Below are 60,948 nucleotides of genomic sequence, written 5' to 3'. Positions count from 1 at the left end.
CAATCTCCTTTCCCTTCCTCCCCCACAACAAATACTCTGTGAGGTAAGTGAGGCGGGGAGACTTCAGAGAAGTGTGACTAGCCCAAGGTCACCCAGCAGCTGCATGTGGAGGAGCGGAGAAGCGAACCCGGTTCACCAGATTACGAGTCCACCGCTCTTAACCACTACACCATGCTGCCACTCGCAGCCCATGGTTCGCTTGTTTTGGCACAGTAGGCCGGGCTTCCTCAGATGTTTTGGACTACAACTCCCATCTGATGGGAACTGTAGCCCAAAGCAGCCGGAGAGGCACAAGGCTGCAGAAAGCTTACCCAAGGCCTCTTCCAAAGTGAGGTTTCTTTGAATGAATGCTTTTGTTAGGCTCATTATCAGGGAGGGCAGTGTCCATGTGTGCAAGCATATGATCTGGGCACAAAACTGGTTAAGAACCACTGAAAAATTCAGCCGTAAGGATCCCCTTGAAGTGGAAAAGAACTCCAGGTAAAGTGCAAGGAGGGCTCTGCACGTACAGTAAAAAATAGGGTTGAGTCAGTGTTTCCAAGGACTGCGGCTGAACGGGAGATACTGGAGCGATCGGTTAACAGAGGCTGGTTGGCTAGAGGGTGAAACAGCCAGTATGACATATATTTTGCCTACATAGAACGTCCTAATGGAAAGCTTTCATGCACTCTTTGAACTCTGTCTGGTAGTGCATTGCTGAATAAAGTATGAATTTGGTGTACTCGAACCCACAAGGGAATCTCCTATTACACCACAAAGCCAGAATCCTGGTCCTAGTCCAGAATCTTGTCATTCCCCCTTTTCCTTTCTGACATTATCAGGCCAGCTTTCTCTTCATTTGTCTCGCTCTCTGCCCTTCTGCCCAGGAAGGCCATGTCTCCTTTGCTATTTGAGATGAAACTTGGCCAGGATTTCAGTATTTGGAGGGTGGCGGGTGAGGAAGAATCCAGATCCTGAACATTAGAAATATATATGACAAATCAAAAGGTCTCCAAAAGCAAACAGATAAGTGAATTCAATCTGCAGAATATGGATTTCTGACTGCAGTCTTGCAAGCTTGTTATTCTCAAATGCTTGGGCAGTGAACTTTCTAGTGTATATACAACAGCCAAATATATATATTTATATAAAAGCTACGTTTAATTAAGGTAAGAAACTGAGGTCAAACAGAGGCTCCCTCCTTTTCCCCAGGCCCCCAGCAAAGACGGCCGTCCCCAACCCAGCTTATGATGGCAACGCTGGTTCTCACAGAAATGTGTCCTTACCACAATCACCTGTGTAATAAAAATGAGAGTTTATCATAGGCACAGAGTAAATCCGTAGCCCTTTCAACATCTTTGTTTTAGGGGATGTTCTCAGTCGGCTGGCACTCTGCCTGCTGCAACCAAGGGGACATTTGGGATACATTTCCACACTGCAGTCCTGGCGGAATCCGAAGAAAGATGATCTTCCTTGAGGCTTGGCTGGGGGGATGTGAGGAGGAGGAGGAGCTGGGGAGAGATGATTCTTTTAACACCCCCCCCATGCCAGCAATATTCCCCCCATATACTTGGGAGGCAGCAAATGCCCACACTGAGTCTAAGCTGCTGCCACAACAACTCCCAAGGTGGTTAGAAGGCCAGTTTCTTCATCAGGAGATAAACCCTGGAGTCTACTTCAAAGCCATGCAGGTTGTTGGCATCTCCCTGGAGTCTCATCAGCAGCCCACCGTAGGAGACGTAGGCAGAGCTAGAGGAGGAAGGGTGGGCCAGAGAAAGGTGAGAAGCAGGAAGGGAGACCACGGCAGCCACAGGGGCTTAAAACAACCCCAGCGGGATCATGCAACACTTAAACTATGGACCTCACTCCCACAAGAGGCTGCATGTCTGCGTCCCCATCCTGCCCCCAGTTCTGCTGGATGCCCTTCTCGGCCCTCACTTTCCATGGCTGGTGCTCAACGGGTCTGGTAGGGTGGAAGGTAGGGAGCTCAACAGCAGGTGGCGCCAGAGGCAATGACAGGTCACACCACTGCCTGCCTGGCTGTAAGTTAGATGCTAGGAAAGTGGGGCTGGCTGAGGGCATATTACTGGTGGGGTGGTGTTCCATTGGCTCTAAAGGACAGGCATCCAATAGCCTGGGAAAGTCTTCACTCCCCACCGCTCCCAATCCAGTCACTTAACTCCTTTCATATTGAGCATCTCAAAGAGCTATACTCCACACTCAGAGAGCTTGTGAGAAGTTTATTATGTACCTATTTGTTTCCAACTAGCCCTTTTTGCAAATGGGGGGGGGGGGGAGACTTACAGGCGTGTGGCGGCCTCTGTGGATGTCTCGTCTCCCTCAATCCTGTACACCTTCCCATACATCACATACTCAAACTGGTCTGCCCTGGAGCCAAAAGGAACAGTGGAAGAGAACAGTGGCCATCACATCACTTCAAGTTCTACCAACATACACATAAAAGATCTGTGTATCTGTTTCACCTGCATCACAAGTTTTAAACAGTGCAGATCACAGAGCCTGCGGATTTCCCCTTTCTAAATCCACTTGCAGCCTGGGGAACAGTAAGTTCAGATGCCTTCACCAGATGTCCTGCATGTCATATCAGAGATGGGCAAACTCTGACCCTCCCAGGTTTTGTTGGACCCCAGCTCCCATCAGCCTCAGCCAGCATAGTCAATGGCCAGGGATGGTAGGCATCGTAGGCCAAACACAAGTGTGGGACCGCAGATATCCCATCCTTGGGTTGTACGGTATAGCGGCTAGAGTGCTGGACTAAATCTAAGGAAACCTGGTTTCAAATCTGCCTTCCAACATAGGTGCCCTTGGTAGAGTCTCTCTTTCTCTGCCCCACCCACCTCACTGGGTTGTTGCGAGGATCAGTGTGCAGAGAACAGAGACCCCCCCCCCCCATAGATTTCCTTGGAGGAAAGGCAGGAAATAAATACAAAATACATACAGGGTAACAAAGGCAAACAAAATATTGTGCAGCAAGTCTGCGGCAGACAGCACCCCTTTTATAGCTCTTTCCTCTCTGGCTCAGCCCAGGAGGACTTAAGATAAGCAGGAAGAACTGAAGAGGGAGCTCATGAGAGGCATGGCTTAGGGAGTGCCAAGCAGGCAGACAGATACCCTGTGCATGAGGAGCAAACTGCAGAGGATGAAAATAGAGGTGGGGAACCTAATTCAGCTCAAGGGCTTCCACTTCATCCTGTGCAACCTATGAGGGGCCAGAGGAAGAAGTGGGTGGAGCAAGGCATGCAAATCTTTCTCCCTGTCTCTCAATCCTCCATCCAGACGGGCAAAGGGCATCATCAGAGTTCAAAGAGACATTCCACCGAGGCAAAAATACCTGTGGTGCAAAGCAGAGCCAGAGAGGGGTGCAGCCAGGAGAGAGCTCCAAGAATCAGACAGAGAGACCTGGCTGGCCACATTTAGCCCCTGGGCTTCAGATCCCCGTCCCTTGGATTAGGCAGTAGAACCATTGTGTTTTCACTTCAAATAAGGACACACTTTGGGTCTCTACACTGCCCATGCTTGCGCCCTGGAGAAGTCACTTTTGTGCTGCTGACACAGTGGTTTGACTTCACCCTGGGAAGCACACTTCATTGTCTCTCAAGCCAGACAGATACCATCTAGTGTAGGTTTTGGAGGCGCTACAAAAAGAAGCTAGTTTTCGACCTTGCAGAAGGCTGAAAGGAAGGGCACACAACCACAGGACTGATTCGTGAAGCCCTCTCCTTGGCTAGCCCTCTGTTTGCCATCCTCTGCCCCCCCCCCATTACCTGGATGGCCTGTCATCAGTTGGGTTATATTCTCCATCATCCAAGGTCCCGTCTTCATACAAGGTGCTGGCGATCACAAGGCGGAATTTGTCACCTGAAATGCACAGGAAAACAAAAATAAGACAGCGAGGAGTCTTTTCACTACAGCTAATGTTTGTGAGATTCATGTCGCAATGCATTTGTCTAGCTCAGTGGTGTCAAAACTTTTTCAAAGAGGGCCAGATTTGATGAAGTGAAGGGCCATGAGGGCCAACCAAATTGCTGACCTTTTTTCAGGACTGAAGTTGTTGAGTTTTTTTAAAGGATTTTACCCTAGGAAATAAACTGCCACAGGGGCCGGATTAAACCAACCAGCAGGCCAGATTAGGCCCCCCAAACGGACTTTGGACATGCCTGTTCTAGCTTCATACACCACAGATTTGGCAGCTGAATTTCCAGGAAAAATTGTCATGTGTTTCAAAAGATATGGGTGCATTCAAACAATGGGCGACGGGGAAATCTTTGCATGTGGCAAGTGTGCAATGGGAACGCGTAAGTGTGATGAGTGTTTGTGATTATGGGATGGCCATGCCTGCTTTTGCTATGGACACATCCACTGCTTCCATGTAATGTAGGGATGGGTGGGTGTGCAGGAAAAATAATCCATGTGCTAAAAAAGTTTTAACTAGCTCTGGGTCAGAGAAACACTGCCAGGCAAGCCCCCTGACTGCACTCACTTACCAAGATCGACAGGGTAGATCTGTATGTTCACATCCAGAATCAAATCCATCTTGAAAGACTCGCTCTCACAATGCAGGCGGGAGACTGGAGGGAGACAAATCTGGGTGTCAAGTTATTAGGGGATAGAGGCATAGAAGGCTGACCCCACCTCCACTTCTGCTGGAATGCCAAGTCACTCCAGACTCAGTTTTGTGGAGCCAGGGAGAAGGGTGAAGAGTTGCGCATTTAAATACAGAATATCTGTTGAAACCTTGGCTCACAGATCAAAGACAAAGGGACCTAAAGCTGTAAGGTTTTTAAGCCAAGGTCTGAAGGGATTTTGAAATGGAGGGTCACCAAAGTGGGACAAGCGGTGATTTGAACCTGGGTCTCTCAATTTGTAATCAGAAGCTCTCACCACAACACCAGGGCCGCATTCTCTCTTGTTGCCATGGTTATTAGCATCTGAACTGTTAGGAGATCCTTCCCCATCACTTTTGCTTCATAAATTCAAGCCCTACTGCACCTGTAGACTTAGTAAACTTACGGCATTGTAGTAGTAATAGTAGAAATAGCACTATTACTACTAATAGAAGCAATAATCACCACTATAGACGTACCCTTGCACTACAGCACACCAGAAGACTTTGTTTATTTATTTATTTAATTAATTAAGGCAGAGATAAAATTAGTGACTTGACTCTAACTGTTAAAGAGTGTTGGACTAGTATGTAGCTGCACTGGATTTTAAATTGTTTATATACACATACAAAATGGTTTTTATTACCTAACTGCTTTGAGATTGTATTTAATGTATGATGCATCTACAAAGCACCATTTCTAGGCGTCTCAGGGAGATTTGCAAACAGTTAAAACAGTTTTTAAAAACCAATTCCGGAAACCCCTGAAGAGAAGTTTGACCCTAAGGCGAAGAGGGGCTTCTATGCCCATTCAATAGAAAAAAATAAATACAAAAATAAATAGAATGCTGGGCGGGGGGGTAATTCAGATTTGAATTCCCCATCAACCATAAAGCTCAGAGCTGCTATCACAACCCACCAAACTCGCCTCACAGAGAAGTTTGCAAGGGTAAAAGGGGAGGGGGGAACTGGGGGGGGTGAGGGGAAGGGAGAGAAAGAAACCTAGTACACTCCACCTCAAGAGCCTTGGTGGGGAAAAAGAAAGGGTACACTGCACATGTAAATGCAGGAAGCCTGCAACTTAGGTATATTTAACTTGTGTGTGTTCAGCTGTACCCAAGGTAAAATTTTTTTTTAAGGGGGGGGGGCAATCCTACCCGCCATTGCACCCATTGGGTTTCGGCTATAAATGCCTTTGGCTTTGGGTGCGATCCATCACACACACATTGCTTAAGCTGTGGGCTTACTGTAAATAAATAAATAAATAAGTAAGTAAGTAAGTAAGTAAGTAAGTAAATAAATAAATAAAATTTTATTTGTACCCCGCCCTCCCCGGGCTCAGGGCGGCTAACATCATAAAACTAAATAAATCGACCAGCCTACACGCAGGCGGGTAGGGAAGCAAGGATGAGGTTCCGTGTCCAGCAGCAGGGTGGGCAGACAGAAACGGGGAAGGATAGGACCACGGGAAGAATGAAAGGGGCACCTCCAAAGGTCATCCATCCCACCCTCCGCAGGAAAAGTACCACTGTGGCCCCCGAGGTTGGAAAACGAGCGCCTGCCTCTCACCCCTGTCGAACTTCTTGCCCTCGGGGTCGATGTCCTTCACGTCGAAGATGTCCTCGAAGAGGATGCCGGCCATGGCGACGCGGGAGGAGCAGCCGGAGCTGGGGGCTCCCGACCTGCTATAGCCACGCGCGCGCTCGCGGTGCGCATGGAGCGCCGCTCTCCTCCCTTCGCTTCCGGCGCGGGCGCCTGGCGATGACGTCAGCAGCCTGAGGCTCGGGCGGACATGCTGGAAGAGGGCAGAGGGGGGGGTGGCGGGGAAAGGGCGGCAGAGGCTGGAAGGAGAAAGAGGGCGAGAATGGCGGGGAGGGGGCGTCCCTCAGCTGCGCACGCGCACAAGTCTGCTTTGAAGCCCGAAAGAGGTCAAAAAAGATCCCGACCTTTAAATCTGCAATAAAGGGAAGGGGCGGGGCAGGAGTAATAAATACAGTATATATTTGTGTGTGTAGAGTATACGTATATTTATCCGTGTATGTATATCACCCTGTTTTAAATGCATTCTATCTCATTTATATATTTTTCATCCAGCGTTTACTTTTTTTAAAAAAAAAACTTTAACTTGCATAAATTTAAGCATTACGGTGCACCGTGTGGTTATTTTATTTATTAAAATTCCACGCCGCCCTTTGTCTGAGGATTAGAGGGCGGTTTACGATATATATATATATATATATATGTTTGCTTTCGTAGATTTTCACGGGTACAGGAATGCAGGTTTTGGTGTCCTCGGGTGTCTTCCCGTGTAAAAGTTGGGGTGTCTAGGCGACGTTTCGACGAGGTCTCACTCGTCATCTTCAGGCTGGTGCTTTCGGCTTCTTGTTACTGGAACAGAGCAGGATCTCAGTGTTTGAGTTCCTATAAATACTGTAGAGGGGGTGTGGTGTATAGCCTCCAATGTTCTGGGCAGAGAGGAAGTTCCCAGGCTAGTGTGCCTTTTCTTCTTTTGTTCCTTAATTACTTGAGAGATATCTTGAGTGATTTCTTGAGTGATATATATATATATATATATATATATATATATATAGTGTTTTAAATGCTGCCATTGAATATTCAACGATGCATACGAGTGTTTGAGAATTATTAACTGCCTATTAATTAAAGTATTTCCTTTACATTGCCTGGAGTGCATTGGGCGCTGCTCTTTTAAATAATTTCAGTTATCGAGCCAATGGTATTGTGGGAGTTGAGCGGTTTCTTCCTCTCTTGTGTTGCTGCAACTTTCCCCATTCCATCTGCGCAGGATTGGACCAGTTCTGGCTTCCAAGATTTTATCCACCTATTTTATTAGCATCATAAGAGACAGAAATGCCACGACTCAGAGTGGCAACCTCTTTGTAGTTGGTCAATTTAACATAGCACTTAAGGCCCCCGATGGATTCTTTGCACCACCTGTGACCCAGCACATGCTGAATACAGCCGACTGACCATATATCATGTCCTTTTTACAATTAAGAGTAATAACAATAATATGTACCCCACACTTCAGCCGGGGGGGGGGGGAGGGGGAGGCTCCTAAAGAAGTTTACAAATCGATAGTAGCTCACCTGGGGACTTGATGAGCTTCCTGGTCTTGCTTCCAGGCAGCAATTGCCCTTAACAAGCTGCAATGTGTGGCTGGTGATCTTTCTCAGGGCTGGCCCTATGATGAGGCAAGAGAGGCAACTGCCTCAGGTGGCAGATACTGAGGAGTGGGGAGGGAACAGAGCGGTGAGAGCCACGTGGCCTGCTTTGTACCCCCTGTGCCAACCTGCTGCCCTCAAGTGCAGTGCAAGAAATTGTCCTTTCACCAGAACTGGAGTATGATTCAGCTGCCAGTCCACTTGGTTTCTGTATGCACCTTGGTGGAGGGTGCCATCATGCCTCAGGCAGCAAAAGTTACTGAGCTGGCCCTGGTCTTTCTTCATCAGAGGAACACCCTCGGGGAGACCTTTTCTTCCAAACACATCCAAGTATCGCTTGTATATTTGCACAGCCAAGCCAGTAAATAAAGCTGCTGAATTATTTCAGGTAGGACTGCTGGGCTCTTGGCTTGTGTAGAGCTACCACAAAGCCAACTGGTGAAGCTTTACCCATCACTGAATCTGCATGCGGGCAGAAGCATCACCTGTTGAATTTCTTCCACCTCGATGCTGCAGCTTAAATGTAATAATAATAATAATAATAATAATAATAATAATAATAATAATTTTATTTATACCCTGCCCTCCCCGGTTCAAAAACCGGGCTCAGGGAGGCTAACAACAAATTTAAAACACTTTAAAAGAATTATAAAAGCAGCATAAAATACAGTATAAAAACACGAATAACAATAAAATTCAAAAATCAAAAAATCAATTAGATAATCCCCAGGGCTAGCTAGCTGAATTGGTCCTACTTGGGCCAGTGAGGAGGCCAGGGGAGAATTAGCTGTGAGGTCTCAGAGTGGGTGATCTTCATAAAAGGGGAGGGGAAAGGAAGAGAAGGGAAATAAAAGATCAGGCTGAATTCAAATTAAAGGCCAGGCAGAATAGTTCTGTCTTACAGGCCAGACGGAAGGAGGTTAAATCCTGAAAGGCCCTAGTCTCGTGGGACAGAGCATTCCACCAGGTCGGAGCCATCACTGAAAAGGCCCTGGCCCTGCTGGAGGGTAGTCTGATTTCCTTAGTGACCTCTAAGCTATGGTTATTCACAAGAGGAAGAAAAACCACCAAGTACAACCTTTTACTCCTTCACATCATGGATGGCCATCTGTCATGGGTGCTTTAGCTGAGATTTCTGCATTGCAGGGGGTTGGACTAGATGACTCTGGGGGTCCCTAACAACTCTATGATTCTATGAGCTGTTCAGAGGAGCTACCAGACTGCTGTTCTAGGTGGGTTTCCTGTGCGTTTTAGCGTTGCAGCAAAATGCAGAAATTCAGCTGGTGAAGCCCTTCCCGGCATTGCACGCCCAGCAGAAAAAAGAAAGCCTTTTCGGCTTCCGCATCCATTGACAGCCCTGCTTTTTACTCCTTGTTTGGAAGCAAAATCCCACTTCGGAAGGGTCGTAGCTGAGCGGCAGAGCGCAGGCACCAGGTTCCAATACCGAGGGCGGCATCTAAAGGTAAAAGGATGGGACTCGCTCCCTGCCTTGCAATCCTGCAGAGTCTCTGGCCAGAAGGCAACCCTGTGCCAGATGCGCCACTCAGTGCAAGGCTACGTTCCCAAGACGCGGGTGCGTAAAATCTGGCGGACAAGCCTAAGGAAATATACAGCGAGGCGCCCAACCTGCCTCCTGCGCGAATGGAGAGAGCTCTCGGCCAGGTGACTTAGGGATGCTTTGCATGTGTCTATGAGGAGGCGCGCTCCCATTGGCCGCCCGGCCCCTTTCCTTCCCGATGCCAGGTTAGCAGCAGGAGGGGGGGAAAGCCGGGTAGGCTGGGGGACGAGGATGCGCTCTCCATTGGCTGCTGCGCGCGCTCGTCCCGCCCGCTCGCCGACCATTCAATAAACTTTCTCCCGGCTGCAGCTGCCTTGGTCGGGCAAAACAGCTGCAGCGACGCGCAGGTTGCGGGCGGCGAGAGGGAGAGCGCCAAAGGGGCGCTGGATGGGCGTGTGCGTAAAAAGGGCTGGAGAGGAACGCTGCTGCTGCTGCTGCTGAGGCAGGGAGAATGGTGAGGGTTAGGAGGAGGAAGATGGCACCGCTGCCGCCGCCTCCAGCTGCCCTTTGAGCTCTCCGGAGGGAAGGAGGAGACCTCGGCCCCACGCTCCTTCGACGGGCCGCCTCTGTCCCCGGGGAGAACCCAGCGCCAGGTGTCTATGGATGTGCAGCGGAAGAAGAAATGGACCAACCTCACCATTGGCCTCCTTTTCCTGTCGGGAGGAATTGAGTACGGTGAGATTCCCTGGGCATGGGATGGGCATCGGCACAGGGGGGGGGAGGGGGGAAGTACCAGGGGAGTTTCTGGACCCTGGATACAGAGTTGACAATTTTATATATAGCTTCATCACACACACACACACACACACACACACACACATACACGTACATATACAGTGGTACCTCGGGTTACAGACACTTCAGGTTACATATGCTTCAGGTTACAGACTCTGCTAACCCAGAAATATTACCTCGGGTTAAGAACTTTGCTTCAGGATGAGAACAGAAATTGTGCGGTGGTGGCGCAGCGGCAGCAGGAGGCCCCTTTAGCTAAAGTGGTACCTCAGGTTAAGAACAGTTTCAGGTTAAGAACGGACCTCCAGAACGAATTAAGTTCTTAACCAGAGGTACCACTGTATACGCGGTTTTTGTTGAGGCTGGTCTCAACATGCTGGTGTTGTTGTTGTGTGTATTATTAAATTTGGTACCCCACAATTTTATATGTAGCTTGATCTCTCCCTCCCTCCCTCCCCCCCTCACACACATGCACATATTTACACACGCCAGGGGTGCCAACTTGAATAAAATGGGGCGGCAGGTAAGCCCCACCCCATGTAATCTGTTCCAGGATGCGGCGCGCGCGCGTGTGCACGCGCACACACACACACACACACACACACACCATTTGAATGGCAATGCCCCCATCAACATGGGGAACAACCCCCTCAAATATTTTACTGGGACCTCAGCTCTTCTGAGTTGGTTCCTATGACATACACACATACCGTTTTAGTTGAAGCTGGTCTCATCATGCTGGTGTTTATTATTATTTTTATTATACCTTTACAACTCTGGTACCCAGGTCTCCAGTCAAAAAAGGCTCCAGGGGAGTGACTTGCATTCGAGCAAAACAAAACAGTCCCTGCTCTGGTGCTTATAAGCTAAACACCCCCCCCCCCACACACAGCACAAAGTGCAGAACAGCCTCCCTTTCCCCTCTTTCTGGCCAAGAGGTCCTCAAGAAAGGGCTCCCTTGCTGCTGAAGTAGCACACTCTGCCCCTAGGAAGCTCAGGTTTTAAGGGGAGGAGCTTGGTGACGGAGGAAGTCCAGTTTGCTTGGAGCCTCCCTGGCTTGATCCTCTGATCCAGGGGTCAGCAAACTTTTTCAGCAGGGGGCCGGTCCACTGTGCCTCAGACCTTGTGGGGGCCGGACTATATTTTTTTTGGGGGGGGGGGAGAACACATTCCTATGCCCCACAAATAACCCAGAGATGCATTTTAAATAAAAGGACACATTCTACTCATGTCAAAACACGCTGATTCCTGGACCCTCTGCGGGTCGGATTTAGAAGGTGATGGGGCCAGATCCAGCCCCCGGGCGTTAGGTTGCCTCCCCATGCTCTGATCTAATGCAGATTTCGTAAAGAGATTCTCATCTTTATTGCATGTACCAGAAGTGCACATTGAGTGTTTTGAGGTTTTTGTGCCTCTGCCAGTTGTTCAGCATGCCTGCCTTGACAAGATCCTGGCCTGTAGATAATCAAATGAATTGCGTGGTTAAGTTTGAGAAGGTGCAGTTCTTTAGCCCTGAACTTTCCACACACACCTGCTTTGCTTCCTGCTTCTGCCATTCCCAGATACGTGGGAGGCGGTGACTGTAAGAAGTATTTTGCCGTGCCCATCACTTAGAATCTTAGAGTTGGAAGGGACCCCGGGGGTCATCTAGTCCAACCCCCTGCAATGCAGGGATCTCAACTTAAGCATCCATGACAGATGGCCATCCAACCTCTGCTTAAAAACCTCTAAGGAAGGAGATTCCACAGCCTCCCGGGGGAGACCGTTCCGCTATCCAACAACTCTTATTGTCAGAAAGTTCTTCCTGGTGTTTAGTCAGAATAATCTTTTTTGTAACTTGAATCCATTGGATCCATTCTTGCGCTCTAGAACAGCAGAAAGCAAGCTTGCACCCTCTTCCATGTGCGACCCCTCCCGATATTTGAAGATGGCTATCGCATTTCTTCTCGGTCTCCTCTTTTCCAAGCTGAACATACCCAACTCTCACTTCTCACCACTTTCAACCTGTGCAGTTGGTTTGCTCTGGTGGAGTCCAGAATGCTGTGCCTTGTGAATTTGTTTTCCAGTTGCAAATGGTTTAACCCAGGAAACTAGTATCTCTGCATCCTAACCTTTGACTTCTAGAAGCTTGCCAATTGTCCTTGGATAGGTTAGCTGTTTGGGTTGCTGTTCCTCTGCCCTGTGAGAATGAGAAGAGGTTAGCAGGCCATACTCCAGAGTAAGGACATAATAGGCTTGGGCATATGGAAATGTTTTTGGGGTAAGATGCGGGAGTAAGCATGATTGGAGTCAGAGGGGGTAGGCAATAGGGACCACAGGTGCCATCAGCCTCAGACAGCATTGCCAAGGTCAGGGGTGAGGCCAGTGTTGTTGGACTACAGCTCCCTAGTCCTCACATTGGCTCACCCTTGAATGTGAGATTCCTCCCACTATTCTCAAGGTGCCGGAAGCAGCAGCCTTGCAGAAACTGAACAGGCCTGGGTTTTTGTCAGTGCCAGGATAGAAGAAATTCTGAAAGCCCTCACGGAAGAAAGCCAAGAGACAAATGTACAAAATCAATAATAGTTGCAGGACAATTGGAGGGATAAAGCTTAGAAAAACGTGACTAAAGGAGGATGTGATAAAGATCCCTAAAATTAGGCACAGTGTGGATAAAGTGGACAGTGGGGAGGTTTTTCTTCTAATACTTGATCTTGGTGTTAAGAAAAGGGAACCCAAAATGATGCAACAATTTCCCTATGGGGAAAAGTTGCAATCTTGGAGGATTTAAAATTTAGAGAATAGGTGTATGTTTCATTTAGAGAAAAGGTGAGACAAGACATGACTGTGAGTTGTACAAAATTATGCCTGGAGAAAGTGGAGATAAACATGTTCTTCATTATTAAAAATGTATACCGCCCTTCATATGTAGATTTCAGGGCAGTTTGCAACGTAAAAATACAAGATAAAAACAGAAAACACATAATAAAATTAAGAACACCACACACACACACACACACACACACACACACACACACTGCAACACCAACCAACCAACCAACCAACCAATAACAGCCCCACCTATAAGACCTGAACTCATGAACATCCAGTCAAAGACTTAATGAGCTGGGAGAGTCTGTGGCAGAGAAGTCCACAATCAGAGACACAAGCTTGAGCAGGAGAAGAGGGAGGCCAAGAGGCAGAGATAGGCCCGGCTAGTGAAGAGTCCTGGTGAAGAGCCCTACCCCCCCCCCGCGCTGCGACATGCTCTCCTCCCACCTGGTCTCCCAGAACCAGAAGAGTCATGAAAAGGGCTGGGAAGTTAGCTTCACACAGGCACAGTCTCCTATTGCTTGGGAGAAGCTCTGGAGGGGAGGGCTGGTGGGGACTTTCAGTCTCAGCAACTAATCCATGGGTACATTAAGCTTTTTTATAGGAAGACCCCAAAATTGTCGAGTTTTTGGGGGGGAAACCTAACCGCAAAGTAGTGATTTTAAGCTTTTTGAGCTGCTTTTCCCATCACGTTGCCGTACACCCAGGTTTTCCTTGACTTTTTGCCAGTTTGACAAAACCTCCCCTCGACGCCATTTTTACACCCAAAAACCAGCACAGCAGGAATTTTCCTGGCGTATGGCAAGCAAGGGAGGAGCTGCTGTGCACATGAGGCCGGACACTCCACCCAGTCTGTGCAGATCAGTTTCTTGCTAATAAATAACTGCAGCTTGCACGGTGTCACTCCTGATATTAATGACTCCTAGTCACCATGATGTATTCAGGAGCAGAGGCAGCCTGCCACGTGGAAAGGTGTTGGTTGGGGAGCAATAATAGCAGAGGACTGTTGCCTTCAAGCCTTGCTTGCCATTGTGGGCAGCAGGATGGGTGAACCAGTTGGACCTGTGGCCTGATCTAGCAGAGCTTTGGTTTTGCATAAGAATACGGGAAGCTGCCTTGTATGATGTCAGACCGTTGGCCCATCTAGTTCCATCTTGTCTGCACTGGCTGGCAGTGAAACTACAGGGTTCCAGGAATTGAATCTTTCCCAGCCATACAGGCAGCCCTGTTCAGGGAAGTTTTTAATGTGTGACATTTTAATGTATTTTTAATCTTTGTTGGAAGCTGCCCAGAGTGGCTGGGGAAACCCAGCCAGATGGGCGGGGTATAAATAAATTATTATTATTATTATTATTATTATTATTATTATTATTATTATTATACTTGGAAATGCCAGTAGGGATTGAACCCGCAACCTGCCTTGCGTTCTCCTTGCAGCAAATGATGCTTGTCTGTTCTTTGATTAAGTGTGGGATGCAGATGTGACAATACAACCAATAGGTTGCTTCACAGGGTTTTGAGAGTTAAAAAAAAGAGAAGTACATGTTGTAACAGTGAGCATAACATAACACAACACACAACAGTACAAACAACCAAATAAAAGACTTCCTTTCTGCTGTATCTGACCTCCTTATTTACTTCTTATAAACTGTTTCCTTTATGAATAATTATTAAGATTTTTCTAATTATAACTTAAATGTCCACAAAGTCTCCTGCAGACATTAATTGAAGCAAGTCCAGGTATGTATTTTAGGGCACACCTTTGTGAAGTGTTTTGTGAACTGGAAAAAGAAACTGTGCCAACAAAAAGGGAATGACAAGATAAACTGCTAAGAGTATATTGAACTGGCTAGATTAACAGAGGCAATTTGAGATCACACTAGACAAGAGTTTCAGAAAGCATGGGGGAAATGCAGAGACCATGGGACAACTCTCATGGCAACACACATAGAAGGCAACTCCTAGGGGCTGAGGGGTCTTTGGCCCTCCCAATAAAATATTTGAGGGGGCTGCCCCCCCAAAACAGATGGGCATTGCCAAACAAATGATGTGCATGTAGCGTGTCATGTGATCGATTGTGTGGGATGGGGCTTGTCCCTTTCCCAATATTTTATTCAAGTTGGCACCCCTTCTCTCATAACTATAAAGCATTAAACCTTATAAAGCCTTAAATGGTTCAGAACTGCAATGCCTCAATGTCTACCTCTTTCTATATGAACCTACCCAGACCTTGAGATCATCATCTGAGGCCCTTCTTTGTGTGCCTTCTTCACAAGAGGTCGGGGGGGGGGGGCGGCAAGACGAGAACGGGGCCTTCTCTGCAGTGGTTCCCAGTTTGTGGAATGCTCTCCCCAGGGCCACTTGCCTGGTGACTTCATTATACACCTTTCGGTTACCAGCAAAAAGGTTCTTCTTTAACCAGGCCTTTGGCTGACTGACATCCAAAGTCCTTTTAAAATTGGGTTGTTTTTGTATTTACTTTTATTATGTATTTTGTGTTTTTATGTTGTAACTGCCCTGAGACCCGCGGGTATACAAATTTAAATAGCGATAATATTAATCATAATATTTTCTGGAAGCCACTTCTGATGGATGCTCTTTTTGATACTTTCTATTTACTGGAGTTTATTTTTTCGCCTCTCCGCAGCTGTGATCCTGCCCACCCTCTGGGCTTACCTGCAAACTCTCAATGCTGAGCCCTACTTCCTGGGCCTGGGCATCTCTGCCTTTAGCTTTGCCGGGCTGATCACAGGCCCGCTGTTTGGATATTGGTCTGACCGTACCCATAAAACCAAGGCCATCATCCTCTTCGCCAACTTGTTTCAGATAGCAGGTAAGTGGGGGCTGCATTGAGAGTGGTGGCGGCAGGGGCAGTGGTTGTGTTTGGGGTCAAAGCATGCAGATGAGACTCCAGTCCCCCACGGTAAAGGTAAAGGGACCCCTGACCATTAGGTCCAGTCGTGGCCGACTCTGGGGTTGTAGCGCTCATCTCGCTTTATTGGCCGAGGGAGCCGGCGTACAGCTTCTGGATCATGTGGCCAGCATGACTAAACCGCTTCTGGCCAACTAGAGCAGTGCACGGAAATGCCGTTTACCTTCCCGCTGGAGCGGTACCTATTTATCTACTTGCACTTTGACGTGCTTTCGAACTGCTAGGTTGGCAGGAGCAGGGACCAAGCAACGGGAGCTCACCCTGTCGCGGGGATTTGAACCGCTGACCTTCTGATCGGCAAGTCCTAGGCTCTCTGGTTTAACCCACAGCGCCACCCGCGTCCCTTTTCCCCCACGGTAGGTGGAAGCTAAACTTTGCTGGAAACCACAGGAGAGGAGAGGGCTGTTGTCCTTGGTTCTTGCTTGTGGGTTTCCTATAGGCATCTGGTTGGCCACTGTGAGAACAGGATCCTGGATGGGCCATGGGCCTGATCCAGCAGGCTTGTCTTATGTTAAGGGATTTAAAATGTCAGATCTCTTCCAGGCGACTTGCCAAGTGATGGTTGCATCTTGCACTTTCCAGCTCATTTTCCCCATCACTTTCCTTACAGCAAAAAGTAAGGAAAGTGGGGGAAGTGGGTTTGTTGCACAAGAGCGCAAAGTCCACCCTAACCATGCAAGCTGAATCAACCAGCATGTGATTGAATCCCACCTGCAAAAGGAGGGAGATCCCAGAAAAAAAGGGCGTGTAGACTCTAATTGTGCCCTGCTTTCTAGTGGATTGCTATATTGGGAAGAAAGTTGCTTTCTCTAGAGCAAATTGATTTCATTTCGCCTGGTTTCCTCTGCAACTCATGCTTGTCTTTCCTGTGTCTTCCGCTTCCAGGGAACTTCATGTACTTTGTCGGTGGTTCCAAATGGATGCTTCTGAGTGGTCGGCTGGTGGCAGGTAAGTGATGGAGTGGAGGGTGTATTTATGTTAGCGCATGTGAGATTTTTTTTGAATAATAGTTGCATTTGGGTGGTGGGTCTTGGAGAAAAACACTGTGTTTCCTCTTTTCTAAAAATAAATTGGGGCGTGAATGTATTTTTGTTGTTGTTGTTGTCTAATGGGGAGGGAAAGAGTATTCCTTTATTTTTATTTCCTCCCCCCCCCCAATTTAAAATGGATACCGCTGGAGGGGAATTTCGCATTCTTGTTTTGCTTTGCTTTTTGCCCCACCCACTTCCACCTACAGCCCCGCCCACTGTTGGAATGCACCCTCCCAAAGGTTTCCTGCACTTGAGCCCAGCCTGCAGGCCAAAAGTAGCCCCCCCCCCTGCTTTAGTGATGGTTTTGTCATACATGCACAGATCATTTTATCTGTATGCTGCCTTTCCATACTTAGAACCATACTCAGGGCATCTTACAACATGAAGAAATTTGCATAATTACAAATACAGCGGTACCTTGGCTGTCGAACGGCTTAGTTCCTGCACGCCACAAACCCGGAAGTGAGTGTTCCGGTTTGTGAACATTTTTTGGAAGCCGAACATCTGACATGACTTCCGACTGAGTGCAGGAAGCTCCTGCAGCCAATCAGAAGCTGTGCTTTGGTTTTCGAACTATTTCAGGAGCCAAACAGACTCCTGGAACGGATTGAGTTCGACAACCAAGGTACCACTGTAGAACAAAAGCGGTCATAAATGATAAATGAAACACATCAAAAAGTACACAACCAATCTGATAAAGATTTACCCACAAGTCAGAATAAGATCTAAAAATAACAATACAAAAATTAACAGCCCCCACACCCAAACAAAACCCCAGCCTAAGAGTCTGTTCAGCAGCCTTAGTTTTTTTTGTAGTTGGAGTCAGTCCGGGGCATGCCTTCCCCAGCCTGGTAGAAAAAGCTCTGCAAGGCAGGGAGCAGGTCTTTCAGGACTTACAGCTAGGATGGCCTCTGTCCTCTGTCCCCCCTTCCTCCCTCTGACTCTTTGTACTTGGCCCTCCCCTGCAGGTGTGGGCACAGGAGCAGGAGCATCCATCTTTGGCTACCTCACCCGAACCACCACGTCCCAGGAGCGCGCCACGGTGTTTGCGGCTGTCATGGCATGCAGGCAGGTTGGGCTACTCATCGGTAAGGCTGATTTCCTCTGCCCCACCCCTCTAAAAACCTTCAGTATATTCCTCTCTGCTATGGCAAGGGCTGGGTTAACCATTAAGCAAAATAAGCACATGCTTAGGGCACCAAGGGAAGAGGGGGGCACCACAGAAATTTTTCCATTGCTGGGTTTTTAACATTGATGGCTGCAAATGGCTCAGCTGAGTGTTCATTTTCTCAGTGGAAGTCTATTAAAAATCCCAACAGAAGAAATATGCAATGAGGCAGGCTGGGTGCCTTATCTCTACTAAGTATAGAAGCAGATGTGTTATGTAAGATTAATTTTGAGGATCTGATCAATCAGAAAAAGGAGAATTTTTTTCTCCCCTCCCCTTTTAAAAATAATTTTTTATTCAATTTTACATATAATTTCCATAAATCATATAACATATGTTCATATCCTATACAATATTTTAGACTTCCCTCAACTACATCTGAAGATTTTTCAGTCTTTATCACTTAATCTGCATTTCACTAATTTCACTATTACTTTTAATAATCCTTAAGTAATAATTCTATTCATAATTTCCCCCCCCTGCAATATTTCATATAGTCCTTCTTACAAAACTTCTTGCAGTCCTACTAGTGTAATCTGTTGATTACAGTTGCTTTTCAAATAGTTCACATATTTACTCCAGTCCTCTGAGAACCTCTGGTCCCGCAGGTTTCGGATCCTTCCTGTCATCTTATCCAATTCTGCATAGTCCATTAGTTTCATCTGCCATTCTTCTTTCGTCAGTAATTCTTCTTGTTTCCATTTCTGTGCCAATAATACTCTTGCTGCCGTTGTTGCGTACAAGAACGGTTTATTATCTTGTCTATTAATATCCTTCAGCTACAATGCCAAGTAAAAACGCTTCTGTTTTTTTTAAAATAAATGTATATTTCAACATCTTTTTCATCTCAGTATATATAATCTCCCAGAAGCATAGCTGTCAATGTTTCCCTTTTTTAAAGGGAAATTCCCTTATTCTGAATAGGATTCCTCTCAAGAAAAGGGAAAAGTTGACAGCTATGCCCAGAAGCTTTTCACTTTCTGTCAGGGAACTGCCATCGGAGCCAGAGGGAGAGGGAGGGCTCCAGAGGGATTCCGGAGAGTGTCCCGGGAGGGAGAGAAGCAGCCCATCTTCTGGGGAAGGAAATCAGCGTAGCACCAGTGGAGAAGGGGGGCAGATGGGGGAATCGGCGAGGTGGCTCCATGACTCCTTGCCGGAGACCAGCGGGGAGAGCACGGGTCCTCCGCTACCCACACCCTCCCTGCGCAGAAGGCTTCCACGCAGGGAGACTAGGCGTCAAAGAGCTTCTTTGCCAGAAGAAGTTCAAGAAACGCCCACTGACGGATTCTGCCAGCGATTGAGACAGCCACGAGTGAGTGGCTGTCCGAACAGAAAGGGTTCACCCAGGTAACCCAGCCAAGCGTGGCGCCGATTTACGCACGAGCAACCCCTAGAACCATTACGCTTTCTTACATTCCCACCACATATGATAAAAATTTCGTTCTTAGAGGAGAATTTTTTTCAAATATAAATAAGGTGGAAGTAAAGAAAGTCAAACATCATTTCCCATCTTGCTGTGGGTTTCGTTTCATTTCGACAAATCAAATTTTGTTATGTGGTTTATTATTAATATTTTGAATTAGATATGTTTAGAGGTACCAAAACCTTTTAAGAGCTCAGGTCCTCTAAAGGTTTTCATCTTGCCCTGGCTATGCATTTCCCCCCTCGAGGCTTTCTGTTATTACCATACCTCCCTGGATGTTTGTGGAGACACAGGTGGAAAGCAAATGTAGAGATCAGTCCATTTGTGGACCAATTTTCCAATCCAGACCATTTGTTTAGTCTGCAATTGCCACGGAGAAGACGGAACAAGTGGAGGATGTGACTATCAAGGGTTAACATCTACAGTGGCGGATCTCTGCCTCTGCTATCAGGGGCAGCATGTCTCTGAATCCTAGTTGCGGGAATTCACATGTGCGGAGAGTTCTCTTGCTCTCCGGTCCTGTTTGGGCTCTTCTCATTGGCATGTGGCCGGCCACGGGGAGAGCAGGATGCTGAGACAGATAATTATTTAACCTGACCCAGCAGGTCTCTTCTGATGCTCTGAGGAACAAGAACATGCAGATTAACTGCTTGGTATGGCATAACATGCTTGCTTTGTTTCATATGGAGCAAGCGGGAGGCATAATCCTCAGCCCTTCCCTGCTTAACCAGGAACAATTTATTTATTATTACAAAATAGTGTGGAAGCTTTCAGAGCAACAAACTGGGTGCAGTGCAATTGTTGCAGTTTGAAATGCACACACAGAGAAGGAAAAAGGTGTAGGTTTTTTTAAAGGTGCAATACAAATGAAGGCTTATTTGGGCTTGTTTGTAGACCCAGTTCCTTGATATCCTGATGTAGCAAGTGCCTCTGCATGGAAAAGCAGTGTTTCTTTTATTTTCATTTCACTTCTAATTTTTATACAGCCTTTCTATATTGCTGTATACAAGGCAGCTCACAAGCTGAAGAAACCGTAAAGTTTGCACACCTTATAGCAGTGTGATCCAGTACAGAAATGTCACCGTGAAAATGTAACATTAAAATAAACAAGTTACAGCAAATGAAGTAATACTCAGCCATCCATTAGAATATAATAGTAATATATAATAAAATTAATATAATATAATTAATATAATAAAATTAAATATCAGCAAAAAATAACTAAACAGAAATGCATTCTTAACAATTACAATAAATAATTTCTAAACTATAATCTATAAAGGTAACAGTGCAGAAAATAACAATACAAAATTAAAAGCAAAGGCACACAATGTATAAAAATATTTTTTTAAAAAATAAGAATAATCCCCGAACTCTCCTGCACTCTTCCCAGCTGCTTCTGCTGTTCCTAAGTCATGGTCTGGGAAAGGCTGCTAGGGCTGGAGGGTTGGGCAAAGCAGGTGGGAAAAGCCATTGTCTGGTGGCTAGCACAAAGTCTCTTTCTCCCAGTATGTGCCTCAGCCTTGCAGATTAGCAGATAAAAGTTTCCAAGCTTCTAAAAGGCAGTTGTGTTTCTGGTCTGGCTTCAGAGGAGAGGAGGAGCCCCTCCTCCACAGCCAGACGTGTAAAAGAACATACAAAGACCCTGATTGGTCAGTGCAATTTGGGCTTGTTTGTAGTGGTCCATCGCAGCCACCATCCTGGTCTCACGGTGGCCGGCCAAATGTCCATCGGCAACCTGCGCCTCTGCTTGAAAGAATTGGCTGCTACTGAGAATTGTGTGAGAGTGAGTGGGCAGGTTGGTGATGGAATACATGGAACTGGCTGAGATGACTGGCAGAATCCGGGCCCAAGGAGAAGAGTCGGTGGAGGAAGATTGGAAAAAATTTAAAGTCTATCTTCAAAAATATTGTAAAATTAAGGATTGCTAGAAAGATGTTGGGAAAATAAAATTATGTGGTTTTAGTAGAAATGATATAAAGGATTAAGTAAAAATGAATTGGTGAAAGAGAGAATGTAAAATTATAGTATATTAAGACAAACTATTAAGATAAAAACAAGGTTGGAAGGATTTGCTGAAATAACAAATTGAATTAGAATACAAAAATGGGAGGTGTGAGGAGGTCAAGGAAATAAGTAAAGGAAAGAAAGCTATGTAAAGGTTCGATTTGTTCTTTTTTAATTGTTTGTATTTTTTCTGTCTTTTTTATTTTTCTCTTTTCTCTTTTTTCTTTTTGTAATCTTTAAAATTTGAATAAATATTTTTTTTTTTTAAAAAAAGAGAGAGAGTGGGTGGGTCATGCCGCAACAAGCTGAACATGGAGGTTGCAGCCTGCATGGCTCAGTTGGTTAGCGCATGGTGCTGATAATGCCAAAATTGCAGGTTCGGTTCCTGTATGAGACAGCGGCATATTCCTGCCTTGCAGGGTTTTGCATGATCCTCAGGGTCCCTTCCAACTCTACAGTTCTAAGATTCTAAGCTTTTGTACGTTGCTGCCATGCTGCTTTTAGACACCTGACTTGCCACTTTTGCCCCCCCAGGCCCAGCTTGTAACCTGTTCCTGCGCCTCTGTAACTTCCAGGTGGGGCCCTTCGTGGTCGACAAGTTCACATCGCCTGGGGTGAGTAGAAGCACTTTGTTAGAAACTATGTATAATCCAGCTTGGTGCATTTGATCCCATGGGTGAGGCAAGCTCCTCTCCACAATGGTGCAAGGCCTGGCCCATGGATGAGGCAGGATGAGGCTCCCGTCCTGAGCGGCAGGAGCCCCAGAGGTGGTGCCCACCTTGCCTTCGCTGCCTGCCCATTCCAGCAGCACTGGCTTCCAGTGGGATCTCACGAAACGCCTGAGATCTGGCAAAGGAAACCTCACCGGGGGGGGGGCACATTTCTTCTCAAGCGACAAAACAGGATGCGCCACCCCTGCTCACAGCTGTTTGGTGGATTGGGCAGGATGGGCAACACCTTTTCAGATTGCAGGTAGTGTAGAAAAGGAAGATGTCCCTGTGATTGGAAAATCAAGCGAATCAGCTAAAGGACAGGGCTGGAACCGTTGTCCCTGGCACACTAGACTTCTACGTGCAGGGCGTTCTCCTGTGTGGGGGATCATTTAATTGTATCAGAATAGTCCCAGAGTAGTGCAGTTCCTATCACTTTATGTCAGCAGCTCGTCCTACACTCGAGTAGGACCCTGGCAGAGACACACGCCTGATTGGCATGTTCTCTCCCTCCTGGTCTCTCGTTTGGGAGCTTCAAAAGCTTTCTTCCACCCGAACATCACAGCGACCGATGCCAACCGACACCGGCACACTTAGGGATCCGCAGAGTTTGCGCATCATGCGTGTGACAGACCTTAGCAACTCAGCATTTTGGCTAATCTACTTTATTTACATATAAACACACACGGAGCACTGCAACATGGCTCCCTCTCTCTCTCTACCATCAGACATCAAAGAGAAAAAACAAAACAAAGGACAATAGTCCCACTTCACAGAACTTAGTAACACAAATATCCAGTCTCCTTCACTTCCCACTCCGTGGAGTCAAAACATACACCGTCATGTGAAAGACAAAAATCCCATGACTGCAATCATGGAGCAGGAATTCTAACACTTTATTCCTGCCTAATTCTGGTGCAAATACACCCAGCCTAACTTTGGGAGGAGTTATTTGTCTTTGTAAGAGGCTGGAGGAAAGTCAGAATGGTTATGCTCTGACTCTGTGGCTGGAAAACACTGGAGGGGAAGAATCAACCACCTGCCCCCAACTATTCAACTTTTTAATTATTATTTCATTCAGTGTGTGACAAGGCTGGCAGAGCATTGCGAGAATTCAACAAAAGAGAAAAAGAAAAGCATTTGAGCCCGGTCAGGTGTCAAGTAAAGAGATGAAAGATAAAGAAAAAAAAAATATCAGAGCTTGTGTAAAAGAGGCAAAGTGGCAGTATTCCAACATAAGACAGAAATAGGGGATCAAAGACTCATATAATCAAAACCAGCACTGGATGAAATCATATTTGGATGGAATGTGCCGACTGTGTCATTAAATAAGGTGCAAAAATAATTGCCAGGCAGCTGCAAAGTCCCTACAGATCCGCTTCCTCTCTGAGAATCCAGACTTAATGAGTGCATTTATTTGGATGAGGCTATAAATAAGGCTTTTAAAACCCCAGTTTGTAATAGACTTCGTGGAAGTGTTCTTCTAGTCTTGAGCTGTTAGCAAACGAGTTATCAGTATCTTTTCTCCTTAATATTGTTCTAGCTGGAAATTTGCAAAATTATATGTGGCATAGAGAAAGAGGATACTGAGATGTTTTTCTTACTCTTTCCTAACACTAGAACTGGGGTAGCCGTGTTGGTCTGACGCAGTCAAAATAAATAATAAAAATAAGAAATTGTAAAAAATAATAATCAATTTTTAATTATTTTTTTTACTAGAACTGGGGGACATTCAAAGAAGCTGAATGTGGGAAGTTTCAGGGCAGATAAATGAAATTGTTCTTCATGCGGCGCATTGCTAAAACTATGGCACTCGGTCCTGCAGGAGGCAGTGATTACCATCAACTTTGATGGCTTTAAGAGAGGATTAGAGAAATTCATGGAGGCAGAGAAGGCTATCGATGGCTCCTAGCCACAATGGCTATGCTCTGCTTCCACAGTTGGAGGCAGCCATGCTTCTGAAGTATCCCAGTTGCAGGAAACCTCAGGAGAGGAGAGTGTTCTTGTGCTCAAATCCTGCTCACTCGTTTTCCCCAAGCATCAGGTTGGCCGCTGTGAGAACAGGATGCTGGACTAGATGGGCCATAGGCCTGATCCAGCAAGCAGGCTGGCTGTAAGTTCCTGTGTCCTTTAAAAAAAAAAATATTCTTTATTTTAAAAGGGTGGATCCAGACACGGTGTGTGTGTGTGTGTGTGTGTGTGTGTGTGTGTGCGCTATAAATAAGTCAGGAACTAGATTGTTATAAAAAAAGGAAAAAAATCTCTATGGAAAATCGTGTTTTAAAATTTCTTGCTCTCTGGTGCCATCTGGTGTTGCATGTTTATAGCACATTTAAATCACTGGGTTTTTTTACTAAAGCAGCTGAGTCCATAGAAAGTATAGTTACAAACAGTACCCATGCAGAAAAAACAAAACAGAAAAAGATACTGTGTACATTACAAAAAAAGGGGGGGACTTGTCGTTGTAGCAAACCACCCTGTGATCCTCCGATGAAGGGTAGCACATAAATTTAACAAATAAATAAATGACGGTTCAGGGCGATGCACTCATGCTCAGGCTTTTCTTCCCTGCACTCCTTCAGATCTTCATGTGCATGGTGTGGCTGCTTCTGCAGATCATTGTTGCGACGCTGTACTATGACCTGCCGCCGCCGCCATTGGGGCACTCCTCAAAGGTCCCAGCGGCGGCTGAGCAGGACGCTGTGGAAGAGGAGGAGGCGAAGCCTCTTGTGCAACACGAGGAGGCAGCGGAGAGCAGCAGCTACGGCAGCACCTCTGCGGAGCGTCGGGAAGCTGTTTCGGGTGACGAGGTTCGGTATGTGCCCAATGGGCACTTGGCTGATGAAGAAGCCTCTTTGGAGAAGACTCCCACCTATAATTTCAGCTCCATGACAGGTGAACTCTCTTCTGTAGTGGGTATGGGGCCATCAAAGACAGGGGACCACATTCCCTTCCAGGCAGACTCGCAGGGGCCACATGGCAGTGGTGGGTGGGGCCAGAGGCAAAAGTGGGAGGAGCAGTGGGTGGGGCTTTTACCTTTCTGCAGTAGACTAGCGTCTACCCACCTCTCTCTGCCCTCACTGCAGGTGGTAGTAATAATAATAAAATTTATTTGTACCTCACTCATCTGACTGGGTTTTCTCAGCCACTCTGGGTGGCTTCCAGTATATTTGTTGTTGTTGTTTAGTCATTTAGTTGTGTCCCACTCTTCATGACTCCATGGACCAGAGCATGCCAGGCACTCCTGTCTTCCACTGCCTCCTGCAGTTTGGTCAAACTCATGCTGGTAGCTTCGAGAACACTGTCCCACCATCTTGTCCTCTGTCACCCCCTTCTTGTGCCCTCCATCTTTCCCAACTTCAGGGTCTTTTCCAGGGAGTCTTTTCTTCTCATGAGGTGGCCAGAGTATTGGAGCCTCAGCTTCAGGATCTGTCCTTCCAGTGAGCACCCAGGGCTGATTTCCTTCAGAATGGATAGGTTTGATTTTCTTGCAGTCCATGGGACTCTCAAGAGTCTCCTCCAACACCATAATTCAAAAGCATCAATTCTTCGGCGATCAGCCTTCTTTATGGTCCAGCTCTCGCTTCCATACATCACTACTGGGAAAACCGTAGCTTTAACTATATGGACCTTTGTTGGCAAGGTTCCAGCATATATGAAAACATAATAAATAATAAATCATTAAAGATTAAAAAGCAAGACACACGGCTTGGGGGAGAGCCCTGGGGGCCAGGTCTATGGCCACATCTGATCCCTGGGCCCGAAGTTCTCCATCTCTGATCCAAAGCTTGCCCTACAAGAAGGCACATGGAGAAGACTAGAGCTGAGCCTCCCTTTTCTGGTCTGCAAGTTCAGAAAGTTGGCATGTTGGAGGATGCTGCCTCAGCTTTTCCCCCCGTCACCACCTCATAAAACAAGCCAATCAATTTCCACATGTTCTGGTGGGGACATAGTAGCTCTCGTGGCAGAAGAGGGCCTTGAGAACAGAGCGTCTTCCAAGGAAAGGACAAAATTGGAGGCAGGCAGGGGCAAAGTTAAGGTTAAAGTTAAGTTTCTTAAAAAAATAACTTTACAGGTCCTTGTTTCTCAGTTTGATCCTTTTACCTGGCTTTGTATGTTTCATGGTATTTTATGCATTGTGACTTGCCATTATTTTTTATTGATTACTGCTTAACAATGCTTTATTATTAAGTGTAAACTGTTTAATTATTATTTGCTGATATTTAACTTTACTGTTAACTATTATATCCTAATGGATGGTTGAATATTGTTTCATTTGATATTAGTTGTTTATTTTAAAGTTAAGTTTTTATTGTGACTTTTTTGTGTCGGATCAGATTGTTGTGAGGTGTGCAATCTTTGTTGTTTCTTCAGTTTGTGAACCACCTTGTGGTATAATAATATAAAAAGGCGGTATACAGATTAAAAGTGAAATGAAATAATGTCCCGTCCAGCGTTGTTTTGGCTCTTTTGTGCCTCAATGAGATTTGTCATTGCAGAGTACCTGAGGGAAGAGGTGGTGGTTCTGCTGACAGCCCAGTTCATTACGCTCTTCAATCAAACCGCCCTAGAGGTAGGTGACATTTCTGACGTGTTGCATGCTCAGGCAAATCCCATGCTCATTGTATAGATTGTCCCTCTCCCTTCCTGGCTGGTTCTCACACTACTTATCCCTTTGGGAAGCGCCAATTATTTCTCATTATGTTTTTGTTGTTGGTATTTGTTTTGTTTCCCGCCCTGCACCTCAAGTCCTCCCGGCTGCATTTGGAGCAATTTGTAATGCAAAATTAAAATCTGTGCCAAGCAATGAGGTCAAAAGAATAGGGTGGGTCCTAATTTATAGGCGTCAAAGGCCAGAGAGAAGAGGAGCATCTTCAGCAGATGACGAAAGCTGTACAGTGAAGATGTTAGGTACACCTACAGTCACTCACGGATGCATTGTTAAAACTGTGTTTATGGAAGACAATCTTACTTGGCTACGAGTGATTGCCAAAGAAGGGGAGGGGGCGCCACAGCTTAGGAGCTGCCCCAGAAAAAGCCATCTCCCAGATCCCCATTTCCTATGTCTCTTTAGTAGTAGTAGTAGTAGTAATTTATTATTTATGCCCCAACCATCTGGCTTGGTTTCCCCAGCCACTCTGGGTGGCTCCCAACAGAACATTAAAAACACGATAAAAAAAATCAAACATTAAAAACTTCCCTAAACAGGGCTGCCTTCAGATGTCTTCTAAAAGTCAGATAGTTGTTTATTTCCTTGGCATCTGCTGGGAGGGTGTTCTACAGGGCGGGCGCCGCTACCAATAAGTCCCTGTGCCTGGTTCCCTGTAGCCTCACGTCTCACAGGGAGGGAACCGCCAGAAGGCCCTCAAAGCTGGACCTCAGTGTCTGGGCTGAATGATGGAGGTGGAGATGCTCCTTCAGGTATACTGGGCCGAGGCCATTTAGTGTGGTGGTGGAACATAAAGGGGACCATTGGTTTCCCCTATGCTCCTGGATGCTCATGTATGTTTTATTCCTCTAGACGATGGTGACCCCAATCACCCAGAAGTTCTTGAATTTTGGGGAGCTGGAGAACAGCATCATGTATTTCCTCTGCGGTGTGGAGGTGAGTGCCAAGACCTATGGCAAAGAGCCCTCAGACGAGGGACCAAGGTGAGAGTATCCCTCTGGGTACTTTCTTCCCCCCTCCTTAAAATGTGATTTTGTCTGACTTCTTCAGAACTGAAAGTTGTTTTTGAGGGAGACGTCAATTTCTGCAATGTGTATATTTGTTTGTAAGTGTGATCCCTGCCCAATTTCTCCAACTGTTGCCGCTGGTTAAACAGGTTGGGCAGGCTTTTAAACTCTATGCAAACCGCCCAACCTGTTAACTTTGAGAGAAAATGTGATAAGGTTATTTACCACAAGCCACCCCTTTCCAGTGGTGTGAGAAGAGGTATCTAGCCCTGGTTACTCATCTGGTTAGTGATACTAGAGAGGGAAGCTAGTATCTAGTGTCCTAATCATTGGAAACTCAGTGTAGCAAAGAGGACATGTTTGGGGAAAGCTGTTTTGCTTTAAGCCACTTCCTCCAAAAGGACTTTGAAGGGGTCCCCCCCGTGACAGCTGATTTTATTCATCCATTCATTAAATTCATATACCACCCCTCAACAGAAGATATCAGGGCAGGTCACACAATAAAATCCAAGATAAAACACAAGCAAACAATTAAACCAAAACAACAACAAAAATAATTGCTCCCACCCCTTCCCACAGATATGTTTAAAAGGCTGTAAGGTATTAATCCGCCAAAGGCCTGGCAGAAGAGGAATGTTTTCACCTGGCACCTAAAAATACATACAGTGGTACCTCTGGTTGTGAATGGGACCTGTTCTGGAAGCCCATTTGCAACATGAAAAGAGCGCAACCCACAGCGGCGTGTCTTTGCACACACTGGTTGCAATTCGCCACTTCTGTGCATGCGTGTAACGTCATTTTGCGCTTCTGCGCATGTGCGAGCGGCGAAACCCGGAAGTAACCCTTTCTGGTACTTCTGGGTTGCCGTGGGATGTAACCTGAAAGAACATAACATGAAGCGAACATAACAGGAGGTATGACTGTAATGAAGGTGCCAGGCGAACCTCCCTGGGCAGAGTATTCCACAAACGGGGAGCCAGTGCAGAAAAGGCCCCGTTCTCATATTGCTGACCTCCAGACCTCTCGTGGAGGAGGCACACAAAGAAGGGCCTCAGAGTCTGGGATGGTTCATGTGGGGAGAGGTGGTCCTGCGGTCCTGACTGGAACTTATACCTTTGAAGGTGAACAGGTGCTGGAAGAGCAGCTTCAAAGGAAGGTTCTGTTACTGCTGATTGACAGGCTGGTTATGACAACCTCCTTTAACCCCCGGCAAAATTGGGTCACCTGTCGTCATTATGACATTGCCAAAGTTGGCTACCGGGAATAAGGTATTGGGAATCCAGTCCATCAGCCGGATCCAGTTCTTAATCCCTACTTTCATAGATCTCCCACTCCCTGCCATGATTCATTTTCACCAAGTGTCTGATAAACTGATAACTAAGGCTTAGCTATTTTTGTGGGCGGTGTATGCACCTCTTGACTGCTCTATGTGGGTCTGCCCTTGAAGACAGCTTGACTTTGAATCCAGGGTTATATAATGCTGGGTTTTGGTTGACAACAATCCGTTTCCAAGCCAAATGGCTGTTTCCTTTTTAAAACATATCTTTACAGGAATTTTTAGTATGGGGAAAAATATTATGACGCATATAGCAACAGGCTATCAATAATTTAAAACCAGGATAAGTGCAAACTAAGGAAAAATCACCTGGAAAGAGTAACAGAAAAATATATAAATGAAAGAATAAGGAGTGTTTGTTGCTGTATTGTGTTTTTACTATTTTTGTTGGGAGCCCACCAGAGTGGCTGGGACAACCCAGTCAGATGAGTGGCATAATAATAATAATAATAATAATAATAATAATAATCGGAATTATGCCAAGCAAATCATTAGACCTAATACAATGGAATAAGGATTTTCAGTAAGAAATGTTGCAATATGTCATGGTAAAAAAGTACTGTTCTTTATTTTATATTAAATGAATTTTTTAGTTATTACTTCACTTTATAAAACAGAACACTTACAACAACGAAGGAAAATTAAAAGATTTTTTTTTTTTAAAAAAAAAACCCTATAGCATAGACATGCCATAGGAGTTGTTGGACATGAGTTAAAATAATGCAGTCCAAGTAAAGACTATCAGATCATCAACTATAGTTCTTGATTTGCCAGGCCTGGGGATGAAGGTTGTCTTGAAAATGATGGTTCTGCTGTATATGTTAAACCTTTAAGGTGTACGCAGCCTCCTTCTCGGTAGAAATGCATAGGATTGCACCGTTGATGTTTAGTCATGTGAGAAGTCTGTGATGCTCAAAATGGCCATCTTCTCTCCCCCTGCCTTCAGGTCATTGCTGGCTTCTTCCTGGTGCGCTGCCTGAGCACTCGCCTGTCTGACCGCATCCTCTTGGTCCTTGGCCTGGTCATCTGCAACATAGCCTGTGCTTGGTGCCTGTTCTTCCTGGTACGGCCCCGAGGTAACGTTGCTCAGCTCCTGACAAGACGCGGCCAAGCTCCTTCCATGGTCCTGTTGATCCTCTTTGGTGAAACTGGTATCCTTGATCAACTCCATGCCTATGCGAAGTGTAAGCCAGCTCTGGCAGAATTCCCAGTTCCCATGCTGCAGTTGGGAAATTCTGCAGCTGGAATGAACCCGGGAGAGCAATAAGAAGTGGTTCCAGAGCCAGGAGTGTTGAGATTCCTGCTTTGCCTGGGGTTGGACTAGATGCCCCTCGGGGTCCCTTCCACCTCTACAATGCTATGATTCTATGACCTGGGAGCCTGGCGCTGCCCTCCAGATCTTTGTCTCAACCTTGAAACTCTCCTTGAGCCAAACCTGACATCCCTCACTGGCCCTGCTTGAAATGCTTCCTGCATGTTTTGATGGAAGGTGTATGGGTGTGTTTAGAAACCAGATTACAGTGCTACCTCTGGTTGCGAACCTGATCCATTTCGGAGGTCCGGCTGCATCCCGAGGAATTCGCAGCTGGAGGACCGCTTCTGCGTAAGCACGTGGCGTGGTTTAGCGTCTCTGCGCATGTGCACGGCACGTAGAGTGCTTCTGCACATGTGCACTTGGCGAAACCCAGAAAAATACTTCTGGGGTTTGCCACGTTCGCATCCCGAAGTTTCCATATCCAGAGGGATACGTAAGCGGAGGTACGACTGTATTGTACAATGGTAAAATTTGCTTTAGTTGCTCCTCCCACTTTTGCCTCTGGTCTCCCCACCACTACTATCTGGCCCTCAGAAGCCTACCCAAAAGGGAATGCGGCCCTTGGGGTGAAAAGGGTTCCCCATCCCGGATCTAAACAATTGGCTGCCAACCACAACATGGTAAAAGATGTGTTTATTTGTTTGGGTAACCAATTCTTATCTCTTTGTGCCTCCCCACCCTCTTCTGGCATCCATCTGTCTCTGGAGACAATGGAGAAGTGTGCCTTTGGGGTTGAGGTCAAACTGTTGGAGACTTACAGCGCCTGCTGTGTCTGTAGAGACTGATACAGGAGAGACATGTTTTGTTGCAGCTGGGGCAGAGGGTGGGGTCTGCTTGTGGTGCTGCAGATGCACCAGGGCATTTCTTCTCTCTGCGCTCCTCCCAGCAGTCATTCCTCCTCTGGCCACTGCTGTGGATGCACGACTTTGACTGCCTCAGATCTTTAATGTGGGCTTTGGGGAGGGCGCATAAAACCCTTTGACTTGTGTGAGAGAGGCAGATGTAATTCCATCTTCCCTGGAGGTGTAAAAATACAGCTCACCTTAGCCTTCAGTTCACCAACCGTGTGACTTTGGTCTTTGGTTCATGCACCTGACACTGGGAGGTGAGTGAGCATCCTTTGATGCAAAGTCCATAGGTTTAATTCTTGCCCATGCGGCTTGGAATGCAACGGCTGTGCCTGATGTTACACCTCACCATTCAAAAGGCCGCCAGGTTGCTTTGATGCAAGGCCTGTTCAGACATAGCCCGAGCATCTTTCCCTGTGCGGTGCATGGCTGCAGCATGAAAGTGGTGATGCCATGCATATGTGAATTGCAGATCTTATGGCAATCGCGTTGGACAGCTCCTTGTTTTCTCCAGTGCGTCTGTTCACACAGACAAGGGACGGGCATATGTGCACAAGCTGATCCCTGCCCCCTCTCTGTGTTTAAGTGGGCTCCATCGAAAACCTTCCACTGGAGACGATGGGAGGAAATGCCTTTCACCCTCAGTGGTCCCCTCGCACATACAGATCATCCCTTGTTGCTCTCCATCACCTCGCTCCTCCTCCTTACTGAGTTCTGTGTGCTTTGCTTCTTCCAGGTACCTTTACCATCCTCCTTACGGAGTTGGTCGTGGGCGTTTTCCTGCAAGTCCTGGGCCTTCCCTTTGTTGCAGTCTCCCAAGTGTCGCTCTTTTCTAAAGTCACGGCCGAGAGAACGCAAGGTAAGGCTGTGTCTCAAATTTTAAAGTTCGGAATAGAGTACAGTGGACGCTTGGGTTGCAAACGTGATCCATGCGGGAGGCACATTCGCAACCCACAGCGTAGTGTCTGTGCGTGTGCGGGTTGCAATTCAGCGCTTCTGTGCATGCGCAAAGTGCAATTTAGTGTTTCTGCGCATGCGCGAGCACCGAAACCCGGAAGTAACCCGTTCCGGTACTTCCGGATTCGGCGTGTCTGTAACCCAAAAATGCGCAACCTGTAACCCGAGGTATGACTGTAATTTCTTTGGAAGACAATAATCGGGCATCCGCCCAACATGACCAGTCCAACAAGCGAGGTGTGTTAGAACTGTTTCACTTCAGGCTGTAGGAGGGGATGCCACTGTTTTTAAAGCTTGTGTGTGTGTAGTTAGAAAACAAATTCTGCATGAAGGAAACAATAATGGACCAAGATAACTGGGAATAGAATCTCACCCTATTAATCTAATTTTATAGCTTGCAGGGAGTGTTCAGAACTGGCATTCTCTTCCTTCAGCCTGAAGTAATGCAGTCCCAAGCTGACACCTCAAGGCTCTACTCATGTTCTGCTGCATGTTTGTATTGAGCCATGTGCACACCTGTGTACACATTGATATGTACTTCTAGTGTTGCATCATCTACTTTCAAAGGAGATTTATCTCTGTGTGGTTCTCCATGCCTTCCTACAAAGGTAGCCACACACTCTTTGTGCTGGAGAAGGGATCTTTCAGTGCTCAGAGCACTGGATAGTTACAGGATAGTCATGGTTTCTTGGGGGTGGGGAGAAAGGAACTCTTCCTTAAATTCTAGCATTCAGTGGCTAAATAGTTCCAGTGTTGTTTTATGTCATGGGTGGTTCCTTTGGTCTAGAGTGGTGCTAGAGCTCCCCCCTTGATCCAAGGTACCTTAACTGCTATGCACCAGAATTGTGATTCCTGCATTGTGGGGTGCTTGGGCTAGATGACCCTTGTCACTCTCCTGATCGCTGTCTGGACAGGTGGCATCAAAGCAGAACTCTGCCGATACAGGAACACAACCACCTGCTCACTGAAAGCTTCATATTGTGTTTAAAGCCAACTCGGGGATAGATTGGTCCAGGTGAACTATCTCAAATGGTCTAGCATCTCTCCCTCTGGCGTGGCTACCAGAGGGCAGAGTGTCTTATTTCTACCAGGATTTCAGTTTCCCAGGCTAGTATTCGCTTCCTGATCAGGCTGCACTTTCCTGGGTCCAGTTACTGTGTGCGACATTTGCCCTCTCCAGCACTTGTTTGCAAGGCTTGTTTGTTGGCTGGTGTTGGACTGCTCTGTGCCCTGATTTCCCTTTTTTCTTTAAAAAGAAAAATGTTCTGCCTCTCGACACCCTCCACTCCTGAGAGCAGCAAAGCATTGTTGCAACATCCTCCCAGGCTTGGGAAAATGACTCGCCTGGGTTTGCTCTTTCTCCCTCTCAGTGCGCTTGTTGGCTTGTCAAGTAACGGAAGTGAAATTGCAGTTCTGTCTTTGCCACTGCTTGCGGTTGGTTGACACGGAGAGTTGTCTGAGGCACAGCAGGCTGAAGGAGCAGCCAGGACTTTAGATGAAGCAAACACACAACCCAAATGGAATTTGTAATGAAGAACGGGCACTCGAGCTCGTTTCCTCCTCCTCTTCCTGTCTATTTTCCTTTCGTGCCGTGTCTTTTTATTGTAAGGGAATGATTTGACAGGGAATGATTTGCTAAAAAAAAAAAAAATCATTAGCAAACCAAGTCAGTCTTTTAAATTTTTTGATTTTTTATCACACTAGTTGTGGTTATCAGTGGGCGCATTCGGTTGATTATGTTCTCATAAAGTTTTCTGTTTCTATCAATGTTTCCCCCTTTAATAAAGCAAATTCATGGAAATCCAGGATCTGAATCATTTTTTCTTGGACCTGTGCATTCCATTTTAGCCTTCTATTTCCAAGTATCAGATAGTCGGTTTCATCCAATAATTTAGGAAAGGCAGGAGAAACAAATGATGTCAGAGATAACTCAAGTGGAAAGTGGTCACTTTCAGCTCTGGGAATTATCCTGAAGGTATCTCTGTTAATTGGCACATTATTAGATGTTAGGATATAATCTATGGTGCTAGTAAATCCTCTGGGGGAGATATAAGTAAAATAACCCTCTTGATCCCCTTGAGCGTGCCCATTGCATAACAAAAGGTTATGCTTAATTTTAAGTTCACAAAGATATTTCCCAACGTGGTTAGAGGTGGTGTCCATTGCTGCTCTCTGACAGATTTCAGGTTCGTCCTCCAAGTTTAGTCCAGATAATATTGTATTTTGTGGGGAAACAAGGCCGATCCAGGCATTGAAATCGCCTCCCAAAACAAGCCAAGGGTCTTAAAAAAAATGATATGGGAGCCTTTTGTGGCAGGACTGAAGACACTGATAAATATTCTTTAATATGCTTTCTTCTTCTTCCACAGGGTTCAGTCAGGGTCTCCGTCGCTCTGTAGGGGGCGTGGCCACCATCCTTGGGCCTCTGTGGGCTGGAGGCTTGACCAACAACTTGGACGTCATGCTGGGGGTGATGATGGGTCTGCTAAGTCTCCTCACGGTGAGTGCCCAGTGGCCTGGCTGTGGAACTGCATTCTGGGGTCACAGTGAGACCTCCCTCCTCCCTCCTCCCTCCTCCCTCCTCTCCCTCTCCCCAGCCCCACTGTGCTGACCCACTCCTCTTCTCTGGCAGATCATGGTGGGGCTCTCATATGCATACCTGGTGGAGCCGCCCATAAGGTACGTGTCATCGCAAGCATCTGAAGATGAATGCAGCTCATGACAGCCCCGTCGGATGGAGGTGCTTCTGAAGGAACAGAGAAGGTCCTGCTCACCCAGGTGAGAGCACATGTCTCCTCCACCATCACCCTGGTCTGATGGTTGAGCGTGTGGCTTCTCAAACTCCAGCAGCCAAGTGAGGCCTGGAGAAGCTGGCGATGGAGTCTTCCTGCAAGGAGATGCAGAATAAGAATCATAATAATAATAATAATAAATTCATATCCCGCCCTCCCCAGCCGGAGCCGGGCTCAGAGCGGCTAACAACAATAAAAGTAACACAGCATTCTAAAATCAATTCATTCTAAAATCAATTCAGAATCAAATCAATGGCAACCATTGGGCTAGAGTTCTGTGAGGATTACCAAAGGAGGGGGTCAGACTGTGCCTTGGCCAAAGGCTTGGTGAAACAGCTCTGTCTTGCAGGCCCTGCCGAAAGATGTCAAGTCTCACAGGGCCCTAGTCTCTTGTGACAGAGCGTTCCACCAGATCGGCGCCACAGCCAAAAAAGCCCTGGCTCTGGTTTGAAGCCAGCCTAACTTCCCTGTGGCCTGGGACCGCCAAGATGTTTTTGTCTGAAGACCGTAAGGTCCTCCGTGGGACATACCAGGAGAGGCAGTCCCGTAGGTACGAGGGTCCTAGGCTGTATAGGGCTTTAAAAGGTTAAAACCAGCACCTAAAACCCAATCCTGTACTCCACCGGGAGCCAGTGCAGCTGGTATAGCACTGGGTGAATGTGATCCCACAGCAACAACCCCGTAAGGAGTCTTTCCGCGGCATTCTGCACCTGCTGGAGTTTCTGGGTCAGTCTCAAGGGCAGCTCCACGTAGAGTGAGGCAACAGTGGTGGGGATTGCTCTGGTGGTCTTTCTACTAGGCATGTCTGCATAGTGGTTAAAAAAAATGTATTATTGAGTGTACACACACACACACACACACACACACACACACACACACAGAGGCACGTACCTGGATTTTGTTTGAAATCATTTTCTGGTTGTTATGCAGGACAAGGAAGAACATGTACACCTTTGGCTGGGCCAGACAGATAACTTGGTTGTGGTCCCCCTTTTTTTGCAATATGGAACAAATGGTCACGTTTGCTAATACAGAAAAAACCCCACCTTTAAAATCACCACTCATAAATGCAAGAGGCTTTCCCCCTCAATAAGTCTTAATTGTGATAATTGAGGTTGTTTTGGTGCTTGCAATTCCATGTTTTCTTATTGTTTTGCATATAAGTTGCACCAGTACGTACATTTTGCTCTATTTATTAAAATGTTTTTGCCCTGCGTCTGGTCCACATATGAAACTTTGCCTGTGGAATGCTACCGTATCTGAAGCTCAGTTGCTGAAGGTGTCTACTGGTTACAAATCAGGAGACCAAACATAGATGATGTGGAACTTAGCAAGCTGCCTTATTCAGAGTCAGACCATTGGTCCATGTAGATAAGTATTTCTCCACATGGACTTCTCCACTTGGATATGCTGGGGATTGAACCGAAGACCTTCTGCATGCATGTTCTTCTGTAAGAGACAGTCCTTTCCCAATGACATTTAATGCTGTGGAGCTAGACTATGTTAGGGGAATTTGCAGTGTGGCAATATTTGCATTGCTATAATCCCAAGGTAAAGGTAAAAGACCCCTGGATGGTTAAGTCCAGTCAAAGGCAACTATGGGGTGCAGCACTCATCTCACTTTTCAGTCCAAGGGAGCTGGCATTTGTCCACAGACAGCTTTCTGGGTCATGTGGCCATCATGACTAAACTGCTTCTGGCACAATGTGGCACTGTGATGAGTGCCAGAGCACATGGAAATGCTGTTTGCCTTCCTTCCGCAGCGGTACCTATTTATCTACTTGCATTGGTATGCTTTCAAACTGCTAGGTTGGCAGGAGCTGGGACAGGGCAATGGGAGCTTACCCCATCGCACGGATTTGAACCACCGATCTTCCAATTGGCAAGCCCAAGAGGCTCATTGGTTTAGACCACAGCACCACCCGTGTCCCTGCTGTAATCCCAGTGGGGTAGAGAGGAGAGGGAGGAAGCACAGCTGCTCTGTTTTTGGTAGCACTTATAGTTCTGCCCCTAAACAACTGTTAAATTCCTAGGAGCCAGGGATGGAGGAGGAATTCAGTTTGGTTCACATTCTAATGTGAACCTGCCTAACAGCAGCATCCTGGGTGGTCGTCACTGTGCGAAAATACATCATGTCCCCATATGTGCTAACAGTAAGGAACCGCAGTCTAAAGGCTGAGGTTAGCAAGACAAGATGCAGATGAGCAAACAGCAACGAGGGGCTTAGGTTCTTGTTCCAGTTGGGGATGAGGGTAGAGGCTTCATTCGTTCAGGGTGGTTGAAACATTAAAAGGAAGGATTCCTCCAAACTGGGCTGAACGGGCAGCAGAATGACAGCTGCAGTTCCATGTGGGCAGGTGCACAAATTCCTTACGACATGTATGTGTTAATAAAGGTGGAACTAGAAGTGGCTGACCAGCAGTAGGACCTTGGGATCATAGTGCAGATGTTGACCCTCAGATGTTCTAATATGGAGTATGGGAAGAAGAGACTTGTGTCCCCCAAGGAGCCTGGTCTGCCTCATTCCTCCTTCTGTCCTTTTCCTGCAGGTGTCTCTTTGACTGGTGCTGGGCACCCCCTGGCTGGATCCCGGTTCCATGTTGCTGCTCTCCTGCTGGGATGGGGAGTGGGAAAGAACTTGTCTCCACCCATTGAGCAAATCGCAGCTCAGCCACCAACTTGTGCTATTTCACGTTCCTCCTCCTCCTGTCACCCACCACCTGGCCGAGGACTCTGCTCCATGCTGCCACCTAAGAGCAAAGAGTGCCATCTCCTTCCATGGCATTCCTCATTTCTTAGCCTGAACGGGGCCTGGCAAGCCATGGAACCGGATTTGTGTTTGGATCTGGACTGCTGTCTGTATGTGGCCACTTCCAGTTTCTCAAGGTCCCTCTTCTTCACCTGGGGTCCGTGGGCACTATATTAAAGCTTGCTTCATTCCAGGGATGGGGAACCTGCTGCCCTCCAGCCATTGCTGGACTCCAGTGCCCATCAGTCCCAGCCAGTGAGGCCAGTGGGTGGTCATGGATGATGGGAGTTCTAGCGTGGCAATATCTAGGGGGTCACAGGTTTCTCATCCCTACTGGAAGTCTCTGCATCTCTTGGCGCTGCCCTCTCCCTCCCTTCTTCTCCGCCCCTTCCTGTAGTTGTTGCCACCAAATGGCACCTGGCGTTGTTTCCTTGCAATATCACACATGCAGGCAGTGGGCAATGGGGCCAGCTGCCCTGCTTGCAAGGTGTGACCCTGGGCCTGTTTGGCGAGAGGCACCGGAGCGTAATTGAGAATCATTCTGCAACCTGGAGGTTTGGGCTGCGTTCAAACAGCGACCCTGAGCACAGACTTGCAAATTAATCTGTCGGTGCTGCCATTTAGGGACTGAGCTGCCTCTTGGAGGGTGGATTAACACTGGGCAGCTGTCCAGAGTAGCAGGTGTGGCTGTCATTTCCATCGGATAAGGATTTGGTGTCGGGGGAGTGCTGAACCTCGTGGCTCTCCAACCCCTGCTACTCAGAACCACACATCCCTCGCCCCAGCTCCAAAGTTAGAAATGAGCCTTTGAAATGTCTTCTGGGAGGGGCTACAGGGGAAAAGCAATGGCTAGAGGCAAAATTCAGGGCCGCTCCTCCAACTTCACTGACTGTTTCCCTTACTGCAGTGGATCCAGACCGTAAGAATGCATAAATACTAATCCGTTAGTACTTCAGTCATTATTTATTTAGACACTTGATATATGCCTTATATTTTAGAAAACCAACCAACCGCTTACACTTCCTCCTCCCTTCCTGCTTGTTATTTTTGTGATGACCTTTGGTTAGCCACACAACCACACTGCTGCAATAATTAATCCCACTGAAAATGGTCACTAGGAAATTTGCACGCTCAGACTTGCATTTATTTGAAGCATTTTTAGTTCACTCTTCGTATGAAAAAGGTCACCCGGAGTTGGTTACGGAGAATAACCTTCCCTACTCTCAAGGTTGCAATCTTAAAAACATGACACCAAAGGAAAACGATTTCTTTTTCTTGTATGGGGAGGGGTGGGAGGAAAGACTCAAACTCAGCTTAGTTTACAAAGTTCTAAAAATGGCATGCTGGCATGGAAGCGGCTCGAGGAGAGGCAGAGCTGATGGAGTGACACTGCTTCTTTTCCTTCTGCTTCTATGAGCTCAATCATAGAATTGTAGAATTATAGAGGTGGAAGGGATCCCGAGGGTCATCCAGTCTGACCCCCCTGCTGTGCAGGGATAGCTGCTGCCAGGAGACAGTTGAGAGAGGGAAGATCGAATGGAGCTGACTTCTCAGGAAAGGGCAAACCAAATGATTAAGGAGAATAGCAGTTCCCCTAGGAGGAAAGGATGCAACAGTTGGAACTTCTTAGTTTAGAGCAGTGGCTTTCAACCAGTGGGCCGTGGCACCCTGGGGTGCCTTGGAAGATGGTCAGGGTGCTGTGGACAACACTGGCCTCTCTCCTCCTTTCCTTCCCTCCCTCCTCTGATGCCTTCTTGCGTTTCTGCCTCCCAAAGCCTTGCACAGCTGTTTGTTGCAGCAGCCCTGGCTACAAGGCTGTGCAGGCGAATGATGCCTCTGGGGCTGGCCAGGGAGTGCTGGTTGCCAGGAGCTGAGGTGGCCTTGGGATAAGCAAGCAAATGGGTGATGTAGCCTAGCCAGCCAGCCCGCCAGCCTTTGCTGTTGGGAATGGACGGACGAGCCCCAGGCCCCTGTGGGGCAGTGTGAGGAGACAACTCTCTTTGGGACAGGGAGTGGGGCAGCTCAGAGACCAGGGGTGGTAGCAACAGCTGCCTGGAGGACTCCCGAGGGAGAAGAAACTGAAGGAACACTCCACACAGGAGGGTGTTCGAAAAAAAGGGTTGAGGGGCTGCCAGCTTTGCAGGCAAGGGGTGACATAACTAGGCTCCTGAGCCCCACAGGGGTGCCACAAAAAGAATGTAGTTGGTCAGGGGAGCCATGGACTCAAAAAGGTTGAAAACCTCTGGTTTGGAGAAAAGACCCACAAGAGACGACATAGTAGAGGTTTATGAAGTTAGGTGTGGCATGGAGAAAGTTTTTCTGCTCTCATAGCGCCTGAACATGCGGACATCCAGTTGGTAGCCTGCAATTGTTGTTGTTGTTGTTATTTGACTGCCTGCTGAGTAGCCTGAATTTTCATGCTGGACTTGGAAGGGGGAAACCTCATCCATAGCCTGCATCAAAATGCAAGCTGTGAGCCTATCAGGGCATTTTAAATAAAAGTATTTTACCAAGTGGGCTGGTGGGTGAAGGTCTGATGATGCCACTCCTCTTATTTGCTTCAGTTCTGTGCTGGCCAGCAGCTCCTCTGGGTAGCACATAAATTGAGCAGGTCAATGAGGGAGTAGCACAATCTGCCCATCCCCCACCAGCCTATTCACTCACCTGCATGGAGTCCCCAGTCAACTATGGCGACCAGGTGAGTTGTGAAATGCAAAGCTACCTTCCAGGGTATCATCCTGTTTGTCAAGTTTGAGCCGCGTGAGAAGCAGCGGCCCTGAAGGAGAGATGTCCCATGCAATATCACTGTGCCACGTGGTATCTATGAATATGATGGTGCTCGTTGTGTAACACTATTTTCCCTACATGGAGGTGGGTTTGGGCAGCTTTTGAAACGGCTTCTGTGATAACAATTCCCCACCGTGCAAATAAAAATGGCTTGCACCATGTGGCAGAGGGAGAGCGAGTGTTCATGCACTTCACACAAGCAGTCCGACATGTGGTGATACTTCTCTGCGGTTGGGGTTCAAGTGACGACCGCCCTGCAGCCTCTGTGCCCAGATAAGCCCTTTAAAGATGCCAGCACAAGATTCCATCCCAACAGTCTTTCCATGTGTCCCAATTTCTTGCATTTGTCTCTCTCTCTTGGATTTCTGTACGAACAACAAAAATAAACTGACACTCTACTGAAGCTGCCTGAGATAATTTAATACTGTCTATAAAAGGCTAGATGAATGTATGAAACTGCCTCATCTCTTGAAGGCAGATCACTAGTTGCTATCATTGAATTTCACCCATGGGCAGCTGCTGGAGACTCAGGTAGCTGAGAGGCACCATTTAAGTTTCCAATATACCCAGCGAAGGTGTAGGGGCTTTGCAAGACACATGGTCACCCTAGAGGGGAGGTACCAAAGGATTACCACAAAGGGAAGTAGCTGAAGTCTAGCTTGCCAACCTTGATGGCTGCTGAAGAAATACAACCTGTGCTGTTTATAATGATTGTGCAACCCGTACAGCACATAGGTGACAATTATTCACACAATTAATATTAATATACTGAGGAAGCCCAGAAAACTGTGCTCAGGGAGCGGGCTATCAGCCAACCCCAATAAATTGGCCCTGTCGGGGGCAAAATAGCAGCTCTTCAACTTTATGGACTGCTAGGGTGAAACGGGGATAAAACATCTGCACTTCACATCGTTGAACTTACATATCTTCTTCTTGAACTTACCTAAAAAACAAGAAAAAACAAAAATTGAGTCAAGAAGTTGGACAAACTTAGTAAAATCTGACACTGCAAGTTCACTTTATTTTGGATAGCTTTTAAGTTTTCATGGCTACTTTGTAAGTAGTTGTCTTATTCTCACAAATCTGATAAATGGTGGGAAATTGTTTTTTGAACAAGAATATTAATTGTGTGAATAATTGTCTCCTATGTGCTGTATGGGTTGCACAACCTTGATGTCTGGGCGGGTTCTTGGAGGTGAGGCCTATTGATGGCAATTCTCTGCCTCCACGGTTGGAGGCAGCAATACCAGTTGCTGGAAAGCACAGGAAGGGAGAGTTTCCCGGCTGGCCTCTGTGAGGACAAGATGCTGGGCTAGATAAGCTGTGGTTTTCCCAGCAGTGATATATGGAAGTGGGAGCTGGATCATAAAGACGGCTGATCGCTGAAGAATTGATGCTTTTCAATTATGGTGCTGGAGGAGACTCTTGGGAGTCCCGTGGGCTGCAAGAAGATCAAACCTATCCATTCTTAAGGAAATCAACCCTGAGTGCTCACTGGAAGGACAGATCCTGAAGCTGAGGCTCCAATACTTTGGCCTCCTCATGAGAAGAGAAGACTCCCTGGAAAAGACCCTGAAGTTGGGAAAGATGGAGGGCACAAGGAGAAGGGGATGACAGAGGACGAGATGGTGGGACAGTGTTCTCGAAGCTACGAACATAAGTTTGACCAAACTGCGGGAGACAGTGGAAGACAGCAGTGCCTGGCGTGCTCTGGTCCATGGGGTCACAAAGAATCGGACATGACTAAACCACTAAACAACAACAACAAAGATGGTCTTAGGAGAAGGTCAAAAGGAAGTCTGTTCCACCAGGGGGCTCTGTGCCACCATAAATGAGAACATAGCAGAAAACCACTAATAGCATCGCAAAGGAGAGAGGAGGGTATTCGCTTTCCTATGGCTGCATAAAAGGAAGAATGGCAAGGTGGGAAATAACAAATGCATCCAAGTGCAGACGCGCTCAGCCCAGAAGCAGGGTGGCTCTCATTTGAGCACGAGCCCAAATGGTTGCTGCCGGCTGTGAAAGTGGCTGGGTGTTGCACAAAAAAAGCCACCCTGTGCATGGGTTATCTCCCCTGCATCCCTCCAACTCTGGTGGGTCTGGGCTGTGGCTCTGAACCAGTTCCCCACTCTCCTTTGAGGATGGAAAGCTCTTTACGCAAACTTCATGCAATAAGCCTGGTGCAGGTCTCGTCCAGGTTGGCGTGGTTTCTTTGAAATTTGAATACAGGAGTGGCGCAGCCCAGGCCAGCTTGGCCCAGAGTTCAGGGGCAAAATGCCCTAGGCCTGTTCTCTGATGGAGCTCAGCTGGGAGGAGTTTGTAGGGCTCTCTCTACCTGGTGACCTCTCACAGTATGGTGGTTCTTTGGGGGCCAAGGAAAGCCGAGGGTTCCAATCCCTTTGATAGCTGCACAGAGGGGAGCCTGAAATGACATGCTAGGTAACTCAGTGCTATGACTTCCATAAATTATGGAAAGTGAACAAATTTACATGACTGATCCAATTTTGCATAATTTATACTGTTTGCTGTGCAAAGAGGTAGAAGCTGTGCAGAGCACTAAAATCAACACACGTAAACACGCAAAGTACCTCTCTGGCTTTCTGAGATCTTGGCACATTTCAAACCATAAGGGTTATTTACAATATCATCTTTTCCTGAGTATCCTCTTCCAACTCGTAATGTTGATGCGTGTGAGGCTGGTGCTGCCATGTGCATCCACCGTAACAAATTGCATTCTGGGAATTGTTCTCTTCCAACTCTTTCCCTTCTAAAATACATCCAGAAACCGCAGGGAGTTAAGTTCAAGTCCTGCCTTTGTTTGGCCTTGGACTCTGTCTCGGTTTCCACCTAATCTGTAAAATGGGAATAGAAGCAACTGCCCTTTATCTGAAAATGGGCAGAGGAGGAAGGAGACCACAAAGCAGACAGACCATTGATTCCAGAGCCTTGCTGGGTGTTTGGTGGCAGGAGAGAGGGCAGGACAAAAGGGAGAGAGGAACTCTCCCATAGTGGGCTGTATAAACCTAGGTCTTGGGAGACCAGAGGTCAAATTCCCACTCAGCTATGAAGCTCACCTGGTGACCACGAGCCTCTCAGCCTAACCTACCTCACAGGGTTGTTGTGAGGATAAAATGGAGAAGTGGGGAGAATCACGGATGCCACCTGGAGCTCTTTGCATCAAAGGTGGGATGTAAATATATTAACTAATTAATTAGTTCCCTTTCTGTTATTTCCAATGAGAAGGTTGTATACAGTCATACCTTGGTTCTTGAATGCCTTGTGACTCAAACGTTTTGGCTTCTGAACCCCGCAAACCCGAAAGTAAGTGTTCCGGTTTGCAAACTTTTTTTGGAAGCCAAACATCTGACGTGGCTTCCACTGTTTCCGATTCAGTGCAAGAAGCTTCTACAGCCATTCGGAAGCTGTGCCTTGGTTTTTGAAGATTTTCGGATGTTGAATGGACTTACAGAATGGATTTCGTTTGAGAACCAAAGTACGACTGTATATGTTAACTCCATAGCTGGTATATATTTCCTCCTGTTTTGGGGATGCGTCAAAGGAATGGGAAGATTTTTGAACTTTTGGATTCAACCCTTCCCCTGATTTGCCTCTGCCAACCTCCCATTCACCTCTATCAATGTTGGCCTGCAATGATTTCTGTTTCACCTGGGAGAGCCCGCATGAAATCTGATATTCCCCTCCAAGGTCAGATCTCTCTCTCTCTCTCTCTCTCTCTCTCTCTCTCTCTCTCTCTCCATACTTAGAGGAGAACTGAAACATCCTTGGCCCCATGATCCTCTGCCAAGGACCACAGGGAGGCAGCCTAAAACTCTCACATACAACTTGAGTAAAATGTAGATATAATAGGTGTATATCTTTCCAAACTGTAGAGGTCTCTCTCCCCCTCTGCTTGCAATGAAGGGTAAAGAGAGACACCAAAGATCCAGGACAATTTGATTAAGCTGAAAGGCTCTGGAATTTGCCACACCTCGCTGAAGAATTTAGGACATTCCCTTAGAAAGCATCTTGAGATTCCATACAAATTTAGCTCTCAGATATCACCCTCCCTGCAGAATTCTCAAGCCTAAATATTTACCAACAGACTTCTCGGAGCTTGTTACCAGATGAAGAGAGATGCTGTGTTTTCCCTGCCAGAAACAAATTATGTACACACAGAAGCGACTGATCTGTGTAGTGAGAAAGCAGGTTCTGAACTCATCAAGAGGTTTCATACGGAGTTGGATCATGGATGAATTCTCGGCAGTGGTGGTCCTTTAAAAGCACCACTAAGAACTGAACCATGGAGTATCTGCATTTAAAGGATATTAGGCAATGTAGTGTATACTGAAACTATGCAACCCATTCCCACAAGACACAGATATTTTCCTCCAACTTTAAAAGAGAATTAGACAATTTCATGGATGAAAAGCAGGAATCACAAGTGGGGAGAACACTGTTGCACTCATGTCCTGCTTGTGCGCTTCCCATAGGTCTTGTCCTCAAAGTTTGTGGGTTTCCCATAGGCCGTTGTGAGCATGAGATACTGGAATCCATGAGCCTTGGGCTTGATTCAGCAGGCCTCTTGTTATGTCCCACTGAGCTCCAGGTCTAGCTGGAAGACACACCCTCTTATTTGAAGACACATCCTGGTATTTGCGGTGAGAACAGTTATGTTAGGGAGAAGGAATAAAAGCTTTTCCCTGTTAGGACACACCGAGCCTTTAGTCGGGATGGACCTAGCCATCGATTTCTTGTCCATAGTCATTTCACAGATAGTGCTTCATAATTCTGCTCTGTTTTTGCATCTATCTACAATGATTATAATTATTTTTTAAAAAAAGAAGCATGGACACTCACAACTTTGAACACATTTCCCACACAATAATATATTTTTATGCATTTCATCATAAAATACCTTTTTTACAGGGCTTTTTCTCAGCCGGAACTCAGTTGGGTGCCATTGCCATTATAAGAGAACAAGGGAGGCGTTCATGGCGAGTTCTGGCACCTCTTTTTCTAGAAAAACAGCACAGCCCTTTTATATGCATTTTATCCTAGGAGGCACATTTCGGTAGGCATTGCAACCCAAGCAGATGCATTCATATGCACATTTTGTACACTTTTTTTTAAAGCTGAAAACTTTATGGCAAAATGCAGAGATGAGCAAAACAAACAAACAAACCAAGGGCTAACCATGCTCCCATCTGTTTCGTTTGCTCTGGAAATCTGAATCAGGTGAGTTTGCCTTGAAAGGTAGACTGAGCAAAATCCTTGAGCGGCCAGAGCCCTGAGTGGGAGCCCTGAAGGAAAAGAAAAGAAAACCTTCAAGAAAGGAAGGCCCCTGTAACATCAGCAGAGACCTTCTTGTACCCTGAATCTTGCTCTCCACAGAACTGGGGGGAAACTAGCTAGCCTCTCATGCCTGCTTCCTCGAAAAAGAGCCAGGGACCTGCTCTGTTGAGGAAGGCACCCAGGATCCCACCAGATGTGCGGAGAGGAGGGTCAGAGGTTAAACCCCGACCAAGTGGCCTCTTAGCCTCCTGTCCGGAACCTTCTCTCTCCATGCGTCTCCCACAGAGATAGGCGTTGACCCGGCGTCCAACTTGCACACTTGCTAAATATAACCCTGGCTGCCGTGGGTGGGTTGGCGGGGGGCGTGTGTGCGGGGGGATTGCCAAGGCGGCTCACCCAGTGGCCTGCAAGTGAACCGGAATGTTCTCTAATCCCCGCCAGGCAGGGGGTGGGCGCAGGGCGGGCAGGCGGAGGCAAGGGGGCTGATAGAGCGGGTTAATGGGAACCTGCTGGCAATGCCATGGCGCATGATGGGGGGGGGGGGACGCACAACACTTGGCATCTGCTCAGGCCCCCGAGAAACACGGGGTCACAAGTTCAGCCCGGTCGCTCCGCTCCTCTCTGTGGTGACATCTTTTCAGCCCTCCTCGCCTGTTACAAGCGCCCCAGGATACCGGAGACGTTAACCGTGGCTCCATTTCTGACAGAAATGTTTTGTGGGGAGTGAAGTCAATGGGAAGAAGCACCCCACGTGCCTGGGGGGTTACCAGGGCGAAAGGTCTACGCGAAAACTCTAGGAAACATCCACACCCTGCATTTCAATTGGTATCACACTGCTTTAAATGCCCATGGCTGCCCACAAAGAATACTGGAAATAGTGTTTTGCTAAGGGTGCTGAGTGTTGTGAGGAGACCCCAGTTCTCCTCACAGAGCGACACTTCCTAGAGAGGTGGACTGTTAAACTACACTGGGAATTGCCGCTCTGTGAGGGGAACAAGGATTTCCTAACAACTCTCTGCCCCCTTAACAAAGATACAGTTCCCAGGATGGTTTATGACACTGGTTCCCAACCTTTTTTTTGGCGATGCCCCTCCTAAGTATCTCTAAAATCCTGATGCCCACCCCACCCCGTGACAGATAATTCTTATTATTCAAAAAGTGAACTCCACTTAAAAGGCCATTCACTGTTAATAACTCGTTCTCGAATTGACCCCCTTAAAAATCAAATTACCATGTTGGGAACCATGGGTTTAGGAGAAGCCATGGCTGTTGAGGTGATATGAAAATGCTTTAAATGCATGGTGTGGATGTGAAGGGAGAAGGGAAATGGCGCTGACTCCTGGAGGTATGACAATGGCAGGAGCACATAGGGTTTGGAGGGAGCTGGGGAGGGGGGCAAACTGAAAACCACCCCCCCACCCCGCAAGGGTAGGGGGTGTCTGACAACAGTGCAGACCCTCTACTGCCCCAAATTTCCCCCTCCCTCCCCACCAAGTGTCTCTGCCGAATTAGGAGAGCTAAGCGCTCTCTATTTGGGATTTGGGGGAGGGTGGTAGGTGCTGGAGAGAAGGCTTCTATGACGGAAATACACCCTCCCCACCCCCAACAGAGAAACAGAGCTTTGTGATACGAATGTAGGGATTGGGGCTCGCAATGGGATGCAAACAGCCTGCGTTCATGGCAAAAGGGGGTGGGGGGAATCTGGCCTTGCAGCTAATGGGGTTTGGGTTCACGGCCAGGTCACCATCAGGCTGCTTCTTTGCCAAGTGCAGGGGAGGGTCGGCTTGGCTTAAACTCCCCCTGTGCTTAATCCGGTTGGACATAGATTTCCATCTCTGTTCGTTTAAATCATCCTTTCCAGCAATCCCTCCCACCCCCACCTCCCAAACCACCTCCAGCTCCCTCCTGCGCATGACAAGGTCGGAAGAGAAGCTGTGAACGCCAGTGGTTCAGCCATCACTGCTCTTCGAAGTGCTGTCATGGGCTACTGTGCTCATGCCCCACTGGTGCGCTTCCCATGCGCATTGGTTTGGCCACTGTGCGGACAGAGCGTAGGACAGGGTCTTATGCTGAGTAAGACCATGGTGGTCCATCTAGAACAGGAGTCAGCAAACCTTTTCAGCAGGGGGCCGGTCCACTGTCCCTCAGACCTTGGGGGGTGGACTATAAGCCGTCCCCCCCCACGACTCTCTCCTCCCTTCTTCACAGCAGCGGACGAGCCCCGGTGGCTGATTACCTGTGTCTTGCAAGCGGTAGGGGTGTTGGGATGCGTCCGGGGAGACAGGGGCATTTGGCAGGCCCCCAGCTGGCTCCAGCCACCAGCCGGCAGCCCGGCGAACTCCGGTTCTCGGAACAGCATCTATCAGCGACTCAAGCCTCAGAAACCTTCAGAGACTGAGCACGCTCTAATCAGCAGAGTGAATAACTTTTCACAACGGAAGTGGCGGACAGAGGCATATGTAAGCATATTTACAGGCGTTTATTCAGCATCAGGAACAAAGGAAAAACAGGTCTTCTTCCCTTTGTGTCCAAGCAAACAGCAGTATAGGCAAAAGCAATATACAACGGAAGTTCCCAGCAGACTGTGTGGAAGTAAACAGACATGTGACATACAACAACTCCACAAGCCTGTTCTAAAGGTGGAATGGAACTATATCCTAACAAGGGGCTGGCGGCGGCATGCGAAAGGACTCTGGAGACGGCATGCTTAAAATGGCGGCTGCTCAAGCGCTGCTGCTGCTGCTGGCACCAAGAAAGCCCAGCCCTCTTCCTCCTCTAGGCAGGGCTGGGAGAAGCCAGGAGGAGGGAGGGAGGAGGCGGCACTGCCACGTCAGGGAGAGGGAAAGAACATATACACTAGCAATCCACGTGACGCTTCGCAGACTGTCTGCGGGCCAGTTCCAGAAGGCAATTGCGCCTGATCTGACCCACGGACCTTAGTTTGCTGACCCATGATCTAGAAGCATAGAATCAAACAGTTGGAAGGGACCCAAAGGGTCATCGAGTCCAACTCTCAACCTATACTGCATCTTAGTGTATTCCACCAAGCCTGGAAGCACATAGCCTTTAACATCCATCAGATGAGAACAATTCCCAGAATGCAATTTGTTACAGTGGATGCACATGGCAGCATCAGCCTCACACACACCAACATTACGAGTTGGAAGAGGATGCTCAGGAAAGGATGATATTGCAAATAGCCCTTATGGTTTGAAATGTGCCGAGATCTGAGAAAGCCAGTGAGCTGCCTGAGCAGATTTTGCATGCTGATGTGTGTTGATTTTAGTGCTCTGCACAGCTTCTACCTCTTTGCACAGCACACAGTATAAATTATGCAAAATTAGATCAATCATGTAAATTTGTTCGCTTTCCATAATTTAGGTAAATTCTGGAATCCAATCAGAAGCCAGGATGCCTTTCTTAATTCCAGGACTGTCTCTGGAAAATCAGGACATTTGGAGGGTATGGAAGCACCTCTCCAGGGTTTCAGTTGGGGGCCTTTCCCAGGCGTTCTTGGAGATACCAGGGATTGAACCTGGGCCCTGCAAGACAAATGCTCCACTTCTGAGCTATAGCTCTGTGCTGGACTGTATAGGCCAGGAGTTGCATTCACTTTGATTTCTCAGGTAGACTCTCAAACTGTGTTGTTGTTGTTGTTTAATCGTTTAGTCGTGTCCGACTCTTCGTGACCCCATGGACCAGAGCACACCAGGCCCTCCTGTCTTCCACTGCCTCCCGCTGGTAGCTTCGAGAACACTGTCCAACCATCTCACCCTCTGTCGTCCCCTTCTCCTTGTGCCCTCCATCTTTCCCAGCATCAGGGTCTTTTCCAGGGAGTCTTCTCTTCTCATGAGGTGGCCAAAGACTTGGAGCCTCAGCTTCAGGATCTGTCCGTCCAGTGAGCACTCAGGGCTGATTTCCTTAAGAATGGATAGGTTTGATCTTCTTGCAGTCCATTGGACTCTCAAGAGTCTCCTCCAGCACCATAATTCAAAAGCATCAATTCTTTGGCAATCAGCCTTCTTTATGGTCCAGCTCTCACTTCCATACATCACTACTGGGAAAACCATAGCTTTTACTATACGGACCTTTGTTGGCAAGGTGATGTCTCTACTTTTTAAGATGCTGTCTAGGTTTGTCATTGCTTTTCTCCGAAGAGAAACTGTAGTTGGTGCAAAATAGTGGCCAGGTTCCTTGGGGTAGGTAGAAGGACCAGCCATCTCTCAACTCTGTAGTGTAGCTGGATCCAATTTTGCAGCTCGCAGCCTAGGAAGAGTGACAGTTTGCAAAACGAAGCTGAAATGCAAAAGCTCTCTCTCTTTTCTTCTTCTGATTGAACACATGTGTTGGCAGAGGTGATGCTTATTTGAACCAGTAACCAGCGGATTGTTCGCCCATGTTACTTGCCGCTACATAATCAAAAAAAGCCCGATCATTACAACGCAGTAAAACAAAAATTTCAAACGGACAGAAAAGTTGTGTTTGGCAAAAACTGCAAAGCGTTCCTGAGAAATAAACAACGGCTATCTCAAGATTCTTTAAAACTGCCAGCAATAAATATCTCAAAAAACCCAAAGCCTATAGCTCAGCGCAGCAGGGTGCCAAATCTCCATCTTCATGTCCAAAACTCGCTCCCGGGAGAACAGGCTTCAAAACACCTCAGAGCTTGGGTGGCAGAAGGGAGGTTGCAGTGAGGAAGAACAGCACAAGGCAAACGAAGAAAGACATAAGGGTTTCATATATGAGAAGAAAATGTTGGTTTCTTATATTGATTCTACTAGGTTTTTGCTTTTCATTTCCCCATGTGAGAGGACAGTGTTGACAAATGTGGTGATGAGGCAGGGGCCTTCTTGGGACACCCTGGAAATTAACCCAAAGAACAAGACTCCTGTAGAGTTGCCGTATGACAGGGGAGTTTGCCCGGAAGCAAAATGGAGGCCCAGTTAACTTCATTATGGTGAAGTCAGCTCCAAAAGCCCTCTTAGAATGGCAATGGCACCCACTTGAGGGGTGATGGAACTGAGTTCTGAAGAGTTCCAGCTGAAAAAAAGTCCTCTCTGGCCTTTTCTTTACTGTGCAAATTTTGTTAAGTGCGAGGATTTTGTTTGTAATGAGGCATGTCCAGCCATGCAATCTCTGGCAGTTTTACAACACCATCAGCTGCTTGCATACAACTGGTTAAAGTTTTCAGCAGAGTTTCCCCAACTCAATTTCCCCTAAGACACAGAAGGTTCCACAGAGGTCTGGGTTTCCCCTAATGCTGGAAAGACAACCAAGAAGGCCAGGACTGAACCCAGCTGGAACTTTTGAGACATCCCTGAAGGAAGGGAAGAATAACTGAGGCAGACTTATTTCAAATTTCAGTGCCCCCCTTCTTGCCTTTTGTTATACTCTATTTTGCAGATTGTTTCAGCAGTCACAAAATTAAAATTGGGTGCCCCCCCTTCTTGCCTTTTGTTATACTCTATTTTGCAGATTGTTTCAGCAGTCACAAAATTAAAATTCTTGGGAGAAAAGCAATGACAAACCTAGACAGCATCTTAAAAAGCAGAGATATCGCCTTGCCAACAAAGGTCCGTATAGTTAAAGCTATGGTTTTCCCAGTAGTGATGTATGGAAGTGAGAGCTGGCCCATAAAGAAGGCTGATCGCCAAAGAATTGATGCTTTTGAATTATGGTGCTGGAGGAGACTCTTGAGAGTCCCATGGACTGCAAGATGATCAAACCTATCCATTCTGAAGGAAACCAGCCCTGAGTGCTCGCTGGAATGACAGATCCTGAAGCTGAGGCTCCAAGACTTTGGCCACCTCATGAGAAGAGAGGACTCCCTGGAAAAGACCCTGATGTTGGGAAAGATGGAGGGCACAAGGAGAAGGGGACGACAGAGGACAAGATGGTTGGACAGTGTACCAACATGAATTTGACGAAACTGCGGGAGGCAGTGGAAGACAGGAATGCCTGGCGTGCTCTGGTCCATGGGGTCACAAAGAGTTGGACACGACTAAACAACAACAAATTCTCTAGGTCATAGTTGTGATGCCCTGCAGCACCCCCTAGGTTCAGCACCCAGTCACGCTGCCCTAAATCCATCTCTTATGCGTGGGGCCAGGACGTGCTGCTTCCAGGGGCAGCCTGGAAGGTGGAAATAGTTGGTGCTCCCACCTGCAGACCCAAAGGTGCCAACTTCAATAAAATATTGTGGGGGCCCAGGTAAGCCCTGCATAATCGATCACACGATGCAATACATGCACACCATTTGAATGGGAACACCCATCAACTTCGTGGAGGCTCAGCCCCCTCAAATATTTTAGTGTAGTCCCCACGGCCCCTAGGAGTTGGCTCCTATGGGTCCAAGGTTGCGGCTTCACGGAATTGGCTGCTCTGCCAGGACATAAGGAGCCAGAGCACAGAGAGGCCAGTTCCTCCCCACAGCTCCACCTCACCCCAGCCCTTTCTGTGCCCATTTATTCACCCTGAAAGTATCTGTTTCTTGGCAAGAACTGGAAGGTTATGACCCGCCTGGGGCCCTGTGTTGCGCCAAAATGATCCGCTGCCACTCTGTTGATGGCTCGGAGAAGCCCGTCTGAATTGATCAGCATCCATGTCCCCTCCCAGGCAGAGGGGGTCGCGCCTCAGCCGGGTCGCTGGGAGAGGAGTGGGTCAGGCTGCAGCTGGGTAGGCGCTGAACCAGTCCTTCCCCCCATCTCCCCACGCTCATGGAGGACAAAGCTAGCAGTATCTAATAGCCATGGGGGCTTTGTTCTACCTCCCAGCGTGTGATGTCGGCACGTCGCGTGGCACACATTACCGAGGAAAGTTGAGGGGGCCTGGCCTCCTCCTGGGAATTTTTTTTGGGGGGCCCTCAGCCCCTCATCCCTGCGCCAATGAGCGCCACACAGTTCTCATTGTTGTAGCTACCTCCAGGTCATGGAGAAGAAAATGTCATGAGGTGCAAAGAGAGGCTGGGAAAAACATAACCATAGTGCAGGGATGGGGAAATTCAGATGCTGCCTTTCAGCTGCCTATGTCTTCTTTTTCCCCTGAGTCCGTCCCAAGCAATCTGAGACTCCGCCGGTGCACCTGTCTCTGCTCCTCCCTCTTCATACCTCTTCTGGTTCTGGGTGACCGGGGGGGGGGGGGAGACCTCCAGGCTTCTACACCAGCCTGACTCGCCTCTGCCACTTGGCCTCCCTCATTCTACTCTCCTGCTTCAGCTTCTGCCTCTGTCTGGACTTCTTTCTGCCATAGACTCCCCCTGCTCCCTAACCCCTGTTGCCCCTTCTGACACCCACCCCCCAGTCTTCCCCCTCTGACCACTCATTGTTGTCCCACCACCATTCCCCGTCTCTGAGCCATCTTCCTTTGGGGCTTCCCCATCTGGTGTCTCCCACTACTCCTCTGTGTCCAGCTAGTCTGTGACACAGGTTAAAGATGTATTCCTTGCTCTTTCCACTGCTGCCTCTGTCCCCACCCGCCACCAACATGTGGCTCTCAGAAAGTTCCCCAGAAGGGAATGTGGCCCTTGACCTTAAATAGTCTCTCCTCCCCTGCTCCAGGGAAAGAAGCCATGCCACGTTCAGTTCACATTCCTGAACATCTCTCCATCTCTCTCTCTCCTTTGTGGATGCAAGAAGTTTGCAGCTGGCCTTAATGCTCAGAACTTCCCCGTTTCCGGGGAGGGGGCAGGGAGGGAAGAGGTCACCCCGAGAGCAGCCACTTTGCCTCCCCCCCGCCGTCACCTCCCTTTCAATTGCAGCTCCAGGGCTTGGAGAGGCTCACAGAGGCGTTATTATAGCACCAGGGGAAACACCGCTGGGCTTGCAAGCCTTGTTTGCGGCATGCACCAGACCGTGTCCTTTCGCCGTGTTTTCATGTAAACACATCAAACCTCCCCCTGCCCCGCTCCCCCAGCACAACGTTGACATATCTGTTGGCTTCCCCTGGGATTTTAGCCTGGGCTGCAAGCCTTCTGGCTAGGATCACAGGTCTTGCCTTTCTCTCAAGTTCCATCCAAACTGAACTTACTCCGAAGTAAATGGGGAGGCCCTGCCATGCTGGAAATTGCAATGATTTGGGGGAGAGTTCATCATGTGAAGCCAATAGGCCAGTCTTTCTTTGCTGCAGTTGGTAGAAGATGCCTCTTCTCAGCAACTCTTAACGATCTAGGAGCCGCACCAGGATTTGAACCTGTAAGTCATTATTATTATTATTTGTTTGTTTATTGCATTTATAGCACATCTTTTTCTCCAGGGAGCTCAAAATGGCACACAAAGTTGTAATCCGATTTAATCCTCACATTAGACTGAGAGGCAGCGATCGGCCCAAGGTCACTCAGTCGGCTTCATTGCTAGGTAGGAATTTGAACCCTGGTCTTTCCCAGGTCCTAGTCCGACACTCTAACCGCTATCCCACACTGACATAATCAGTGACTCTTCGTTCCCCATTGCGTGAATTACCCACATAGAGAATTCTCCTCCTAGCTCATCCTGCCCAAACATACTGGGCAATGTGCCCAAATTTCTTTGTGGCATGCGTGAATAGATATATATATTTTGGTGAATTATTCACAGGGCACAATTTTATTTCACACAATTAATGTCTGCCTCCAGGCTGTCAGTATTTTACAGGAGGCGTTCAAGTGTACAACAGAACTTTAAAGGTAAAGGTACCCCTGACCATTAGGTCCAGTTGCGGACGACTCTGGAGTTGCGCGCTCATCTCGCAATATAGGCCGAGGGAGCCAGCGTTTGTCCGCAGACAGCTTCCAGGTCATGTGGCCAGTATGACTAAGCCACTTCTGGCAAACCAGAGCAGCGCACGGAAATGCTGTTTACCTTCCCGCCGGAGTGGTACCTATTTATCTACTTGCACTTTGACGTGCTTTTGAACTGCTAGCTGGGCAGGAGCAGGGACCAAACAACGGGAGCTCATCCCATGGCAGGGATTCGAACCGCCGACCTTCTGATTGGCAAGCCCTAGGCTCTGCGGTTTAGACCACAGCGACACCCGTGTCCCCCTAACAGAACTTTAGGTTTGCACAATTAAAAGTGGATTAACGGGCTCTGTTGTCCCAGAGCAGGGGTGTGCATAACGAAGCTTTGGCTCTCCAGATGTTGCTGAACTACAGCTCCCATCATCCTTGGCCACTGGGCCTGATGGGAGTTGTAGTTCAGCAAACATCTGGAGGGTCAAAGGTTGCCCTAGCCTAGACTGAGCAAGGAAACATTTTTTTTAAAAAAAGCTCTCACACATTTTTTGCAGTTCGGAAAGCAAGAGGGAAAGGCATTGACAAAAATGTCAGACCCTCCAAGTGTCCCCATTTTCCAGGCACACCCCTTATTTAGGAGAAGCCAGCCCGGTTTCTGATTTAATCCCAGAATGTCCTGCTTTTCCTCAGGATATCCCTATTTTCATTGGAATTTTTTTGGAGGATTTAGAGTTATCCCCTCCCCCCCAAGCCATCTGAAGGCAATCCTGTATAGAGAAGCTTAATGTTTTAATATGTTTTCCATATATGTTGGAAGCTGCCCAGAGTGGCTGGGCAACCCAGTAAGATGTGTGGGGTATAAATATTAAAATTATCGTTATGGAATGGGACGTCCCTATTTTCATCGGAGAAATGCTGGAGGGTATGAAATGTGGGGTGAATGAATGATGGACGGGAAGTCACGGAAACACTCTGTAAGCAAATCACGATCCGTGCTCGTTGTCATGTAACCACCCTGTAAACAAATGAGAAGTCATGCTCAATAATGATCGGATTTAGCCTAACCACTAGGCAAGAGCAATGCAAGCAAATCAAGGTGAGTGCTGAATAAATGCCCGGAGGAGTCCTGTGTTTTAGCAAGCCCTCGGAAATTATTTATAAGTATTAACTTTATGTTTTATTTCACTGCACACAGGTGGTGTAGTGATAATAAAGGTTTCTTATATTATTATTAAAAAAGACCTGTAAATATTAAACAAATAATAAAACAAACAAATAAACCAGGCTTGTCTGATTCTCACAAGAGATTATTCTTTATGGGATATTATGCAGTCAAATTTCCCTGGTATACTAGTTACAGCAGTTGTCATTTATAGCTACACAAAAGGAAGGGGCTGGCCCATTATGCTGCAATTATAAAAGTAACTAATTGAGCTAAGTGTAACTTACTCCTGAGTAGACACATGTAGGCTTGCATTCTGTATATTTCCACCTTGCTCCCATTATTGGTTCAGAATTGGGGGGCCTTGTCTCCCACCTGGTCTTGAAACCGTCACCCTCATCTATTTTCAATGACAACAAATCCTGAAGCTGAGACAATAATCCCTTTTTAGTCTGTCTTTCTTAGAAAGCAAGGACTTAACTGAACGGTGTTGTAGAGTCATTGTACCTCTCTCTGTGCAATACAAAACTTCCCAACTGTAGACACCGTAAGTATTTCAGAGAAACACTGCCTAATTTCTCAGCCACCTCTTCCTGTGAGAAGCGACGGCCTCTGTGCTTTGCATCCTTTAAATATACCACATAGCCATTTCGGAGACATTTCCAATAACTGAAATGTGCTCATTATAAACCAAGGAGGCCAACAGGGAGATCTCGGAATAGAGCAAGACCCTCAATTTGTCCCTGACAGATAAAGCAGCCATAATACAAATAATGGGTTTAGAAAGGAATAATGAATGTTTCACTTTAACTTTCCATATGGGGGCTAACGTTGGAATATCGACACAACGTTCATGGCTTATAGATTTCCACTCTGTTTCCAAAGGGGCTGGGGGGTATTGCTTCCTCCCGGCATGCCTTGCTGCAACCTGAAATATTTTTGCACGATCTAACCAAATTAACCGTTGCTGCTTCTACATAGCAGGTTTTTTTTTATTGCAGCAATTAAAAATGAAAATAAAATACTAGAACCACCAGTATACAGTTGACAATAACAATGTTTTTATTATCTGAGGTTTAATAGCCGTGGTTGCTGTTTTTTCAAACATAGAGTTAATTCTATTACAGTTTAATTATTTTTAAAATGATTATATTTTATACGTTTTGAGCTTTTTGCATTTTGTCTGTCTTGTTTTGATTTGCATGAGCTGCCTTGAATTCTGGTCTAGAGTCACAAGAATAGGATGGAGTTATCCATGCTGTCTTTCTCCCATACACACATCTCAGTTGGTGGCGCATGAGACTCTTAATCACAGGGTCACGGGTTCAAGCCCCACGTCGGGCAAAAGATTCCTGTATTGCCCTCGTGGTCCCTTCCAACTCTACAATTCTTTTTTCCTATAATATATACAGTGCTTTTTTTCTGGGGGTACGCAGGAGTACGCATACCCCTAAACATTTTGTGAATCTAAGTTGGGCCTCACTGAGGGGCAGTTTTTTTTATTTTATATTTTTATTGATACAGCAAGAAAAAAGAAAAAACACAAATACCAAATTACACACAGGAATAACCATAAACACATAATTTTCTTAACAAACAATAAAACATATATTGGTCTTAACACTAAAGACCCAACCTCCCGTCTATTCCATATTTCGATTTTATATTACTTATTGCCAATACACTTTTATCATAATTAAACTTTTTCTTAATATATCTAATTTCTTATATCTACCGCAACTATTACTGAAGTTCCTCGAATGCTGCAACAGAATTTAAACTACTATATTTATTTTTCAAATGCTCTTTGAAAACCTCCCATTTTGAAACAAATTGAGGCGCAGTATTTCAATATGAGTAGGAAAATGAGAGTATCCCTAAACATTTTTGTGTGTGTGCATGTGTGTGTGTGTGTGTGTGTGTGTGTTTGCGTTCATTCTTTGGCGATCACTCGTAGCTGAGTAAGATTGTCTTCCATAAACACGGGTTTATGGAAGGCCAATTGTGGAGGCCAATTCTGGATCCACACATCCTTCCACAGTGGGGACCTTGGTTTCCAGGCAGGAGCTGATCACGGTGTGGATTTGCTAAGCATGCCTTCCTCCTAACATGTTTCTCCCTTGCATCCTGAGTTTGAGTGTCTTCAAAGCCCATGACACCTTTAGTAAAAAGCTGTTCTCCAATAGGAGTGCTCAAAGGCAAGTGTTTCCCAACTGCTGGTGTTTATACTACATTAAAAAAAATATGCATTGAGAGAGTATTTAAACCTCTTTTGTTGACCACCAGCATGATGCTTTCCATTTTTAAGTTCGGAATAGGGTAGTTGCTTTGGAAGACGATCATCAGGCACCCGCACAACATGACCAGTCCAATGAAGTTATACACACACACACACAGACACAGACACACACACAGACACACACAGACACACACACACACACACACACACACACACACACACACACACACACTGTTTCAAATATTAGGGTGATGAAGCACATTCTCATGCTTCCAATATTTTTGCACTTTCTGTATGACACCATCTTTGTCCAAATGCCACCCTATATTTTCTCACCCATTTAATCCAGATTTAGGGTTTAGCCACACTTCCATTGGTCTTCGGTTTCCTTTCGTTTGTTCTGTGCTTTCTAGGCTCAAGTCAGAGAGGTTCTCCATTTGCCTTGCCGCTTTCCCTCTGTTCTCTGCTGCATCTGCAGAAAACTCGATTGACGTTTGTTCTCATTCAGAGGTAAACAACGGGTTTTCCCAGGGAAAGTTGAGCAACAAGAGAAAAACTTATCAGGAAGCACAGGGCAAATAGAAACCTTCCTTCCTTCCTTCCTTCCTTCCTTCCTTCCTTCCTTCCTTCCCCCTCTTTTCAGCTTTTTTGTGTGAAAACAGACAGTTCCAGTAAAAGAGGCATTGAGGGTCTGCTGTTTGGCGTAGCAGCCAATGGGTCACCTATAATGTGCAGTTCTGTCCTTAGACTGCTGCTAAATTCACAAGAACAAAGGAGAGCGGAGAAATTCAGTTTCGTTCACATCTCACTGCAAATCTACCTAAACCACACTTTCCGGAACTCTAAGCGAACTGAGACACCGTCATCTTTCCAAGTCTTTTTCTCGATTTTGCCATGCTGTTCCCCAAGAAAAATGTGTTTTTTTTTACAAAAATGCATGTATTGGGGCAAAGTATGCATATGCTAGTGAAAATAATATGCAAACACATGTATTAGGGGAAATTGTATGCAAAACTGTGTCTGTTAGAAGCAATGCGCTCTAAAGCACTGAAACTTTTTCAGGGTGAGTTTTAAAAAAGAAAAAGGAAAAAAGAATTGTGGTGAACTCAACATAAAATTGGAAAAAATGAAAAAGACCATGGCAATAGGAAAATGTTTTATTTAGAGACTCGAAAGGGTGGTTTAGGCATACAAAATTACCCAAGGTTATTACCATGCGGTATCTAATTTAGTTTTGCAAGGTGATGAAAATAAAATATGGTTAGCAATTCTGGCCACAAGCTTCCTATATTACACTAAGCCAAAAAAAAAAAAAAAAAAAAAAAAAAAAAGGAAGGAAGGAAGGAAGGAAGGAAGGAAGGAAGGAACCATTGCCAAACCCTTATTAAAAATATTTTATCTGTCAGGGAAAATTGGAGTAAAAAATTACTTCCTTAGTCCCACCACCACGGACACATCCCCCCCAACCATTTTTCTTTGAAAACACCAATTCACTTTATTTAAAATTTGGAGAAGGATTGGCTTATCCCATCTAAAAGGCTTTTATGTAGGTTATAGACCCAAGCCTGTTGCTCAAATAGTGGTGCAACGAACAGATGTTGGGTATTCAGGGTTTCAAATCTACCAGTTTTTTCAATGCCTGAATTAATTAGCCAAGCAACTAGATCAGGGGTTCATAAAATGTGGTCTGCGGACCTACTTGATTCAGGTGGTTTGTGGCATGTCTGTGGATTTGAAGATGGGAGGTAGCACATCTGTTGCATTAAACATTCATGTTGGCTTTCAAATGTTTTTAATAATAATAATAATAATAATAATAATAATAATAATAATAGATTTTTAACATATGGGAAAATATAAAACATTTTAGTATAAAGTTTATCAAAAGGAATAGAAAATCTAGTTACAATAGATAAAATTTGCATTAACTTTCTGGACAGGCACATAATAAATAAGGGATCCACTCAGGTGGGAACATCAGGTGACCATCTGAACCGTGTGTTTTTTAAACTTTCCCATTTTCCATCTCAGGATAGAAGGGTAACAAATGAGGAACGCTATAAAGGAGGTGTGAACAGTTCCAGAACCAAAATAATCCAATTCCATTTAAAGGCTGGAGATGGAGTCCGCCCATGTATGTCACAAAATCATACCATATCAAAATTAAATTATCTTCTTTTACTTCTAAGAACTCTCAACCTGAACGTCAGTTTTTCAAGCAACACAATGTCCCCTATACCTTCTCATTCCAATAGTCTAGATTAGGCCCTGCCCGAGGCCCTCTGAAATTTTGCAATTGTGAATTGTGCTACAACGAGAAAATGTCCAACTAATTCCTGGCTATACACAATGGCATCACCCTCTGTAAATAATCGGAAGAGTGTCAGTTGTGGAGATGGTGTCGGCCGGCATTTTATAACAGTTCCAGTTTCAAGGAATGCTGCATTTAAAAAACATTTTATTTCATTTTCATTTTTATTTCATTTCGCATACCTTACTTTACTGTGTTCTACTCTGAATTCTATGGAAATAAATGAAGTAATAAAATTGAAGTTAAAAACCATACGGCATCTAGCACGACACACTGCTACAAGCAGAAAAATCTCTGACCAAGACCTTCAGCAATTTTCAAGCATAGCTGTCAACTTCTCCCTTTTTTAAAGGGAAATTCCCTTATTCCGAATAGGATTCCTCGCAAGAAAAGGGAAAAGTTGACAGCTATGTTTTCAAGTGGTCCAGGAGTCCAAAATATGTGGAAACAACTGAACGAAGCTTCTCAAAATGTTTGAGAACTTTATAGTCAAAACAGGCACTAACAGCAAAGGTTATCTCTCGGACATCTATGAAATAATTATAGATAAAACCTCTGGGACACAGGTAGCGTTGAAAAAGAATATGGGAACATGATCTGCAAATAGAAATCTT

At 46.6% G+C, this 60,948-nt stretch overlaps 2 protein-coding genes and 1 long non-coding RNA gene across 4 annotated transcripts; 1 reads left to right on the top strand and 2 right to left on the bottom strand.

Moving 5' to 3' along the window:
• Positions 1-1,117: 1,117 nt before the first annotated feature.
• POLR2H (RNA polymerase II, I and III subunit H) lies at positions 1,118-6,351 on the bottom strand. The gene is made up of 5 exons (XM_081862888.1): positions 6,173-6,351; positions 4,485-4,568; positions 3,765-3,858; positions 2,284-2,367; positions 1,118-1,728 (listed from the first exon to the last, which is right to left on the bottom strand). Exons 1-5 carry the CDS (start codon positions 6,243-6,245, stop codon positions 1,611-1,613), a joined length of 453 nt encoding a protein of 150 aa, XP_081719014.1. The 5' UTR covers positions 6,246-6,351; the 3' UTR covers positions 1,118-1,610.
• A 3,263-nt stretch (positions 6,352-9,614) lies between these two features.
• LOC309342222 (major facilitator superfamily domain-containing protein 8-like) lies at positions 9,615-41,026 on the top strand. Of its 2 annotated transcripts, XR_014156716.1 has the most exons (13): positions 9,615-10,021; positions 15,540-15,725; positions 16,710-16,772; positions 17,824-17,943; positions 21,988-22,067; positions 24,746-25,058; positions 26,663-26,736; positions 27,685-27,768; positions 30,122-30,251; positions 32,075-32,197; positions 34,665-34,795; positions 34,928-35,073; positions 37,637-41,026. XR_014156716.1 is itself a non-coding variant. In XM_081862622.1 (12 exons), exons 1-12 carry the CDS (start codon positions 9,946-9,948, stop codon positions 35,015-35,017), a joined length of 1,470 nt encoding a protein of 489 aa, XP_081718748.1. In that variant the 5' UTR covers positions 9,616-9,945; the 3' UTR covers positions 35,018-35,308. The 2 variants fall into 2 exon arrangements, 1 of the variants encoding a protein (XP_081718748.1); XM_081862622.1 differs by lacking the exon at positions 37,637-41,026 and having other exon boundaries at positions 9,616-10,021; positions 34,928-35,308.
• LOC309342412 lies at positions 40,108-41,399 on the bottom strand. The gene is made up of 2 exons (XR_014156788.1): positions 40,688-41,399; positions 40,108-40,657 (listed from the first exon to the last, which is right to left on the bottom strand). It is a non-coding gene; the product is annotated as an uncharacterized lncRNA (long non-coding RNA).
• Positions 41,400-60,948: the final 19,549 nt, after the last annotated feature.

Source organism: Podarcis erhardii (assembly GCF_964252035.2).
Source record: "Podarcis erhardii genome assembly, chromosome: 5".
Taxonomy (NCBI): domain Eukaryota; kingdom Metazoa; phylum Chordata; class Lepidosauria; order Squamata; family Lacertidae; genus Podarcis; species Podarcis erhardii.
This window is presented reverse-complemented; position numbering and strand designations above follow the sequence as displayed.

Excerpts from the sequence above, each read along its gene's own strand:
- POLR2H (XM_081862888.1), bottom strand. The coding sequence starts at position 6,245 with ATGGCCGGCATCCTCTTCGAGGACATCTTCGACGTGAAGGACATCGAC. Across the intron at positions 2,368-3,764 it reads ACTGATGACAGGCCATCCAG|GGCAGACCAGTTTGAGTATG; the intron begins GTAATGGGGGGG and ends TTTTGGCTCCAG. Across the intron at positions 1,729-2,283 it reads ACAGAGGCCGCCACACGCCT|CTCTGCCTACGTCTCCTACG; the intron begins GTAAGTCTCCCC and ends TTCCTCCTCTAG.
- LOC309342222 (XM_081862622.1), top strand. The coding sequence starts at position 9,946 with ATGGATGTGCAGCGGAAGAAGAAATGGACCAACCTCACCATTGGCCTC. Across the intron at positions 10,022-15,539 it reads GTCGGGAGGAATTGAGTACG|CTGTGATCCTGCCCACCCTC; the intron begins GTGAGATTCCCT and ends GCCTCTCCGCAG. Across the intron at positions 16,773-17,823 it reads GAGTGGTCGGCTGGTGGCAG|GTGTGGGCACAGGAGCAGGA; the intron begins GTAAGTGATGGA and ends CCTCCCCTGCAG.